This window comes from Nelumbo lutea, chromosome 1, assembly GCF_056320005.1.
Source record: "Nelumbo lutea isolate HS-2025 chromosome 1, American lotus-T2T, whole genome shotgun sequence".
Classification (NCBI taxonomy): Eukaryota; Viridiplantae; Streptophyta; class Magnoliopsida; order Proteales; family Nelumbonaceae; genus Nelumbo; species Nelumbo lutea.
Genome location: NC_142684.1, coordinates 119,292,789 through 119,364,422, shown reverse-complemented (window position 1 = coordinate 119,364,422; position 71,634 = coordinate 119,292,789). Strand labels below are relative to the sequence as shown.

General features: G+C 39.6%; 4 protein-coding genes across 5 annotated transcripts; 2 read left to right on the top strand and 2 right to left on the bottom strand.

Annotated features, from left to right (window-relative positions):
• The first annotated feature begins 16,507 nt into the window (after positions 1-16,507).
• Positions 16,508-17,839, top strand: LOC148877104 (uncharacterized). The gene is made up of 4 exons (XM_088968704.1): positions 16,508-16,730; positions 16,800-17,005; positions 17,450-17,563; positions 17,720-17,839. The coding sequence occupies exons 1-4, from the start codon at positions 16,508-16,510 to the stop codon at positions 17,837-17,839; spliced, it is 663 nt and encodes a 220-aa protein (XP_088824830.1).
• A 6,548-nt stretch (positions 17,840-24,387) lies between these two features.
• On the top strand, positions 24,388-47,001 carry LOC148877103 (glucose-1-phosphate adenylyltransferase large subunit 1-like). The gene is made up of 14 exons (XM_088981751.1): positions 24,388-25,050; positions 25,370-25,498; positions 25,754-25,927; positions 26,237-26,326; positions 26,449-26,532; positions 26,626-26,681; positions 43,388-43,481; positions 44,456-44,641; positions 45,279-45,359; positions 45,505-45,591; positions 45,677-45,781; positions 46,057-46,163; positions 46,293-46,353; positions 46,504-47,001. The coding sequence occupies exons 1-14, from the start codon at positions 24,820-24,822 to the stop codon at positions 46,603-46,605; spliced, it is 1,587 nt and encodes a 528-aa protein (XP_088837877.1). The 5' UTR covers positions 24,388-24,819; the 3' UTR covers positions 46,606-47,001.
• Positions 47,002-47,103: 102 nt separating this feature from the next.
• Positions 47,104-51,502, bottom strand: LOC148877102 (mannan endo-1,4-beta-mannosidase 7-like). Its single transcript, XM_088981750.1, has 6 exons — positions 51,142-51,502; positions 50,227-50,637; positions 49,933-50,127; positions 49,436-49,558; positions 48,538-48,740; positions 47,104-47,836 (listed from the first exon to the last, which is right to left on the bottom strand). Exons 1-6 carry the CDS (start codon positions 51,262-51,264, stop codon positions 47,380-47,382), a joined length of 1,512 nt encoding a protein of 503 aa, XP_088837876.1. The 5' UTR covers positions 51,265-51,502; the 3' UTR covers positions 47,104-47,379.
• Positions 51,503-53,433: 1,931 nt separating this feature from the next.
• LOC148877101 (GTP-binding protein Era-like protein) lies at positions 53,434-69,481 on the bottom strand. Of its 2 annotated transcripts, XM_088981752.1 has the most exons (9): positions 69,068-69,481; positions 68,468-68,613; positions 66,321-66,461; positions 66,131-66,244; positions 65,177-65,302; positions 63,969-64,067; positions 63,733-63,834; positions 56,287-56,367; positions 53,434-53,961 (listed from the first exon to the last, which is right to left on the bottom strand). In XM_088981752.1, exons 1-9 carry the CDS (start codon positions 69,441-69,443, stop codon positions 53,875-53,877), a joined length of 1,272 nt encoding a protein of 423 aa, XP_088837878.1. In that variant the 5' UTR covers positions 69,444-69,481; the 3' UTR covers positions 53,434-53,874. The 2 variants fall into 2 exon arrangements, with proteins under 2 accessions (XP_088837878.1, XP_088837879.1); XM_088981753.1 differs by lacking the exon at positions 56,287-56,367 and having other exon boundaries at positions 69,068-69,462.
• Between the last annotated feature and the right edge of the window lie 2,153 nt (positions 69,482-71,634).

Below are 71,634 nucleotides of genomic sequence, written 5' to 3'. Positions count from 1 at the left end.
AAAACATCACTCGATCTCCCCACCAAGGCAAGGAGACTTCCTAGGTTCCACTTCCTTTCGGGAGCCAAGTCTCACCTCGTGGGAGGAGAGACGGACAGATCACCCCTCCTGCTTCACAAGGCAACATCAGAAATAGGTCTGGGGACACTCAGCCCAATAGAGCTACTCTTCCTCGGCATTCACATCAAGAAGGTGAATCGCTCGTAGGTAACCGGTTCGGGGTTCTGGCCGCGAACTCAAGGCAAGGTTCTTCTATCCGTGACAGTCAGCCTCAAAACCAAAGGAACCAAGAGCTACCTCGTAGCAGAGTAGTACCAGACCATATAGAGGTTAGTAGCACCAATGTAGAGCCGATGAAGAAGCAGCAACGAAGGTGTTAAAAGGCATGCCAAACTTCAGCTTAGAACAGCCAGCTCGTGAGGCCAAACCAGCAGGAACAAATTAAAGGTAAAGAAGAGGCAAGCTCGGTAGCTACAAAGACCGCTCCTCTACTCTCTAGGTCATCCCCTCTGTCTCCCGAGCTCTTGGCAACCCCGATGCCTAAGGACTTCAAGATGCCTAACGACCACATGGACTCCTTCTAGTCCCAGATGCATCTAGCTGGGGTTGACGAGTCCTGCATGTGTGTGTCTTTCTCCACCACATTCAAAGGAGTAGCTCACACATGGTACTGAAACCTCGCGCCAGGATCAATCAAGAGTTGGGTGCAATTCGTGGAGTTATTCACCTCGCACTTGATCACCAACAAGAAGTGCTCGAGATCCCAAGAGAGCCTCCTTAATGTAGTTCAAAGAGAAGGGGAGTCCATCAGAAGCTACATCAAGCGCTTTAATGACACCTGCCTGCATATCCTAGACCTAGACCTAGCGATGAGGCTCACAACAGCAAAGAAGGGCATAACTCACAGGGAATTCAAATGGCATGTGGTGTCCAAAAAGCCAAAAGACATCACAGAATTCCTCAAGCTCGCCGACCAGTTCATCGGAATCAAGGAAGAGATTTATCCGAAGACCGACAATCCAGTTGAGAAAATAAAAAGAGATGGTGACAATACCAGTAATGACAGTCATAAGAGAAGAAAGAGCAAGTCTCCAAGCAAGGGAGGAAACAAGTCTAGGAGCCAATCTCCTTCGTGATCTCACAAGTCAGGTTAGTGCTCCAGAACCCCACCTGTTGAAAGGACGAGCTACACACCCCTCAATGCTAAGTGAGGTGAAATCCTGATGGCCATCAAAGACTCCTCCTTTGTCAAGTGGCCACCTAGGTTAAGGGGAGATCCTGCAAACCAGAAACCAGAACGTCTACTGTCACTTTCACAGAGAACATGGACACAGTACGGAGAACTGTAGAAACCTCCGCAATGAGATAGAGGAGCTCATCCGCCGCGGGTATTTGAAGAACTTCATACAGCAAGAAGGAAGAAGCCAGGCAAACTACCAACCAGATTGGCAGGGGGACCAGAGAAAGAATGCCCCCGAGTCTAGTAGTAGACAGAGCGAGTAGCCGCCACGATAGTTGCTTGAGGAAAGGCCGATCCGCGGAGTCATCAATATGATTATGGCAGGTCCATCATCATAGGGTGCACTTTGGCAGTAGGACGAACTTCAGTCCGTGAAATAAAAAGCGAAGAGCAGAACCCACTGAAGTGACCTAGAATTGAAGAGCCAATCTATTTCACAGAGGATGATGCGCGCAAGGTCTAGCATCCGCACGATGACGCCTTGGTGATAAAGCTAAGGCTCAACGACTTCGAAGTCAAGTGCGTCCTAGTGGACTCAGGTAGCTCGGCCGACATACTGTACAAGGACGTCTTCGACAAGCTCTAGCTCCAGGAAAGTGACCTAAAGCCGATGGATACCCCCTTGGTAGGCTTCAACGGCGAGAAAGTCAGACCCCTAGGGCGAGTTTCAATACTTGTGAAGGTCGGCATGTGGCCGAACATAGTGAGGTTTGAGCACACATTTCTAGTAGTCGCAACCCCATCTCCCTACAATGTCATAGTAGGTTGGATCATTATGCACGCCCTACGTGCGGTAGTATCCACCTACTATCTGGCAATGAAGTTCCCTACGGATTATGGAGTAGGGGTTGCATGAGGAGATCAGCTCGAATCTCGCAAATGCTACATAGCCGCCCTTAAGGGGAAAGCCAAACTAGCGGTTGACATCGAGCTCGAACGACCTATAAAGTATGCCAAGGAGCAAGTTACACTGATAGAGGAGACAATTCACATTCCGGTATCGATAGATGATCCAACTAAGACCCTCCAGATCAGCGCTTCAATCAAAGAAACACTTTGCTCTCAACTGGTAAGTTTTTTACTTCAAAATTTAGATGTATTTGCTTGGTCCGCGGCAGAAATGCCCGGAATATACTCTAAAATCTTAACTCATATGTTAAACACCGATACCTTAGTCAGGTCAGTTAGATAGAAAAAGCGTAACTTCACCCCGGAACGCTGGAGGATAGTCAATGAAGAGGTCAGGAAGCTCTTAGGGGCAGACTTCACTAGAAAAGTCCGTTACCCGAGCTGGGTAGCTAACCCAGTTCTGGTGAAAAAGGCCAACGATAAATGGCACATGTGCGTTGATTATACCGATTTGAATAGAGCCTGCCCAAAGGATTGCTTCCCGCTACCCAAGATCGACTGCCTGGTGGACGTGACCTCAGTGCACGAGTTGCTGAGCTTTATGGATGCATATTCTGGTTAGAACCAGATTAGGATGGACCCTGCCAATGAAGAAAAGACGACCTTTATAACCAAGCTCGAATTGTACTGCTATAAGGCTATGCCCTTCGGACTAAAAAATACCGGGGCAACCTTTCAAAGACTTGTAAATATGATTTTTGAGCCGTTAATCGGCAATAACGTTGAGTGTTATGTATATGATATGGTCGTTAAGACCCAATTTTCAAATTTTTTATTAAATGATTTGCAAAATGTTTTCGAAATTTTACGAAAATACAACATGAAATTAAATCCCAACAAGTGTGTCTTCGGGGTCACCTCGGGTAAATTCTTGGGCTACATAGTCAACCGACGTGGCATGAAGCCAACCTAGAAAAAATAAAGGCAATCTTAGATATGAGACCACCTTGCAAATTGAAAGAGGTTCAGAGGCTGAATGGCCAGATAGCCACTTTGAACCGTTTTATATTTAAGTTGGCAGATCGCTGCCTGCCTTTCTTTAAAGCTATAAAGAAGAGTAAAGACTTCGAGTAGAGTGCGGAGTGTCAGCTCGCCTTCGACAAGCTAAAAAGATACTTAGCTATTACCCTGGTTCTGACCCGACCCGAGGAAGGGGATATTTTAAAGTTGTACCTCTCCGCGAGTGACTAGGTGGTCAGCTCGATACTGATAAAAGAGGTAGATCAGGTCCAACGACCCATCTACTATGTTACCAAGGCTTTGTAGGATGCTGAAACAAGGTATCCGGAGATCGAGAAACCGGCGTATGCTCTAGTCATAGCAGCTCGAAAGCTTCATCTGTACTTCCAAGCCCACACCGTTGTCGTCCTCACCAACAAGCCTCTGAGGCCGATCCTGCTCAAGCCCGAGGTGTTTGGCAGGTTGACAAAATGGGCTATCGAACTCAACGAGTACGATATCCAGTATGAACTTCAGACGACAATTAAAGCCCAAGTCTTGACCGATTTCATGGCAGAATGTATGTTCAGCACCGCAACCCCCGAGCTGGTCGAGCTCGAGCACACGGAGGAAACTTCAACTAGTGCGACACCAATCCTGGTTAGAGTAGGTCCGACCTGGGATGAGGAGCCCTGGATCCTCCATGTTGACGGCTCGTCCAACAAACAAGGAAGCAGCATAGGAATAATTCTGTATGGTCCAAGTGGGGTAAAGCTGGAATACGCGCTTTGGTTCGGGTTCGCAACATCCAACAACAAAGCAGAGTACAAAGCATTAGTCACTAGACTCACTCTAGCAATGGAAGTGAAGGCCAAGCAACTTGTCATATGTGGCGATTCCTAGATCGTGTTCAACCAAGTCAGCGGTGAATATGAAGCCCGTGACCCCACCATGGTAGTCTATTTAGCCAAAGTCAGGGAGATACTACGCGGCTTCACCTCTTATTTCATCAGGCAAATCCCAAGATCCGAGAACATTGAAGTCGTCGCCTTGTCCCGGTTAGCTAGCACAAGCAGCAACACCATGCGGACCGTGTACATAGAGGACTTACCTCGGCCTAACATTCTCGGGGGGGGGGGTAGGAGAGGTCGCTCTTGTAGCACAAGCAGAGTCAAGCTAGATTGACCCGCTCGTGAGCTATCTACTTCATGGGACCCTCTTTGCAGAATGCAATGCGGCCCGAAGGGTAGAGCGCCAATCGACTAAGTACGTCATCATAGATGGACAACTGTACAGGATATCTTTCACGCTCCCCTACTTGCACTGCTTGCGACCCTTAGAGGCCGAGATCGTTCTCCGTGATACCCATGAAGGCTTGTGCGGCGGACACTTGGGGGGCAGGGCTCTCGCCCAGAGGGCACTACGACAAGATTATTACTGGTTCAGATGAAGGCAGACACACTCGAGCTCGTCAAGAAGTGCGACAAGTGTCGAAGGCACGCCAACATCCACCACCGACCTGCTGCTGACCTCAAATACCTCACTAGCCCATGGCCCTTTGCATAGTGGGGAATCGACATACTTGGCCCATTCTCGCTTGCGACAGGATAGGAGGTTTCTGGTCGTAGCAGTAGACTATTTTACGAAGTGGGTGGAAGCGGAACCCCTAACAACGATCACAGCCCGCAACATACAAAACTTCTTTTAGAGGAACATAGTATGTCAGTTCGGGCTACCTCGGGTACTCATCTCCGACAGCGGGAAGCAATTCGAGGACATCAAGTTTCAAAGTTAGTGTGTCGAGATGGGAATACAACAAAACTTCACCTCAGTGGCGCACCCTCAGGAAAATGGGCAAGCAGAAGTTACCAACAGAGCCATACTCCATGGACTGAAAGCTTGCTTAGCTCGAGCCAAAGGACTGTGGGTAGACGAACTGTCCAGTGTGCTATGGGCCTATCGGACCACTATCAAGACTGCCACAGTTGAGACTCCCTTCAATTTCACTTACGGTACAGAAGTTGTGATATACGGATGAGATCCGAAATTGAGGTGCCTACGCTATGGTTGGAGGCCTATGATGAGGAGACAAACAATGACGAGCTCCGTACCAACCTAGACTTGGTGGAAGAAGTACGAGACCTGGCATACATCCGGACTATAGCTTACCAGCAGAGAGTAGCTCAGTACTATAACTCCCGGGTCAAGAAGCGACACTTCCGTTTGCAAAAGGTTATGGTACCTGAGCCCGATGTTGGTAAGCTCAAACCGAACTGGGAAGGTCCATACCGAGTAAGACGGGTATTCGGGGAAGGTACGTACGAGCTTGAGACCTTGGAAGGGAAGCAAGTACCTCGAACATGGAACATCAGCAACCTAAGAAGATACTACTTGTGATCGCCGAACTGGAGAGAGGACTGCGAGTCACTCCCAGAAGTCCAAGGGCCATGATGCCGAGCTGACATATGACCTCGGCACTATGAATAAGTCCTAGTCGCCTCTTCGGCATGGGTGAACAAGTCTCAGTTGCCTCTTCGGCATGGGCAAACAAGTCCTAGTCGTCTCTTTAGCATAAACAGATAAGTCATAGTCACATCTCCGTCATAGGAAAATCAGCCCTCATGCCTAAGGCATAGACAGTTTGGGTATAGACCCTACGACATCTAGCCCACCTCAGCATATAATAACAAGTTGATTCCACTAGCTCTAAGGGACAACCAACATCTAAGCGAGTAGCCCGTGCGCAGACAGGTCGGTATATACCCTACAATGTCCGCTCACCTCGGTGTACATTATGCGAAGTTACCCCTACTCCTAGTCTAGCTCGTTAGCTCGGCAGTTCGAGGTAACCTACACTTGGAAAAATTTTATTTCGGTTATCTCTACTTGTAGTCCAGCTCGGTAGCTTGACAGTTTGGGGTAACCTACACATTTCTACTCCTACTTGGTTTAATTCGCCAGCTCGGGAATTATTTACACTTAGAACATTTTTGCACAAAGATAAGTCAAAATGTTTGCATTTCATTGATATAAAATTTTGAGTACAGGAGGAAAAAGAAGAAATTCACTATAAACCGAGCTCAGAGGCCCGGGGTATACAATATAGGAGATAAGGAGGCCTCTATTCATCTCGGGGCTCTTCGCCCTTGTTCGAGGCTTCAGCAGGAGGGTCCATACACTCATCAGCACCGGCCTCAACGTCATCGAGCAGGTCGCTGCCGCTTTCCGCCTTGGAGTCTGGATCCTCAATAGCTTCGACGGCCATCTCCTTCGTAATCCTAGAGGTGGTAATAGTATTGAGATCAAACCGAGGGAACTCACGCCGTGTCAACCACCTACTAAGCTTGAAGCGTTTGTGGTAGCTCTCCGCCCCCACCTTAATCATTTCTCTTTGGTACTCCTCCGAGGCCTTGTATTCCTCGATGGCCTTGACCTTGGCCTCCTCCACTACTTGAAGGAGTATCTCACTCCGCTCCTTTACGTGGGCCTCGAGGTTTTCCACCTCCCTCTTCAGTGTTGCCTTCTGCTTCGTGAGCTCCTCCTTCTTAGACATCAGCACCATGATCAACTCCTTTCTAGCATGTGCATCCTTCTTCAGCTAGTTTACTTCATTGCGGGCTAAGTTAAGATTGGTGTGAGCCTCACGGAAAGATTCCTCGGTTGCAAGGGCCCGCTTCAGATGCACCTCAGACCGGTAATTCAAGGTGTGGATAACAGAGTTCACCTGCCAAGAGAAGAGAACAAGCATTAGTACATGAAAAACCAAGTACAAGATCAAAAAAGACAAGTCAGAAACTTACCACCATGCAGTGGATAGCCGCTCGTGCTCCGAGCTGAACAACCGACAGTTTGGCCCAGCCAGCAACCTCCTCGGCGTACACTACACTTTTTCTCTTGAGTAGGCTGTTTCTTGGAGTCAGAATGCTCCGATCTGCATCATCGCTGCCTGAAGAAGCGGCAGTTGCAGGGGTGGGCTTCGAAGACATCGCCTCCTCGGGCGCGGGGTGGGGAGAGCTTCCCGGATTCCTCCTCAACCAAGTCAATCACAGGAGGTTGCTTGGCGGATGTTGGCTGCTTAGGCTCTGGATCGGTAGCCGGCAGAGATTCAATGCGAGCTCTTTTGGCAGCTCGTTTCTTCTTCCCCTTCTTCATGCTACTGAAGAGTTCAGTCGAAGGGATTTCCATGGTTGCTGCAGCAAAAGCAAACTGTCAGAAACAACACCGAAATAAAACAAAGACAACACAACAAGTGGCAACCTACCAGGACTCAGACCGACCTGCACGAGCTTGTCCTCGGTCACATAGTCCTTGAACTTCAAGCCGAGCTCTGCCTAAGATCGGAGCACTTCCTTTGTCTTCAGGTTCAACCTGGCACCGGGGTCTTGGATGGCCGCCCTTTAGTGGGTCAAGAAAGGCCACCTCTTAGTGTTATGGACCACAAAGTAACACCTTTTCCAAGCTGAGACCTTGTTTAGGAGCTCGTGCAAGATTTTGTAACCCAGATGTGGGGACAAGTAGTAAGTTCGCATGTGTTCGGGCAGAACACAAGACGAGTTCTTCTTTATAGAAAGAATGGAAGAGAAGATATCAAGGTCAAGAGGAAGGTTATAGTCGTGGAAAAGGGAGATCGTTCCTACTACATTACGGATGGAGTTCGGGTGCACCTGATCTATGATAATGTTAAAAAGCTTTATGACCTCGACTGTTAAGGGGTGAAGTGAAAGACGAAGACCAACTACAAGCTGTTCCTAGAAGATCACGATCTTGTCGTGATTGTGCTCCCAAGGAAAGTTTCCTAGGGGGATGCTATAGACCAAGTTCTTTGGAAGCTTGTACCGGGCTACTAGGTATAGAAGCTTGTTCGCCGCCATCGTTGATAGGCCAAAGTTGTCTGGCACCCGACCTCGATGTGAGGTGAAAGCCATGCCACCAGAGGCCTCTTGTTCCCCCGGGGTGAGTTCACCTCGGGACTCGGGAGGACCGCGGACCGCATCCTGACCCGAAGTAACCTCCTCGGCAGGACGAAGACTGGCCTGAGCCGAGGTACCCAACTCGGCTCCAGTGGATTCACCGCTCCTGTCTAAAAGGCTATTGAAATTGAAACTAGACATGGAAAGACACAGAATAAAAAAAGAGAGCTAGGGAAGACTCGCCAAATGAAAGACCAAGGAGAGGAAGACGATCTCGAAAGAACACCGAACTAAAGAGACACCGAGCTAAAGAACTTGAGCACGACCTCAGACCAAAGGCTAGTGAATTTATGGAAAAGCAAATGAGTCTTAGGCCTCCTATTTATAGCCGCTGTGTCCGAGAATCAACAGTCGAGATCGAAGTGATCCAACGACTCCTAGGAAAATCGGTTGCGCGACCCCCGAGGTTGAAATCAGTTTAACGTGTGTTTTGACGTCCGCGGAGTTTATAGATGGCGTGACGTCCGCACGTAGACTAGACGTGACCTGGGTTATTCCTGGTTGAGCCAGGTGACCGAACAGGTCCGACCAACGGTTCACCCGACAAACAGCCTGGACCTCGTGCCAAATCCACTTGAACTCGTCATGAACTCCCCACACTGGGTCGAAACCCTTGCTCGGGGAGTGGGGGGCAATTGATGAAGGGTGATTTGGCCCGACCTAGTAATAAGGGGGCACATGGACACGACCTGACTAAGAGATGACAGTTCAGCCTGACATGCTTAGTCCGCAACAGATTGAGCTCGGATATTCAACCACCTCGGTACAGATCACCTCGGGACAAGGTCACCTCGGTACAAGGTCGCAACAGGATCACCTTGGCCCCAAGGCACTTCGGCATTCAATCCAGTTCAAAACTAAAAAGTATCAGCTCGGGGATACTGACCCAGACCACTACGTGATGATCCCGGAAATCTCTCCAATAGACCCTGAACCTCGTCGGATCATGCCGCATAACGGCAAGCCTTATCTCCTCCCCGTCTGGCTCGGGAGGAATTGATAAGCTTTATCAATTGATAGCATTATCTCCCAATTAAAGCGGAAACAGATCCCACCGTGACGAAGATCCAAAAACCGATCCGCAAAACCCGCGAGGACTCAACTATATAAAGGCTCCAACCCCGATGGCACAAGGTACGCGTGATTTCTCTGCTCTCTAGCTCTCTACATTCTCAAAACTATTCAGCTCGCAACAGCTTACTAACTTAAGCATCGAAGTGACCTCATCGGGCTAGCCACCCCGGGTTATCTGATCTTGTTTTGTAGATTTACCTAGCTCGCCGTTCGACTGGAAGCCAGATCACCCTCTAGCAAGGAGCAGTCAGATCGTGCTACATCAACAACAATGGTTGAGAGAAAGATAAGAGAAGAGAGAGTACTCAGATAGTCCTCAAAATCAATTGAACGAGGAAGCGGAAGAAGAAGTTATTCATCGACCTTCACGAAACTAGAAGGAGGCAACAGAGAAGTGGCCATGCAAAACAAAAAGGAAGGAAGAATAAGAAACAAAAGTGAATAGGAAAAACTGGTATGCGACCAAACTCACCACCGGCCACCATTGCAAAATCGCCCGCCGTCGTTGCTTCTTGTTGCTCCTGCTGATTAGAAAAAGAAATCGGTTGTAAATGAAGCTCATTGTCATCGCTGGTCGTCGTGATTCACAGTCGATCGCCGTCGGTCGTGGTTGCTGCAGATCGTCTGAGAGGAAGGAACTCAAGAAAGGTTTAAAAGTTGGAACAAAAATGAACTTTCATTCTGAACTTCTAATCCTAACTCGTAAGACTTGGGAATTGGGGACATGAGTGTCCTTTTATTGTTTTTTATTTATTTTTTAATCTAACGAAAATTAATTTCGTAACCCATGAATTGCTGCCCGGGTCGAACGGTTTAGTGGTTCGACTGCCAGGGTCAGCAGTTTTTTTACCTTTTTAATGGTTATTTAGGCTTTAACGGTTTATGGTATAACCGGACGCGGGGGCTGAACGGTTACCGGTTTTTCCACTCCAACTGTGCAGTCCCATCCGATATTGAAAACCATGAGTATTAAGTCCCTATCATTTTTGGCTTTTATGAATTTCTTTTAAGTTTAATTCCTTTGGGTCACTTCTATTTGGTGGGTCATTTGATTCAACCTATAAAATTAAAGCAATAAAATTTCTCGTTTTTGTGTTTTTTGGGTGCCTCAATAGTTGTTTCTATTTCTATTTTTACTTCTTTCTTCCGATCTATGCAGTAATGGAGATCACATCTCACAGTACATCCCTGCCATGTATTGGGAACATTTCCCAATGATGATATTATTGGGACTGATATTATCATCAGAAGATATTTCCAATACAGGGTGGGGATGTGCTGTGGGCAGCCCCTAGATGTGAACTCGCAGCAATAAAAGGATTTTATCCATATTCTGTAATTGAATTGTACTTATTACACCCAGTTGCAACCCGGGTGTAATAAGGATCCCTTCCAAATTGAGTGCTTCTGGCAAGTTTCTACCCGGTTGCAACCCGGTCCTGATTTCAGAAAACCATCTTTTTATAAATGAAAATGCAAATTTTTGGTGGTTATAATTTTATGATTAGTTGTTCTATTAGGATGATTTTTTTTTGGTAACTTTTCAAGATCTACATATTTGTCAAATTAAATTTCACATTTAGTGTTTTTTTTTCCTGCGAATACCACATTTAGTGATATTATTTGTTAAAATTTTCTCTCTTCTTATCTTGTGATTCTAAACTTCTCAGATTCTGAAGATTCTGAACTCAGAAAGAAAGAAACATACCAAAAGGTATTTGATTCCTTTGAGCTGTATTTGGAAACGATGCAAATGGAGTGTAAATCCCGATTTAGGGTAAATTTTCACTCTGGTTCACTTTTGCCTATATTTGGCAACATTATATTTATGCATTGACAAATGACACACCAATGCATATTTACATTGATAATAAGATGTAAAAGTATATCAATAAGAAAAGAAGTAAATCTGCATTCAAGTGGGCTTTTGATAAAAAAAAAGCATATGCTTTATTGAAATTCATGTTTGCATCCATTACAGTAGGGGTGGCAATTTTTCACCCAACCTGTTGAACCCACCCAACCCGCCCATTTACTTGGTGTGTTGTGTGATCAACCCATCACCCAACATGCCCATTTAAATAGGTTGGGCTGGGTTGTGGATAACCATTGGGTTAACAATTACAGACATAGGTATTAATTCCTTAACCTTTTTTTTTATTTTTCTTCATTTGAATTAAATAATTTTAATTTTTTTTCATTTGAATTAAATAATTTATAATTAATGCATTAATTTGTATTAATTATTTACTAAATTTAGTTTTGTCTTGAATCAACACACTTCACCCAACATAAATCCAAATCAATTTGACTCGAGTCCAAACCAGTTCAACACAGTCCGACCCAAATTCGAAATAGATCCCAGGCGGGATGGTTCGGTATTGCTTGCTTTGTCTGGTTTGGGCTGTCTGGTGTAACTAGTATTCACACAACCCGACCTAACTTAGTACAAGTCGATCAGGGTCGACCCAAATCCAAAATAGCGGGTGGGATAATTCGGTGCCGCTTGCTTTGCCCGGTTTGGGGCGTCCAGTCCAACCAATATTCACACAGCCCGACCCGACCCGATACAGGTTGATCCGGTTCGAGTTGAATATGAAACGGTTCCGGGTAGGATGGTTCGGTGTTCGTGCGCTTTGCCCGGTTTGGACCGTCTGTTATGCCCAATATCCACATAACCTGACCCAAATATGGTCCGACCTGATTTACTTTCGTTGACCTGCTTTGGGCCAGTCGGTTTGGTCCCAAACCCCTGCACAAACCTGATATGGGCTAGTCCAAGTCAATCCACTATTGACTGAATCAGTCTGGTCTAGTCCGATCGGACTGATCCAGATCTAAAAGGTTCAACCACCCTTGATGTGATCAATCCAACTAGATGGTTTAAGTTGGTCTGATCGGTTTAAACCTAAGTGGTTCGGTCAAACCCGAAATCCGAACATAGTCAAATGTCTTCTCGCTTGTGTAAAAAAAACATGCATGTAATGTGAATTAAGCCTTCACCACTTGTATAAATAATAACTACTGTTACCACCAAGCTATGACCAACTTATTTGTTAAGAGAGAGTTAGTTTTTTTTTTTTTTTTTTTAAGTCCATAAATATAAGATTAATGGGTTTGGGCGGGTTGGATTGGGTTAAAGTGGGTTTGGGTTGAATCCAACCCATTTAGTTTTATATAACTAGGTCATTAATGGATTGGCGGGTTGGATAGGTTGGGTTGAAGTTCAACCCAAACCAAGCCCAACCCAAGCCACCCAATTGCCACCGGTACATTGCGATTAAAAGTCTGTTTGGTAAGAAGATACATTTGTCAATGAAAAACTAGCCCAACTTTACAATTTATATGAACCATTTTACACTCTACATATTTGCATTGTATCCAAACGTAACCTTATGATAATTTGATTGAACTAACACACCATTTTAATTCTTCCAAATGCCAATGCTTCAATTTAAGGTGGTATCTTGATGAAGCAGCTCAGTGATTAGTTTCCACCTTGCACCCACGCAGTAATTAGTAATATTAATTCCATCTAATCTATTCTGTAACTTAAGAATTAATCCATCATCTACTACTCCACCATAACCATTTTTCCAACATTGCAGAAAGGGATTGAAGATGGCCCCATTTTGATAGATATCCCAACTTGGGTCGACACCATATATATAATGGATTATATTGCAGTCTTATTATGCTCATTATTCAAAATCTATGTGAATTGTGATTGTGAAGTCTTTAGCCAACCTGATACGAATGGACACAATCGATCAAAGAGTATTCCCCTTTAACATCTTAGTCCATAAAGTCTATTCAATTGTAATCTCAAAAAGGGGCTTTCTAATTTGAGCCGCGGAGCCGTTGATTGGAACCCTTCATCTTCATAGCGATCCGCCATGTCATCCAATCTTGCTAGTGCGAATTTCATTTGATTGGTTTAAATACATCGGAGTGCAAAATAAATAAAACCCATTTTATATAAAATAGAATGGAGGTAATATTAGCTTTATTTGTTTGGGAATGAGGTGACAAGATGATGTGGTCTCTGCTTTATATGAGAGAAAATAAGAAATGTAGGTAGTAAAACCATAGCTATATTCACTATGGATTCAATTGGTTGAAATCAAAAACATCATTTATTAAAACATCCCTTATAGTTTTATAAATTTATTAAAACCTATCCTATAGTTTGTATTTTACTAAAATAACTCTTATTGTTTATAATTTATTTACTTAATCGACCTTAAAAAATGATAATTTTGATCATAATATCTATTTAGATAAACTTAATCAAAAGAAAACAAAAATAAAAGGGTTTGATTATGATACCAAGAAGACATTGTATCAGAAAAATCTTGTGATTAAGCAACTAGTATCATGTCTTTTTGGCATCATAAATTTGTCAAAATTAAAATACCATTTTTACCCCTAATAAAACACAAGCAACTATTCTATTTGGCTCTATTAATCGATTTAGCTAATTTTATTTTCTATATGAAAAAATATTAGGGATAATTTTAAAATAAAGAATTATCATCCATGCTATTAAACATTTTCCATTCAGTTTAGAATATTACTACTTTAACATGACATAATAAAACTTCTTATTGATAAATTGATTAAATTAATAGGTTGCAAATTATAGGGGTATTTTATTAAAATAAAAACTATAAAATAGATTTAATAAACCAAATCATATCATAGCTATCATCAACTCACTGACGTGTTTATATATATATATATATATGAAGGCACCTGGGTTTCACGTGGCTGCTACCCACCAGAACAAATATAAACCGTCCCAGAAACAATCTAAATTGGCTGGTGCATTTACACCATATATCAGAAATCAAAATTGAAAGCGACCAGCCGACCCCCAATGTGAGAAACTTTTATTTATCTATTCATTTTTTTTTTAAATGTAACAATTTAGTATATGAATTTTCAAAATATCATAATTCGGTATTTGTTGTTAATCAATTGTTAAATAGTATATGAAAAGATATAAATGTTTCTCAAATATTATTTAATTTTATTTATCAATCATATGCTAAAAATTAAAACCAATCATTAAATTTCTTTTGTACGTAAAGGAAGACTCCAAGATCGACTCAACCACAGAAAAGAGCCACCCACTGTGGTTGAGAGAAATGAGAATTATGGATAAATTAATTGTTTTGGCCTATTGGAGAAAAACACTGTGGGTGGCTGCCTAGTGCAAAGGAAGAAGAGTTTGCCTTGCTCTCTTTTTTTCTCTTTCTTTGCTTGTTGCAACTTTTCCTCGATCCTCAGCAAACAATGACTGGCAGGTTGTTATAAATCAAAGCGTTGTTGTTTTGTTTTTATTAGGCATTAAGTAAATTAATTAATGAAAGCAAAGAGTTTGAATATGAAATGAATGTTAGGAATTAAAACCTGAAAAAAATGAAAATTGGGAGAATGGGGACTGGCAGAGCCACCGTATCACGAGCCGGGTTGTTAATTGTTAGAATTTAAGGACCGGTGTGAGTAATCCAACCCCATGGACTGACCAGTTGGTGAGTCGAAGGTTTGGCTATTTGTTGTTTGTTTTTACTTGGGTGGCCTAGCCTGGCACGTCACCTCACCTCGGCCATGTCAAAGGCAGTCTAGAAAACTGAACCCATTTCCTGTGTCCTGCTCATGGTTCGATCTAGCCCTAGGTCTAAAAGATAATCGACTCAAAAAGACAGTTTATTCAATCCATTTAAATAGATACAAGAGGGCTGTTCTTGCACACATGGTCTATTCTTGATAGCAGTCTTGATAACTAATGCCAGGTGGTTATTAATTGTAATATGCCCTCTCAAGTTGGAGCATGTGGATTAACAATGCCCAACTTGGATAGGGGTGTAACAAATTGATCATGGCCAAGAGCTTTGGTGAAGATGTCAGCTGGTTGCAGCTTTGTAGGGAGATGAGTAGCAACAATGTGGCCTGATTGAAGGTGTTGATGAATGAAACGATAATCTATTTCGATATGTTTGATGCGCTCATGAAACACTAGGTTTGTTCCGACGTGAAGAGCTGTTTTGTTATAGTAAAGTTCCATAGATTGTAGATGATGGAGGCCCAAATCATGAAAGATGCATTGAAGTCAGAGGAGTTCACAAGTAGCTGCAACCATAGAGTGATATTCTATTTCTGTTGGGGATCGAAACATTGTAGATTGCTTCTTTGTTTTCCAAGAGAAAGGTGAGTGTCCAAGGGTGGTGAAATATCTAGTGGTGGAATGATGAGTGAATGGGCAACCTACCCAATCAAAGTCATAGTAGGCCCATAGTACCAAATCACTGTTAGTAGAGAATTTAGTGCCATGATCTGGGCGGGATCTCAGATATCGAAGTACTCGATAGGCAACTTTCTTATGTGCTTGACGGGGCTTATTCGTGAATTGGATGAGTATATGTACTGAGTATGTGATCTCTGGATGAGTGATGGTTAAGTAGATGAGATGCCTAACTAGTTGCCTATAGCATTCCAGATCTCAGTTGGTATCATCTGGCCCAAGATAATGTTGTTGCTCCATGGGAGAAGAGGCAAGCTTACATCCTAACATGCCAACATCTCTGAGAATATCAAGAGTATATTTCTTTTGACACAAAAACAGACATTCATTCGTGCGAGACACTTCAATACCTAGAAAATATTTTAATGGGCCAAGATCCTTGATGGGAAAACACCATTGGAGGTACTGTTTAAGTACTGAAATTTGGGTGGGATCATTGCCCACAATGAAAAGATCATCAACATATGTTAGAACAACAAGAGTAGATCCATGAATGGTTGATGTAAAGAGAGTGTTATTAGCTTCCAATTGAGTAAAACCACATTGCTTAAGTGCCCAAGTCGATGTGAAAAACCAATTTCTAGAGGCTTGTTTAAGCCCATATATTGATTTGTTGAGACGACAAACCAGGGGATCATTAGGAGAGAGAAGTCCTAGGGGAGGAAGAATATATATTTTTTCATGAACCTCTTCATGCAAAAATTCATTGTTGACATCCATTTGGTGCACTTCCCAATTTTAGACTGCAACCAATGATAGGATACATCGAACAATTACCAACTTGGCAACTGGGGCATAAGTTTCTGTATAATTTACTCCTTTAGCTTGTGTGTATCTTTTTGCTACTAAATGGGCTTTTAAACTTGTCAAAAGAGCCATCGGGTTTCAGTTTGGTTTTGTAGACCCATTTACACCCAATAGCCTGTTTGCCTAGAGGTAGTGTGGTGAGAGTCCACGTATTAGTGTCATTAAGAGCAGCAAGTTCATTTTGCATGGTGATTTGCCAACAAGGATGTTCTTGTGTCCTACCCATTGATTGGAGATAATTTTCCAACCTGGAGAAGAGCTATGCTAAATGTACTCAATGCAAAGCACAAGATTGGGTTTATGGATGGATCAATTCCAAAGCCTGATCATTCCAAACCAATGGAACTTCTTGCTTGGTCCAAGTATAATTTAATGGTAATCTTATGGATCTTCCACGCCCTTACCAGAGATCTCCATGAGAGTGTCACCTGTGTGGACACAACTCGTGAAATTTGGAAGGACTTAGAAGATCGCTATTTGCAAGGCAATGCCCCTTGTCTGTTTGAATTAAAGCGTAATCTTTCATTACTCTGATAGAACTTGCCTATTGCAGTGTATTACACGAAAATGAAGAGCCTCTGGGATGCAATTTCGGTATACATAGCAACTCTAACATGTTCCTGTGGTGGTGCTGCAAAGGAATTTTTTATTGAAAGAGAAAGGGAGTGGGTCTATCAGTTTCTTTTAGGCCTCAATGAACGATTGAATGCCATAAGATCAAGTATTTTAACCATGGAGCCATTGCCAAATGTCAACAAGGTATATACTCTTATTTCCCAAGAGGAGAAACATCTCTCTTTAAGCAATAGTTGATCTCCTGTCATTGAGAGTGCAACATTCCACGTAAATGGACCGAATCTAAAGACTAGAACCTCTTACCAATAGAAAGACAAATCATGTCCTAAGTGTGAACATTGCAAGAAACTGGGACATACTAAGGCTCGTTGTTATGAATTTATCAGATACCTTTTGATTGGGAAGTCAAAGGCAAATATGGAAATAAAAACATCTCTAAAAAAACCATCTCTCACCGCTTCATCAAATCAAGTTGTTGCATTTGGAACAAAGAAATCTTCTCCCATTCTTGGGTTGACGATTGAACAATATCGTCAATTGGTCAACTTTCTTCAAAACAAGTGTTAGCCAACTGTTGCAAATTTTGCATGTAAGATCATTGATTCCTCTAAAGATATTGAATCACAGTCATGGCTCCTTGATAGTGGAGCATCAGACCATATGACTTACTGTAATGGAAAGTCCAATGGCCCTAATATTGTTATCAATCCAGTCCAACTATCCAATGGTATGCTCTTGCCTGTTAGTTCCAAAATTGAGTTGCCCTTGTCTCCCAATTTGACCTTGACTAATGTTTTACATATACCAGACTTCAAATACAACTTAATTTCAGTCAGCAAACTCACTACACAATTACAATGTGCTGTTGTGTTTTTCTCCACCTTTTGCATTTTGCAGGATCTAATCACCAAGAAATTGATTGGGGTGGGTACCACGCGTGATGGACTTTATCACTTCGTTTCACCATCTTCTCTAGCAACTGTGGCCCTTCACTCTACCACTTCAATTAATTCATAGACTTGGCATTCAAGACTAGGACATGCCTCGTACACTTGGTTGTCCAAGATACCTAGTTTGGATATTGTTCCACCTTTTGACAATTGTTGTGGTACATGTTTTAGAGCCAAATAGACAAGGCTTCCTTTTCCCATCAGTAATGTATGTACTAATTCTTTGTTTGAAATAGTTTATATGGGGTGGGTACCACACACCATCACATAGTGGAGCTCGCTATTTCCTTACAAATAGTGGATGATTTCTCTCGAGCAACTTGGATATTTTTGCTCAAGCATAAATCAGAAGCATTGTCATATTTTGTAATGTTCTTAGCTCTTGTCCAGAATCAAATTTGCACAACAATTAAGTGTGTGCGATAATAATGGATCAACAATTTTGTTTGGTCTGATGTTGTCATACTTACATCAACATGGAATAGAACATCAGAGATCTTGTGTTGAGACCCCCCCAATAGAATGGAGTAGTCGAGAGGAAACACAGACATCTTCTTGAAGTATAAGAGCTCTCCGTTTTCAATCTAACTTACCAATCATTTTTTGGGTGAAAGCATTTTAGCAGCAACTCAATATTAATTATTTGCCCACACATGTCCTTGAGGGAAAAACACTATATGGAGTAGTACTATTTCAGAGGTTGCCCAATTATGAACATTTTCTTGTCTTCGGGTGCCTTTGTTATGCACACACCACTCTTCAAGGAAGAGACAAATTCTCTCCAAGATTTGTCAAATGTATGTTCATTGGTTACCTACATGGGCAAAAAGGATATTTGCTATATAATTTGGAAACTAAACAGTATTTTGCTTCTAGAGATGTGGTTTTCTTTGATGACAAGTTTCTCTTCCAATTAGCTATTGGAAATAATTTGAACCAATGACCAATTATATACCATTACCAACCTCAAACATACTCGAGCCAACACTTGCCCAGGACCATAACTCAGAACATAACTCTCTACTAGTCAACAAGTGCAGATGAGCCTAATAATAGACCTGTAACAACACTTGAATCATCTCTTGAGAGTTATGAACCCAAAGATCAGCTACCAACAACATTCATGATTGGTGAATCAACTCTTAACCCCCAGCCTATCACCCGGCCCACTAGAGCACGTCGGGTCCCAGTCCACCTATCTAACTTCATTTGTCCCACCATTTGCTACCCCATCTCTAACTACACTTCCCTAAACACCAACATTCTCACTGAGCCCACAACTTATGCCCATGCACAAAAACATCATTGTTGGCAAATCACCATGCAAACAACTCTAGGATTGTCTGAAGGATAATAGGTCGATGTCAGATCTGTGGAGGAGTTTGACATTTTGCTGGAGACAAGATTGGATGCCATTGAAGCAAATACAAAAGCTTTCAAGAAAACTTGAGAAGAAATGGAAAAAGAAGATCAGATGCAAAGCACCTGCACTCTGATACCATCTAAAAGAAGATAACCAACTCAAAAAGAATGTTTATTCAATCCATTTAAATAGATACAAGAGGAGTGTTCTTGGATACATGGTCTATTCTTGATAACAGTCTTGATAACTAATGCCAGGTGGTTATTAGTTGTAATACTATGAAACAAAGTTGGCTCCAAAAGGGTTTCAACTTTCAAGCAGATTGTACAAAGTCCAATCGTGCCTTGCACTTCACAACTTTTTATGAAAATTGATCTTTTCTTTCTTGGTGACAGAGAGTTTGGGCTCTGTTTCATTTCTTGAGGAAAAAGATGATACAATGTGTTTTATTTTCAAGGGTAATTTTGATATTTTCAAAAGTCTTAAATCGCACATGAGGTCAAATGGTATACATAACTGATGGTCCATTAACGGCAGGTACTAGATTGTTGCATTTCGAAAGTTTGAGTACTAGATTGTCGCATTTTAAAATTTGAGGACCAAAATCGTCACTCAAACCAAAATACAAAGTATTGATTGGGAATTTTCCCTTAATAGTATGAGGATGCATAATATACTGCAGTTTTTTTTTTTTTTTTTGTATTTTGAGAAGCATTATATTTAGTAAAGTTATTTTCAAAAATAAAAAAAAATAAAGGACTTTTTTTTCATAAAAGCGACAACTTAATACAATTTTTTTTCAAAATAAAGAATCAAAAGTATTAATTAATATATTGAATAAACCACGAGTTTATAATAGTCATTCAAAAAAACCAAGAGGCAAGAATTGCTAGCGGTGCCATACGAAGTTGAAGGACAAATATTATAATCTTCCACGTGGCAAATTAGTTTGAGGCTCAAATGATCGTATACCTTTGTTATTATTGAACCCAAAATCATAATTATTTATTAGTTTAATATTAAAATATTAAATTTTCTAATGATCACCATTCATTATATTTATTAAAAATGCTAAGAATTTGGATTGGTCAGTAGTGTAGGGTACACCCTTGGTCGGTAATACCTGATTTCCTGGCTCATATATTATTGTACCAGACCTTGTTCTTCTTCGGTATTTCTAAAAAAAAAAAAAACAATGGCAAAATATATGGTTGGCAGTTGTTGTGATGCTAACAAAGCAAAGAACGAAAGAAAACTAGAGAAAAAAAATATAAAATAAAGATTTAGAGTTACATTATTCATAGCTGTTCACCAAAAACCTTAACTCTCAAGTTCACACTTTTTTTTTTTTTCACACACTCTCTTCTTCTCTTTCTTGGTCCTTAAGGCGTTAATATACAATATAATTTTCTTGCAAGGTACAAGGCTACGAGAAAATCCTAAACCAAGTCAGCCCCACAAGAAACAAATTTGTGAGTCTAGAGTTCACCGAAACTAGGACCTATAAGTAGTCCTACATGCGACTGTAATTCAAGGCACCAACACAAGGGTAGTGTGGCAAAGCTCCCTCCAAGCATAATTTAGGAACCTTTGAGCAACAAGCTTCATTACTTAAGAAAATAGTTATACATCTGTCCATCATGTTCAAGTGAAAATAAATTTATGACCCTAGCATATAACACCAAGGTACCATGTATATAATCAATCGAGGGGGTTCTAACTTTCAACTAATGTTTTTTATAATTGCATATTGGGATGATGATAGTTTAGTGATTCAATCATTTGGGTTAAATAGGTCAATTCATCATTTTCATAAATTATATAATAAAAATATAAAATACATAAAATTATAGAAAAAAATAGATACATTTCTAGTATTATATGTTCATCATATATTAAGCAAAAATAAGTGGTGTAATAGATTTTTTATTATTAATGAAAATGGCTAAAATGCAAAAAGAAAGAAAAAAAAAAAGAAACAATGATAGTTTGTAAAACTCACCACACATTTGGTAATATTCTGATAGTGTAATGTGTTCCAAAGCATTGATCGATATTTGAAATATAAATATTTTTGTCAAAATATATTAAATCAATATTTATGACTGTCTTGTAAAACATGAGATTTTGGTGTATTTCAAAATCTACAATATTTTGTATTCTAAAACTAAAATCAAGAAATCCAAAATATGTCATGGCTTAAAAGAATACATATTTATTGCGATGCATTCCAAAACCAAACAAAATGAGAAGTGGGCATAGTATCAAACACTACCTAAATTGTTGATTGAGCCAATATTTTTATGTAATCACTTTAGATGATAAATTGACCAGTTCAATCCCAAGCAGATCATCCATTCAAAAATTCCAGCTAAGAGGCAGGATTTCTTAAGCCTTAAACCAATCATTTTGCCACATCAAACATTGCCAAGTCATATGGAGAAGCTCACTAAAAGACAATGACCCATCTAACCAACTTTTTTCTACCATATTATGCTATATACATATTACTATTGGGGGCACATGCAATGCACAGGATGGGGCATCCCTTCTTGTTCCTCGCCCCATAAGTCAAGACACACTACTCTACCCCTACCCCGACCCTAGTGCTAGGGTGGGTTCGGGGCAAGGCACCCATTCCCCATCGAGTTGGGGAATCCCCAAATTTTCCCCACGTTGAGGCAACCACCTAAAAAAATATAATTTATGTATATTTACAAATAGGATTATGGGCATTTGGAGGTATTTTAGGAATTGGATTATGACAATTTGGGGGTATTTTATAAATGAAATTATGGGATCTTAAGATTATAAGAATATAAGGAAAACTTAGAGATGTTTTAAAAATCAATATTAAATCTACAGATATTTTAATAATTTACCATCGGGTTCGGGGAATTATATGCAAACCCCATCCCTAATTTGGGGCAAAAATATTTTCCTTGTCCCCACCCCATCTCTACCCCATCCCCGTTTAAGATTTGAGAAAACTTGCCATGTCCGGGGTGGGGTAGGGTAGGGACCCGATTTTATAGGAAAAATTTCCATCCATACAATTCTAATAATTTTCTATAACTAATTAATTAACAGTAAATTAAATAACAAAAAAATTGCAATATTTTATGATAATTTCCAAAAAATTATTGAAGTTGCTATTGATTAGTAGTAATGTATAGTAAATTGATTATTTACAATAACAATAAGTTAATGTAAATTATTTACTTTTTAAGCCTAAATTATTTACTATTAATGTAAATAGAATTATAATAAATTAATGTAATTATGGTAAATTACACTATTTTTAATTAAAAGTAAACCATTTGTTGTTAATTAATGTAAAACCAGGTATGATTGAAGTCAACCAAGTGGTCTAGATCGGTGTGGGTAGACTTAATAATTTTCCTAAATTATTTAATAATTATTTATTGAAATAATAATAGATTGATATTTAAATAATTATGAAACAATTTCTAATAGATTAATTTACTAATTTAACTTTCCTAAAATTTTTAATAATTATTTAGTTGAATAATAATAATGGATTATTATTTAAATAGTTTTGGAGTATTTTTTTCATAGATTAATTTCTTAATTTTTTAATTACTTAATTAAAAAATAATTTTGGATTATTAGTTAAAGAAATTCCCTAAATTATTTGGTAATTGTTTAACTATAATTATTGACTGATTTTATAGAAATTAGTAAATTGTGCTAATTAGTAATATCTTTTATCAATAAATTATTAGTGTAAAAGTTAATGAAAATTTATTAAATTACAATGATCAGTGTAAATTACACTAAACATCAAAATTTTGAACATTTATTAATAACAAAAATTTATTAAATACTGAATAATTTATTAATTTTTGGTAGATTATTAAATTATTTTATATTTGTTAAATAATGGATTAATTTTTAAATAATTATTTCATAATTTTTGGTAGTATACTTTTTAGAAATTTTTAATAATTTTCACAACTAATGGGTTGTTTAACACTAATGAAATATGCCATAAATATATAGGAAACATCGAATTCCCCTCTCTTTGCTTTAAATCACTATTATAGATATAAATATTGTTTGATTTGGAAAACCAAATCTTAATAACTTATGGACCTATTTTTATGGGAAAGTGGAGAGAAAGAATCCAATGGGAAGGGAGAGGAATGGAGAGAGAGAGAGAGAGAGCTAAGATAGCAGATTGGGAGTGGTGAGAAGGGGGAGAGGATAGGGAGTCAAGGAGAATGCAAGGTTAGGGTAATGGAGAAAGGAGAAGTAAGGTGACATGGACCCGTCATTGTATATATTGATTTTATATCTATGGTTATTTCCAAAAAAAAAAAGACTTTATAGTTTATATGCACTTATTTTGGGAGTTATAAGTTTTAGGCTAAGTTTGGGAGTGCTTATTCAAATAAGCACTTATTTTGAGCCGGGGCCATACTAATAAGTACTTATTTGCATTTAAAAAATAAGTCCAAAATAAGTGATTATTCTGAGAATAAATGCTTATTTGAGAAACCCAAATTTTGGATTTACTTTTAAATGCTTATTCAATAAGTGCTTATTACCTTTCTTGTCTATCTTGGCACACATCATTTTTAAAATTATCTATATTACCCCTATTTAAAAAAATGTTTTTTCATCAATTGTTCATAATTACTTATTTTTTAAATAAGCACAAAAATACCAATACTAGCCCTCTTTAAAACAAATGCTTTTAGCAATTGTTTTTAATAACTTATTTATTAAACACTTACTTTCTGCGTCACCAGCAGTTAATATGCGACATGTTTCGTGGCGGGAAATACGCATATCTCAACCGTCAATTTGAGAGCAGAAAGGCTTTGAATATACAACGGTCGGATCTCTCCTTTCTCTCGTACATGAGATATATACTCTTGGGATGGCAGTCCCTACGACTTTTTCCAAAATCTAAAAACTATATTTGACGAAAAGAAATTAGTTCAATTCTCTGTATGTTTTTTTTTTCCCCTTTTTTATGTCTTTTTTCTTTAAAAAATTTTGGTCGAAATAGACAGGTGTTGGGCTTTAAATGAGATCCCCAGATGCCATATAGGTATTGTGGAACCCAGAGAGAGGGAGCAACATTCTTCAGTTACCAACAGCGGTGGAGTCACACAGAGACAGAGAGAAGATCAATCGTGCAATTACATTTTTTAATATATATATATATATATATATATATATATATATATATATTATATATATAAACTATTGCAGGAATTCTTGTGACGACTCAGCCCAATAAAACCAACCTCTCCTACCATCATTCTCGCATCTTGTCCTTCTTTATCTGCCTTTTCTGCATACTAAAAGCAAACTGATCATGTTTCCTAAATACCCATTTCTCTTCTCCTAAAGTTTGGTGGTTAGACTTGTACAATTTTGTCTTCGAATATCTACGTATCTCAGTCTTTCAGTTATTTATTATTTTTTATCTGGGTTTTTCAAGTTTTGTATTATTTAAGACTCCGGTTCTCTTAAGATCTTCTGGTGTTTCACTTGCTACTCGATACCTTCTGTTGTTTGTGTCGGGATTCCATTTTCCTGGGATCTGGACTCAGGGCTCTTTCTTTGAGCTTTATCAAATTGATTCCTTCATCTGGAGTAACTGTTTTGTAGCCTTGTAGAGTTGAAGTAGCAGTGAAGCTACTACTATAATGGATTGTTGTTGTGCGACCTTGAATCCCAATGCCCATCCCGTACAAGTTAGAAAAGGGCTTATTACGGATGGAAATAATGCTTTTTGGGGCGAGAGACTCAGGGGGAGTCTGAAGAACGGGGTAATGCGTACCAAGTTGGCGAAGAGTTTGAGAGCTGATAACGGAGGCGGAAAAATCAAAACTGGTGTTGCTTTCTCTGTTCTTACAGATGTCAATAACGACACTGTGGTAAGTAATGCAGTACATAGCTCATTTCCTTCTTCAATAAACTAATTAAATACGTGTTTATTTTGTTCATATTAATCACTATTACACAGAAAAATAGGCCACTTTCAAATTCTAGAATAGCTAAATCCTTCATTTTATATGCCCAAGTTGAAGAAAGAATTGGTATTAATTTTCATGAATCCTTTTTCTGGGTTGCAATTGTTTGTGATACTATATGATCAAATTGCCAAAAATAAAGTGATCAAATTAAAGGTTCCTTTCCACTCAGATTATCTTCTCTAAATATGCTCTCACCCTTTCATTTATGTTTTGACTTCAGACTGAGACCACCCAAGCACCACTACTTGGGAGGCAGATAGCAGACCCAAAGAATGTCGCTTCAATCATATTGGGTGGAGGTGCTGGAACTCGCCTCTTTCCTTTGACCAGCAGAAGAGCAAAGCCCGCTGTAAGAAATTACTGCAAGATATTTCTGTCTCTGATAATATTTAGATCTCGTGGGCTTGGTTGCTTGAAAATGAGATGAGCGATCTGTGGTTCTGATTTTTGTTTAATTAATAGTAGTTTACAAGGGAATGCTTCTCTTGAATTACAGATTCTTCCAACATATGTAATTTCATATTCTAGATTATATTGATTTTTATGCAATTTTGAATTATTGAAACTTGGGATTTCCTTTTAAGATATTTGATGTTTCCTGTAGGTTCCTATTGGAGGTTGTTACAGGCTTATTGATGTTCCCATGAGCAATTGCATTAATAGTGGCTTAGACAAGATATTCATAATGACCCAGTTTAACTCTGCTTCTCTCAACCGGCACCTTGCTCGCACATATAATTTTGGAAATGGTGTGAATTTTGGAGATGGTTTTGTAGAGGTATGATTCATTGGAGTTCTCTATTCTTCAAACCAGAAAATCTAGTACCCGATGGCCATCTCACGTTAAATTTAAGATGTATTCAAGTCAAGCTTACAATGGTAATGCTTAGAGTCTTGGGCATTGTCAAAAGGAATCTATCTTTAAGGCTTGTACCTGGATGTGCTTATTACACTCAAAGTTGTCTTTGAGAAACTGGGGTACATACTAATAGTTTATAAAGAATTTAAATTGTTTTAATCTATTTACTTTGTTCTTTAAAGTTCTAGTGCAAGATTTTAACTTAAAATTAAATTTTCACAAGCACAGGTTCTGGCGGCCACTCAAACACCAGAAACAGGAATGAGGTGGTTTCAAGGAACAGCTGATGCTGTGAGGCAATTTATATGGGTCTTTGAGGTGTGTTTTTGGAATTTTAAATTACTCCCGTGATATTTTCCCTGATAAATATTAGATAGGATTCAAGTTATTTTATTTAGTTATTAGATGCATGCTTGATGACTCTTGATTGATTCCTGTAGGATGCTAAGAACAAGCATATTGAAAATATATTGATCCTATCTGGTGATCATCTTTATCGGATGGACTACATGGACTTTGTTCAGGTCTGTATTGACTCCCAATAACCATAGAATTCTTTAATCAACTTTCTTGGCAAGTTTGCAAATTTGGTTTACAAATTTGCTATGTATTTGCAGAAGCATGTTGATACAAATGCTGATATTACAGTCTCATGTGTACCAATGGATGATAGGTATGTTAAGTGGACTTTCTTTCCTTATTATAGGTGCTTTGAGCCATTTCTCTCTTATAGTTGTTGGCATTTCACTCTTGTAGTCCATGTACGCAAGGATCTGTACAATGGGAATTAACAAAGAGTGTTTGGTTTGTCATCGTGTTATAAACAGAGTATCCTGTTCAAAATGTTGTCTTTAAGGAACTCCCTAAGTGCCTTGTGTATTGACAACCAAGAACACATGGTGCCTTTGGCTTCTCTGTACATCCTCCATGCTAGATTTGTTCTCAAATATACAGGAATTTCTTCCAGCCCAAATGCACCAGAAGAAAGCAAAGGGCATTGTTTCCCCCACTACTTTTCCTTTCTTGTTTAAACCTTGTATATGGCAGTAATGGAAGAAATTTTCAATTGCCGCTGGGGGGCGTCCTCTCCATCCAAATGAGCTTAAAGTTATTGCCCTAGTAAAGTGACAACGTAAAAATAGATGACACTTGAGACTGATTAGTGGTTTTAAAGTGGGGTTGGATGGCCCGTTGATATCTCATCTTTAATATGAAGATGACACTCATTTTCCTTGACGCATCAGTTAGACAGGTTCTTAATCCATGGACTATTTTGAAGAGTTTTGAGCTATTAATTGGATTAAAGGTCAACCTATTGAAAAGTGTTATGATAGGTTGGGTGAGTTGGAGGATGATTTTCTGGAAGATTGTGCTGCCTTTTTTGATTTTGGAATTGGATAATTCCCTTTTACCTATTTGGGGCTGCCAATTAGGGCTAAGACATCAGCAACAACTACATGGCAACCCATTTTGGAAAGAATTGATAAAAAGTTGGCAGGCTAGAAGGGGAGATACTTGTCTTTTGGGAGAAGAATTATCATTGGTTAAAAGTGTGTTGTCTAATCTGTCCATATATTATTTATCCATCTTAAAAATTCCAGCTTCTATAGTAGATGGAACATAGAAACTTCAAAAGGACTTCCCTTGGGGTGGAGATGGGTGGGGAAAGAAAATTCATTTAGTTAAGGGGAAAGGTTTTAAACCCGAAGAACTTTTTAACAAAGCTTTGTTGGAAAAATGGTTATGGAGGTTTGGTTTAGAGAAGGAGACGTAATCTCTTTGGAGGAAGGTTATTGTTGGTAAATATGGAGTGGTTATTGGTAAATATGGAGGATTGTTATTGTTAGTTCAGAAGGTTCAAGCGTCTTGCTATCCCAATAGTCTTCAATGCCTTCCTTGCTCATTGGTAACAAGGAAGTAGGTGGCCTGCAAAGTTCAAGAGGGGAAGCAGTGGCAGCGAAGGAAATTCCCATGGGCAAGGCAGACTTAGCTTTGGTAAGAAGCCTAGGTTTGGCAGATTGGATTGAAGAAAGGGAAGTTAGACCAGAAGAAAAAGATACTAGAAGGAACGACAATAAGGGGATCTCGTCCAAGATGGATGCGAGAAAGAAACTAGGGATGAATAGGGAATTGAAAAGACTCCAATGGGGATTGACAAACCAGAGGCTGGATACTCATTATGGTGTGGGAAGTAGAGCCAGTAAGGGAAAGAATGTAGTAGAGGAGTGATGAAGATTCTGAGCTGGAAAGTTAGGGGTTTGGGAGGAGAACTGAAAATAAGCCTAGTAAAGGAAACTCTTAAGAGGGAAAACCGGACATTGTCGTGCTCCAAGAAATGAAAAGAGAGATGGTGGACAGAAAATTATTAAAAGCTATTTGGGGTGGAAGGGGAAAGATGTGGACAACCTTACCAGCAACAGGGACTGCAGGAGGATTGACAATTGCTTGGAAAGAAGAGTTAGTTTCAGGAATAGAAGTGGACGTAGGGGAATTTTCCATTTCTGTTTTATTCACCAATACCTCAGATGGTTTCTGCTGGATTTTAACAGGGGTTTATGAGCCTAACTCTCCCTCCGAAAGAGCAAGATTATGGGAAGAACTAGACTCTATCCGCAAGTTTGAGGAATTTCCTTGGTGCATTGGGGGAGACTTCAACATCACCGGATATAGTCATGAGAAGTCGAATGGTAAACAGATAACCAGAAACATGAGAGATTTTTCTAGTTTCATAGCAAGGCATCATCTGCGAGATATCCCTCTTTGCAATGGGAGATTTACTTGGTCAAACATGTAGGAGAATGCAGTGAGCTGTAGACTAGATAGATTTCTGATGACTGCAGACTGGGAGGAATACTTCCCAAACCTTCTACAGGGGATCAGACCCAGATGCACTTCAGATCATTGGCCGGTTGTGTTATAATCTGAAATTTTTAGAAGATGGAAGTCCCCATTCAGGCTAGAGAAAGTTTGGACATTACATAAGGACTTTAAGTCTAATGTGGCTTCTTGGTGGGAGGAATGTAAAGTTGAAGGGTGGGCTGGGTTCCGTTTCTTACAGAAGTTGAAGTTTCTTAAGAGGAAGTTACAAAGTTGGGGAAAAGAGGAATTCAAAGCTTTCTTTGTGGAAAAAAGCAAACTGATCAAGGTTTTGGAAGATCTAGATGGGGAGGAGCAAAACAGGACTTTGGACGATGATGGTAGAAGAAAAGAGTGAAGGTGCGAAAAGACTGGGTGAAGGTAGTTAGGAGGGAAGAAGTGTATTGGAGGCAAAGATCTAGAATAAGATGGCTGAAGGAGGGATACAACAACACCATATTTTTTCATAGCCATGCAGCAGGAAGGAGAAGAAAAAACCATATTTCCAAGCTGGAAGTGGATCAGAGAGTGGTGGAGGATGAAGAGGAGATCGAGGAAAAGATTCTATCCTTCTTCAAGGATCTACAAATAGACCTTTTTGATTGGCTAGCTGGGAAGGTGGACTTTTATCGGAGGATAAGCAGGTTTGGTTGGAAAGGGAGTTCGAGGAGGAGGAAATCAAGGAGGTGGTTTTTAGTATGGATGGAGATAGGGCTCCAGGGCCAGACGGTTTTCCGTTGTGCTTCTACCAGCTCTGTTGGGATACCATAAAAGCAGATTTGTTGGAAGTCTTCAAAGACTTCTTTAAAGAAGTTCAGCACTTCAGCCATAATAAATAAAGGAAACAACTCAACTTTCAAAGCCCTAACCCTGAAAAAAAAAAGGTACTCTGGAAGTAAAAGATTTCAGGCCAATCAGTCTAGTGGGTAGCATCTACAAGATTGTAGCCAAAGTATAGGTAGACAAGTTAAGGGAAGTGTTGGGAGAGTTGATTTCCAGCAACCAGTTTGCCTTTATAAAAGGAACGCAGATCATAGATAGCATATTAGTGGCCAATGAATGTGTAGAAGAAAGATTGAAGACAAAATAGTAATTCTGGGGTGGTCGTAAAACTGGATTTGGAAAAAGCCTATGATAAAGTTGACTGGGACGGGATCCTAAACATCTTGGAGTTAAGAGGCTTTGGAAGAAGATGGGTGCAGTGGATGAAAGGGTGCTTTAGTACCGCTTGGTTCTTGGTACTAGTAAATGGAGAGCCCAAAGGTTACTTTCAGGCAAGCAGGGGCCTAATGCAAGGCTGTCCCTTATCCCCCCTCCTTTTCACTTTGGTTGTAGACATTATCAGCTACTTTACTGAGAAAGCAAAAGGTCTTAGGCTATTGAGAGGTTTTACAATTGGGAGGGAAGTCATTCACTTGGCTCATTTGCTATTTGCTAATGATATTATCCTATTCTTGGAGACGGATTTGGAAAACATCATCAATCTGAAAAAGGTAATTACTTGTTTTGAGATGGTGTCAGGCCTCCATGTAAATTATTCCAAGAGTAGCATTTTGGGAATAAATACAAGTAAAACTTGCTGCATAACTTTAAGGAGATTCTAGGGTGTAAAGTCAAGAGCTTCCCCATTTCTTATTTGGGGATGCCCCTTGGAGGGAATCCAAGAAGTCAAAGCTTCTGGGATCCAGTGGTGGAAAAGTGTGAAAAGAGATTAGCCACTTGGAAGGAAAGGGTACCTCTCAAAAGGGGGTAGACTTACTTTAATTAAAGCCTCTTTGGCTAATCTCCCAATGTACTTTCTCTCAATGTTTCAAATTCCTTCCAAGGTCAAAAACAGAATTGAAAAGCGCAACGGGATTTCTTTGGGAGTGGAGAAAAGAAGAACCACCTAGTCAGTTAGGACAAAGTGTGTAAATCAAGGGAAGCAGGGGGGACTTGGAATAGGTCAAATCAAGGAAAGAAATGTAGCTCTCTTGGGAAAATGGCTATGGTGCTTCCCTCTAGAAGCAGGTACTCTATGGGCCTCAGTTGTTAGCAGCAAATATGGAAAGCATGCCAACGGGTGGGATAGCAAGGTCCACTTGAATCGAGTGAAAGCCAACAATCCTTGGAAAGGTATCAGTTCTACCTATTCTTCTTTTATCCCTTTTATCAGATATAGAGTAGGGAATGGATCTAAAATTAATTTCTGGACTGATCTGTGGTGGGGAGAAAATACATTAGCTTCTTCTTTCCCTTGTTTGTTTAGCCTTTCCTAAAACCAAGCGGGTACCATAGCTTCTTGCCTTTCAGAATTTTCTCCTTCTTTAAGTTGGAATTTAAGTTTAAGAAGACCCTTAAGGGATGTAGAGATTGTTGAGTTAGCAGATCTGACACATTCCTTAAGGGAGGTCTACATTTCCCCCTCAAAACAAGACACAAGAATCTGTAAACTCCTTCCTTCTGGGAAATTTTCAACCAATTCCTTTTTTAGGGCCTTGGTGTCAGAAGATTCAAATTCTGGGTTTCCGTTTCAGAAATTTTGGATTGGTCACGTCCCTCCTAAAGTTTCCTTCTTTGTTTGGGAAGTCTGTTTGGAGAGGATAAATACTTGTGATCTTTTTCAAAAGAAAGCACTCTGGTAGATTGTGCATTTCCCCCCATGTCTATGTTCTTTGTCTTAACAATGGAGAGTCAACCGAGCACCTCTTTCTTCACTGTTCAGAAACTAGGAAAGTTTGGAACCGGGTCCTAAATCTGATCGGTTACAACTGGGTTTTTTCCTGAAAGTATCAAAGACTTTTTGTGGCAATGGCAAGGAAAGGGCTAGTTCAAAGGGGTAAACTCTACTGGAACACAGTAGCACAAGCAGTCATGTGGGGTGTTTGGGAAGTATGAAACAACCACACTTTTAACAAAAAAGCTTTAACTTTGGAAGACCTAAACTCTCATACCTCTCACCTTTTCAATTTGTGGGTGTTGAATTCAGAGATGTGCAAATACTTCTCTCTAAACACGCTTCAGCAAAACCTGGTGGAGCTGTTGTTCTCTTCAGCTATTGGCCTCTTGCTAAAATAGCCACGGACCTTCCTCAATCAAGGGAAGATCCAAAGAGGAGGAGGTGACCTTGTACTTTAATGGAAGTGCTCTAGGGAACCCAGGTCCAGCTGGTTGTGGGGGTGTGTTTCTGAGGAGGGATGGTAGTCCTCTGTGGTTCTCTAGTGGACCATTAGGGACTGTAGACTCTACAATGGTTGAAGTCGTAGCAGTGCTAAATGGCCTCCATATCATAAGAAGACTATGCCTGACCAATCTGGTGATCAAAGGTGATTCTAGCAACACAATAAAGTGGCTGGGGGAGATGGAAGGAGGACCTTGGAGACTGGCTCACTACCTTGACTACATCACTTGAATGCATCTTTAATCTGGATTCCCAGGAATTTAAACTCTGTATCAGATAATTTAGTCAAGTCAGTTGCTCAGAGGGAAAAATTTTATAGTAGTAGTCGATCAAGACTACAGTCAGTCTTGAATTCCAACAGATTTCGGATTGAGAAAAGTAGAGAAAAGTAGAAGAAAGAGGGAGAAGAAAGGAGAAGAAGCAGAAGTACACAAGTGTTTTGAAAGGAGGGACAGATCGAATGAATCTGCAGCCGCCACTCTCTCAATATTATAGTTTATGTTCACTAAATGTAGGAAAGGACAGAATTGCCCTTAATGCTTACATGGCAAGCAAAACAAATAAATAACTGAGATAACAAGCTGTCTAAGATAACTACCAACTAACACTGACAAACTAATCAAAGATTACATGTGCTGTCATATGAACACAGTGGGGACCACAGCCGTGGGGCCCACATCAGTGTTCTCTACACTCCCCCTCAAGTTGGGAATAGATATTTGTCATTCCCAACTTGAATAGGTCTGCCTCTAACTTCTTCCTTGGAACGGCCTTGGTGAGAAGATCTCCGAGCTGCATGTTGGAGGTAATATACGGGAGACACACTTGTGATGAAACCCTTTCTCGACAAAGTGTCGATCAACTTCGATATGTTTAGTTCTGTCATGTTGCACCGGATTGTGAGCTATATTAATAGCCGCCTGATTATCACAATACAACATCAAGGGCTTAATACCCAACACTTCAAGTAGTGACTTCAGCCATAGGATTTCAGCCACTCTGTTAGCCATTGACCTGTATTCAGCTCCGGCACTAGAGCGGGAAACAACACTTTGTTTCTTACTCCTCCAAGAGACAAGGTTACCTCCTACAAGGGCACAATATCCAGAGGTAGACCTCCAGTCATCAGCACTCCCAGCCCAATCAGCATCTGTATAGACCTCCACCTTCATGTGATTATTGTTCTTGAATAGTATACCTCTACCTGGGCATCTCTTCAAGTATGCTAATATTCTCTCAGCTGCAAGAAGATGTGTAGTCTAGGGGAATGCATGTACTGGCTGACAACACTGACTACATAACTGATGTCTGGCCGTGTGAGGCAGAGGTATAGGAGCTTTCCAACCAACCGTTGGAACATAACTTTGTCTTCGAGAGTCTCTCCACCCTTTGCACTGATTTTGTGATTCTGTTCAATGGGTGTATCAGCAGGCTTGACACCTAACTTTCCAGTTTCCTCCAACAGATCTAGAACATACTTCCTTTGAGAAATAAAGATCCCCTGTTTAGATCTAACAACCTCAATACCCAAAAAATATCGCAGTGCACCAAGATCTTTCACCTCAAACTCTTGATGAAGGAGCTGTTTGAGGGACTCAATCTCACTATTATTATTCCCTGTCACTACAATATCATCCACATATACAACAAGCAAGGTCAAAGAAGAGTTCACTCTTTTAACGAACAGTGTATGATCTGACTGGGCCTGTACATAGCCGAATTTTCCAAGGGCTAGTCTGAATCTATCAAACCAAGCTCTAAGGGATTGCTTTAATCCATACAATGCCTTATTCAGTCGGCAAACCTTCTTACCTGTCTTTGTATCATAGAATCCAGTGGGCAACTACATGTAGACCTCTTCCTGTAAGTCTCCATTCAGAAAGGCTTTTTTAACGTCCATCTAGAACAAGGGCCACGAGTAACTTGCTGCAAGGGTTAATAGAACTTGAATAGTAGTCATCTTTACTACTGGAGCAAAATTCTCCAAGTAGTCTATACCATAAGTCTGAGTAAACCCTTTTGCAACCAACTGGGCTTTGTACCTTTCAATGGAGCCATCAACATTATGTTTTACAGTAAATACCCATTTACATCCAACTGGTTTCTTTTCTCTAGATAGGTCAACTAGCTCCCAAGTATTATTTTTCAAAAGGGCATTCATCTCAACTTTCATTGCATCTTTCCACTTTGGAACTGATAAGGCTTCTTGCACTGTTCTAGGGATAGGGATATTGGCAATGGAAGTGAGATAGGACCTGTAAGAGGGAGACAGACGATCATAGGATAGAAACTGGGAAATGCAGTGAGTTGTGGATGTGGTGCAACGCCGTTTCCCTTTACGGACCGCAATAGGGAGGTCAAGGTCATCTGAAGAAGGGGGGGAAGTAGCAACAATGGAAGATATCTCAGTGGGCCTTGGGACTATAGTACCTGGATCTGGATCTGTAGAAGGAATTGGAGCTGGCCTGGACTGCCGATGACCGAGATCAACCTGCCTGCATCGCCTGTGATAGACTTTCAACTCATGATCCCTCTGACAACCCTCACCATTACAGCCTTCATCACTCAATGGAATGGATAAAGGAAGAACAACCTCAGATGAGTTAACCCCACTCTCACTGTGCTCCCCCTGAGGAAAAAGACCCAAATTCTCACTACTCTCCCCCTGAGGAGAAACCCTAGGATAATAGGGTGCCTCCTCAAAGAAGGTGACATCCATCGAGACAAATCTCCTCCCTGAAACAGGATCATAGCAGCAATAACCTTTTTGAGTTTAAGCATAATCGAGAAAAATGCATTTGGAGAGGCCTTAGGGTCAAATTTGGAATGATGAGGTCCAAGAAGCTGAACAAAACAGGTACAACCAAAGGTTTTAAGAGGGACAGTAAACAACTCCTCGTCTGGGTATAGAAGGGTAAACGGAGGCTTCATATCAAGAATTTGGGAAGGAACCCGATTAATGAGATGCACTGCCGTGAGGATAGCATCACCCCAAAAACGGATGGGCACATTGGAGGTAAACATGATGCTTCTAGCCACCTCCAAAATGTGCCTATTCTTCCTCTCGGCAACCCCATTCTGTTGTGGTGTATGAGGACAAGTGCTCTGGTGAATAACCCTATGATCAAGTAGATAAGAGGTCAGTGGCTTAGCAAAGTATTCTTTTGTATTGTCAGATTTGAGGACTTTGATTTAGACCCTAAACTGGGTTAAAATCATCTGATGAAAGTTCTGGGTCAGAGCGGGAACCTCATCTCGAAAACGCATAAGGTAGACCTAAGAAAAACGGGTATGATCATCAATAAACAACAGAAAATATCTGTACCCACCCATAGAAGGGATGTGATATGGCCCCCAAACATCGGTATGCACAATACCAAAAGAATTATTACTTCTTTTATTACTCAAGGAATAAGATGTTCTACAATGTTTGGCAAGCTCACAACTCTCACATCTCAAATTTGACATCTCAACAGACTCAAATAAAGTAGGAAACAAACTTTTCAAAGACCGAAAAGATAAATGACTTAATCGATTATGCCAAAGCATAACCAGACTCACAAACTGAGAAACAAAAGACCTCTTATCCATTGGCTCTTTCCAATGAGAACTCTACCCAAGCAGATAGATCCCATTTGTCTCACGGCCAGTCCCAATCACCTTCCTCATCTCCAAGTCCTGAAAAACACATCGGTCAGGGAAAAAGGTTACTGAACAATTCTAATGTTTGGTAATACTACTGACTGAAAGAAAATTAGTATTAAGTTTAGGAACATGCAAGACTGAGGATAAAGAGATAGTATCAGATAACTTGATGTTACCCTTGCGAGAAATGGGAACAAGAGAGCCATCAGCAATGGATACTTTATCTCTACCAGAAGATAAGTGATAAGTAGTGAACAATGATGGCAAACTAGTCATATGGTCAGATGCACCTAAGTCTATTACCCAACAGTGTTCAGTGTTACCTGGAGCTAAACCATGGTAGGCTGAGGCCTGAGTACCTGAATGAGCAAATGCAGATGTGGCAGGGGTTGATGGTGACTGAGATGATTGAGTTGAATTCCCAACCTCGTTTTCCAACTGTATTAGGGCAGCCCAAGCAGCAGCTAAGGTATCTAGGGGCGTGCCTTTTGTGCCTGAGGAAGATGTAGAATTAGTATTCACAGCCATATGAGCATTACCCCTTTTATTCCTCAGTTTTACTAGGATTAAATGAGGGTAGAGCTTTCAACATGTATCTTTCGTATGCTTGGGTTTCTTGCAATGTTCACATACCAGATCCCGTTTATCTTCCTTCTTCATGTCCCTTTTTGTATCACCCCCAGACTTAGGTTTTACTGCTGCCAGGGCTGGGGGAAAGGGATGATGTTGCATCATAACCTTCCTCCTGGTCTCTTCACTATGCACCAGGGATTATGATTGAGAGAGGGTCACACTGTCTCTTGTCAGTATCTGCTGTCTCACAATGTCATAATCTGAATTCAAGCCAACCAGAAATTCAAACACCCTATTGGTCTCGACTTGCTTTTTATGGGTCTGTGCATCTTTTGGACTTTTCCACTCAAGAGTCTCCAGATGGTCAATTTCATGCCACAGGGATTTCAAGGTAGAGAAATAAACAAAGACCGGTTTCTCTCTTTGTTTAACATTATTCACCTCACACTTGGTTCATAGGCTCTAGCAACATTAAGGGGTTGGGAGTAGGTCTCTTTCATGGCATCCCATATCTCCTTGGCTGTCTTTGCCCACAAGTAATTTCGGCTGATACGTGGCTGCATAGAGTTGCACAGCCATGTCATAACCAAGTAGTTCTCCAGAACCCACGTGGTATACATTGGGTCCTCCTTGGAAGGTTCTTTCACATCTCCCAATAGGTAGCTAAGTTTTCCCCTTCCCCCAATAGCCATCATGGCTGATTGGGCCCATTCCAAGTAATTGGATCTGTCAAATCTCACAGTTGTAATCTGAAACGTAGTCTCAGACATACTACCAGAACTGCTGTTCCTAAAAACACCTTCTCCCCGATTTTTGAACTCCATTCTTGGTCAAGAATCAGTAGTTAAGAACTATCAGGGTTACTACAATAGAAAACAGCACTTAAACAATCGATCACAATCAGAAATCTGTATGAAATCAGTTCAGATCTTATCTGAAACCAATCGGCAATGAGAATATATGCAGTCCGATAACAGTTCTCACCCCCAAAACAGGCTCGGAAACCAGAAACAGGTCTGAGACCCTCTTAGAAAGCAATCTGTAATGCTGAAGCAGAATTAGGGTTTTATTCGTAGGGTTAGGAAGACCTTTGTGAGAACATAAACAGTGCTCAGCCACACTTTCTAAAAGAATTCACAATCAAGTCTAGCCGTAGGGTTAATGACAAACCCTAAAAAAAACTGATCACCTCTGAGAGAAAATAGGTGAGTTCGGCCGCTCCTCCTAGATAGGTCCAACCTATCTTGACTGACAGCAATCTCAAGGGAAAAATAAAGACTTACCCAGAGAACTCTGATCGCTACCTTCAATCGTGGCCTGAACCCTAACCTTCTCTGATTCTTCCAGATTACCAAAACACTCTGCAAGCTTCGATAAGTCTTTGAACAGCTGCTATAAACTTTTCTGGTAACCTCCAAGAATCAGCCAACGAACAGTCCTTTGTAAGCTTCCAGCCCTAGACAGTTCTCATGTGGTCAGCTGGACTAGACTCACATGAGAAACCCTAGATAGGCTCTGATACCAAGTAGTCGATCAAGACTACAATCAGTCTTGAATTCCAACAGATTTCGGGTTGAGAAAAGTAGAAGAAAGGAGAAGAAGCAGAAGTACACAAGGGTTTTGAAAGGAGGGACAGATCGAATGAATCTTCCGCCGCCACTCTCTCAATATTTATAGTTTATGTTCACTAAATGTAGGAAAGGACAGAATTGCCCTTAATGCTTTCATGGCAAATAAAGCAAATAAATAACTGAGATAACAAGCCGTCTAAGATAACTACCAACTAACACTGACAAACTAATCAAAAATTACATGTGCTGTCATACGAATACAGTGGGGACCACAGCCGTGGGGCCCACATCAGTGTTCTCTACAATAGTAATAGCATAATGCTGTTGTAACCTATGTGCGACTAGCCTTTTGTTCATCATTTCATATACTCTCTTTTTTCTCTTCTTATTTATATAAAGTTACTCTTTTTCTCAAAAAATAAAAAAAATGGAGCAGTTAGATTTGACTGGGACCCTAGGGAGGTCCATTCTTCATATGGGGTATGTGTATAAGTGTTGTATGACTTGGATTGGACCAGATGGTTCAACCAGTCAACCCAAAACCAGAAGGCATTCTATTTTTTTAAAGTCCCGGTTTTCAATTTTTTGAAAGACCAGTAGAATTGGTCAAAATCTGGAAGACTGTTGAAAACCATCCAGGTTTCAACAACCCAGGTGATTTTCAAATTTATGTATGTTGCCTTGTTACCATTAATCCATCTTATCATTATTATACACACAAACATACATATATAGATCATGAAACCTGTCCAGTCCACACCATTCATCTTCTCAAAATTTGATTCTAGAACCATCCCCCACTTTTTTTTTGAGAAAAGGTAAAGTAACTTTATTAACATAGAAAGAGTACAACAGACCCCCTAAGGTAAACACCTTGGACAGGGATCAACCACCACTAAACAACATACAACTGCCATAAACTCATAGACCTCAACAGAGTCACTAAGCCCGAAGTCTAAGCCCCTTTGCAGCTGAAACTCATGAAACCAGCTTTCCAAATGAAAGAGAAATAAGGTCATCCAGTTCTTTGGAAGCATTCTGGAACAACCTTCTATTCCTTTCTGTACAAATGGTGCTTATCACTGTAGCCGGGATAGAAATCCACACCAATGTTTTTAGACTTGGACCGGACACAATACTGGAATGCTTTCCAGGTCACTGGTCAAATGGTTTGACCATGATCTGCATATTTAATACATTTAAAACTTTTTTGTAAAATATAACACATCTTATGCATGGGCGTGATGGCCAATTATCTAGGGTTCAAGTCTTGCAGTTTACATTCTATGTGAATATACATATATTTAATAAAATATATATTAGGAACACACATTCAAACACAACTAACAGGATGGGTTAGTAGAAAAGCTTGGACAACCTGTTTTGGTATAAAAACTTAAAAAGAAAGAAGAAAAGAAAGAGAAGAAGAGGTTTCAACTGAGAAAGAGAGAGAAGAGAGACAAAAGAGAATGGGAGAAGCACAAAATTAGGTCTAGCCACCCCTTTCATTAGATTATATACTCATAAATAAAAGAGAGTACAAAGACAAGTATGCCCTTAGTAAGTCGGTTATGTGTGAGAACTTAAAACATAAAGTAATGGGCCTAAGGCCCAATAACTCCCTAACTATGCTATGTAAATAAAAAACAAGTTATATCAGCCCAAAACTCAACACTCCCCACAAGTTGGGAATAAATGTCACACATTCCCAATTTGTGTAGATCATGCTCTAGCTTGTTTCTTGCAACTCCTTTTGTAAGAACATCAGCAAGCTGCAAGCCAAATGCAACATAAGGCAAGCAAACTTCTCTAGATGTCACCCTTTCCCTTATAAAGTGTCTATCCACTTGTATATGCTTTGTCCTATCATGCTGGACTGGGTTGTGGGCAATGTTAATTGCTGCTTGATTGTCACAATATAGCATCATAGGTTGTTTGGCCTCAACCCCAATCTCCCCTAACAAGGAGCAGACCCAGAGGAGCTCTGAAACACCATGTGCCATGGCTCTGTATTCAGCTTCTGCACTTGACCCTGCCACAACTGTCTATTTCTTACTCTTCCATGAAACTAAATTACCTCCAACAAGAATACAAATTCCTGATGTAGATCTCCTATCATCTAGACACCTGCCCAATCAGCATCTGTATAAGCTTCTAACTTCAACTGTCCATGGTCAGCAAACAATATGCTTCTACCTAGGTGTTCCTTCAAATAGGAAAGTATCCTATCAATAGCCTCCCAATGCTGAACTCGTGAGGCATGCATGTATTGACTCGCCACACTCACTACATAATAGATGTTTAGTCGTGTCATACAGCAACCGCCCTACTAACATCAAATATCTTTCGACATCCTTCACTAGTTCACCCTCTGAAGCATTTATCTTGTGGTTCTAATAAATAGGTGTATTAACTGCCTTTGCCCCAAGTTTTCCTGTCTTCTGTAGTAGATATAGAGCATACTCCCTCTATGAGATGAAGATCCCATACTTGGACCTTGCCACTTCATTGCCCATAAAGTACTTTAGCTCCCCAAGATCCTTAATCTCAAATTCTTTGTGCAGATTCTTCTTCAGGGTATCAATCTCACTCAGATCATTTCCTGTGACTACAATGTCATCTGCATACACTATCAAAACCGACACCAATGACCCCTTCCTCTTCACAAAAAGAGTATGATTAGATTGAGTTTGAGTATAGCTAAATTCAACCAATGCACTTCTAAACCTGTCAAACCAAGCTCTGGGTGATTGCTTTAAACCATATAGATACTTATTCAACCTGCATACCTTTCCTTTTTCCACATTATTGTAGAAGCTAGCTGGAAGATCCATATACACCTCCTTTTGCAAGTCCCCATTGAGAAAGACATTCTTTACTTCAAGTTGGAAGAGTGACCAAGAGTATGTAGCTACTAGTGATAGAAGAATCCGGACTAAACCCATCTTTGCTACTGATGCAAAAGTTTCCAAGTAACCTATGCCATAAGTCTGAGTATACCCTTTTGCAACCAACCTCGCCTTGTATCTTTCTATACTTCCATCAACCTTGTACTTCACTATATAAACCTATCTGCATCCAACTGTCTCCTTGCCATCAAACAAATCCACAATCTCCCATTTTTTATTTTTAATCACTGTTTTAGTTTATTAAGTGGCATTTGTAAAGACACAAATGCCCTTCAAGTGTCATCTAATTTTCTTTATTAACCATCCAAACGTTGACAAAAAATGAACAGTCCCAAATCCTTCTCTTCTACTCAAGAAAGTTGGGTTCACCAGAATGCCCACTGTTCATTTTTTGTCAACGTATGGATGGTTAATAAAGAAAATTAGATGGCACTCGAAGGGTATTTGTGTCTTTTCAAATGCCACTTAATGGCTGGTTAATTGATAGTTAACGGCTGGTATTGGATTGGCACATTTTGAAAGTTTGGGTACTGAATTGTCGTGTTTTAAAGTTTGGGGACCAAAGTGGCACTAGGCCCAAAGTACAGGGTACTAATCGGGAATTTTTACACAGACACAGACACACACCCACACACCAATAAACCTATTCTGTTGAAAATGTGAGTTGTAACACTTGAACCCTAGTCATTTGCATAAAAGTTAAGGAACCAACCATCTAACCACCACATTCAAATTTGACATGCGGTCAAACTGTTTGGCCCACAACCTGGCAAGGATTCCAGTTTTGTGTCCAGTCTGAGTATTACAACATTGATGTGTATGGAAAAGCCTTATGCGTTTCACCAAAGTTTCAAGCATTTACAACATTTATTGAAGTGGGGAAGTTTTGTGTTCTATGTCCAATTTTATATAGGCTGAGTTTGGATACATTGAGATCAATCAATGTTATGAGTTGAGAGGAGAACAGTTGGTGTGGTGCCTGAAGTTTAGGATACCCTTAATAGAGAAATGAAAGAATGTTTCATGTTCTTTAGGAGGTGAGGGTCTCTACTGCATAGAGAGATGAATTGTGGAAGACAGAGTGTAAGAATGGCAGGTTCCCAGTCAAGCCTTGTTACATGCAATTACAGGAACCAGATGGAGACTTTATCTATTAAAGGAGTTGGGGCATTTGCATTGCTAGTGACAGTGGATGCTATACTGACAGAAGATCATTTAATGAGTAGCATCGCTGGTAGATGTCATGTGTCTTAAAGAAGAGAATGGGAGACATTCATTTCTTGTAAGGTGGCTGCCTGGCTGGCTTCATATGGTATTTATATTTGTGTTTTTATTTTTTCAATGTGGTGTTTCCAGCCCAATGATCCAGAAGAGATTTTTTTCCCCAAGTTGCTAAGAATTCAAGGAAGCAAAAACAAACCAAAATCTTCTGGAGTTGTATCCTTTTTGCATTATGTTGGGAATATGGAAGGAAAGAAATAGGAGATTGCTGGAAAATAAATCTAGATGGATTGAAGGAACTGTGGCTGATATAGGCAAAATGGTTATGTATTGGGTGCTGGTTCTACCAGATTTTGCTCAAACAAGCAGATCACGTTTTGCAGATAGGTTTTGGGAAACTATTGAAAATGCAAATTTTGTATCTTTTGAGTATTTATAACTAAGATGTAACAAAGTTTTACCTTGGTACCTTAGTTCAGTTCTACTTCTTTTTTTTTATTTATGTTAATAAAACTTTGTTTTACTATAATATGTAAAAATCGACATTTTGCAGTCTCAGCCTCGGCATAGCACAGGGCACAGTCATTACTTTCCATTACAGCCCCTTCTTGTAACTTTGTCAGCTGTTAATCATTTCTCTGACGTTGCTATCCATACCAGAAAGACCACTTTTGATGGTACAATAGAAAGCCCTATTTTGGAGCTTGGGAAATTGTAACAGGGTTGAGAACTTGACATCTTGTAAAAGGATCTAACTGAGAAGAACCTGAGCAATCCTATTTCCAAACCCTTACATATTGTTGGTCTAGACATTGTGTTACTTTTTGAAATTTCTGCAATATATTTTCCATGGGTTCTACTTCCTAATCATTAGAATTTCTTCTAGTAAAAATACATAGACGTATGCTGCTGTCTTATGTTACTAAAGAAGGTTGAAGTCAGAATTCATTCAAATGGGTGGGCCGACCTCTAGGGCTGTCACACCCTTTTCATTCATTCGTGTCACACCATTCTTCTTCCTTCTACTGATAACAGCACCTTAGAATATCATTTCAATATGTTTTTATTCATCTAAGACATCTTCTGAAGCAAGGATTCCATACGACTGTGCTGCTTTGAAACTCACAACTGTCATTAACATGTAATGTTAAGAACCAATATAGTCAGCTTGTCCAGTTTAAATGAGTCCATGTAAGCTGATGTTATCCTAAATTAGGAAGATAGCTCAACAGGATAGATAGAAGCTGTGCCCTATTTTATAGTTTCTGGAGTCTGGAATTGTAATTACCTGGAAAATATAGAATGGAAGGCATGCTTAGAACTCATTAGTCTATTTATCTTACACAAAACCATTTGCACATGTTTTGTTATGTCAATTGTGTAGAATTACTCCTTTATCTTATGGCTGTTGAACTTCATCTTAATTTGATCTATTATTTGGCAGCTGTGCATCGGATTATGGATTGATGAAGATCGACAAGACAGGCCGCATCATCCATTTTTCTGAGAAACCAAAGGGTATTGACCTTAAAGCAATGGTAGGCCTATCTTATCCCCTCTGCGTTTCATCATCTTTTCCTGATAGTTAACATATTTTGTTGATGAAAAGAAAGTGAGGAGATTACTGTTTTATTGTAGAGTCCCATAAGCAAATTAATATACAAGTATCCTTTCAAGCCGAGGAATTTCAATACCATTTGCTTCTATCAAAAATAAGGAAAGAAGAAACCTATGTCCATTTAAAGATGTCAAGAGTGTTACCCTTTTTTCTTACAGGTTGCCAATCTTTTATGTTGAATACAAAAACCTCTTGCAACAGACTAAGATCATCTTTGTTATTGCATTTGATACCAAGTGAATTGAGAAATTCTTCTTGAAACACAAATGGCTGTAAAATTTTTGAAAGATAAAAGAATGGGGACATATGAGAAATCCCAATGGAAATGGGTAAGGTTGCAAAAGGATGGCTTGGATTTGATTTCATCAAGTTACACCAGTATGTTCAAATACTAATTGGCTGGATACTATCTTAGTTCTTTTGTATTAAACAAAAAAAAAAAAAAAGAAAAATCATCTCACAGTAGGTTTGGAATTTCTCAAATCCCAAAAATTTTCTACATATAAACTGAGAATTAACTAGCAAGCCATAAACCTGAAAAAACTATGAGGATTGGTGGTTTAGGTCCAGACTTTCCTCTCCTCTTTCTGCCAAGCTTCAATAGAAGAAAGATAAACTGAATTAGTAACAAAGTTTTTTCCAACTATTTCTATATGTCTCCTTCTGTATTTCCTAATTTCCTTGTATGTTTCCTGGTTGTTCTATTTAATGGGAAATCTACTCCATCATATACTATTTTTACTACTAAATTTAAGACCATTAAACTTTTGGGTTCATTACTCTCTGTGCTTCATTCATTTTTGTGCTAAAGTCGTATTTTCAGACACATAGCATTACCATGATTCATACACAAAAGATTTTACCTAATCTAAGAACTGTTCTTGGTCACTACAGCAAGTCAATATCGCTTTTCTTGGGTTGTCTCAACAAGAAGCCATCAAATATCCTTACGTTGCATCAATGGGAGTTTACGTATTCAGAACAGAGGTTTTGCTAAAGCTTCTAAGGTGGAGGTATCCCACATGCAATGACTTTGGATCTGAAATCATTCCAGCTGCTGTGAAGGAGCACAATGTCCAGGTAAGAAATAAACCCTAAACTTGAGTTCCTCATTCTAATGCATAAGCGAGTTACTGTATTGGACATGGGCATTGAAGTAGAACTCTAACATGTTTCTAAGAGTCTGACTTGGCAAGAGGAGAAAGCATGGACTTGTAGACACAATCTACAGAAAAGTACATACAATCAAAATATTTCATGTTTTTCTTTATGAATTCTAACCATATTAATACAAATAATGGTCTAAAATATTTGTCTTTTTACTATGTAGCATTTAATATGAAAAATAGCATTCATCTTGTACATTATCTGCTCATTTATGTTAAATAAGGCAATAGGAGATAAAAGGGAAATGCGATCATATGATGGCAAATGGTATTTTAGTCATTTTACATGTTTGTGGTGTCCAACCTTAGATTTCAATCAATTCCTTCCTACACTCACCCTTGGGTCATAGCCATCTTACATCTATTTGATATTAAAGCATCCAATCCTACATTAATTTTGTATTAGCGTAGGCAGTCCTACATCACATCCACATCCTCTCTTCAAATAGGAGACCAAGCTTAGGCTAGGCATGAAACTGCATTGTTGTCTTTAATGCTTATTCTGCATTATTGTGTTTTAAATGTCTATTTCTTTTTTCATATTTTGATAGGCGTATCTGTTTAATGACTACTGGGAGGACATTGGAACAATCAAGTCTTTCTTTGGTGCTAATTTAGCCTTGACCGAACAGGTGAAGTATTATTAGATAATGCACTATTGATTATTGTCTATTTGCAAATTAAAGCCATTGAAGTGTTCAGAACATTTGCAAGTTATACTGGTGGTACACATTTACTGTATTCTGCAAACTAACTACTAATTTATCTGTAATTCAGCCACCCAAGTTTGAGTTCTATGACCCCAAAACACCATTCTTTACGTCTCCTAGATTCTTACCACCTACCAAAGTTGACAAATGCCGGGTATGCTCGATAAACTAGATAAAGTCTGTTGCTTCATCTTTTGCTTCTTGCATCTCCGGAATCATAATTCAACCAATTCGTGCAGATTGTTAATGCAATAATTTCACATGGGTGCTTCTTGCGGGAATGTAGTGTTCAACACTCCGTAGTGGGTGTGCGATCACGTTTGGAGTATGGTGTCGAGCTTATGGTGAGTAACCACAGTTAATGTGCAAATTTCTTCTAGCAAAAGAAAAAGGTGCCTAAACAAGACTAAGCTACTTCTTTCTCTTTGATGAAAGTTTGAATCCAACAAGAAAAGAAGGCTTCCTTAGACGTGCACAGGGATAATGGCTGTTAGTTGAATCTAAGCATAACAAGACTTTAAAATAACCAATTCCACATTGATTGGTTTTGTGTGCTTAGCAGGTTTTATTCTTGATGACAACCATAGGTTGTATTCAGAATTTTTTGTTGTCTTTTCAGGATACTATGATGATGGGTGCAGACTATTATCAAACTGAATCTGAAATCGCATCCCTGCTGGCTGAGGGGAAAGTTCCAATTGGTGTCGGACAAAATACCAAAATCAGGTGTGATTCAGCCTTTACTGAACACTCAGAGAAATGCACATGTAGATACGCATGTTTCATTGATTTTGTGTGTGAGAGAATAATTGCCAATTTTCTACAACTTCCTAACGATATTTCCTATTATTTAAGGAACTGCATAATTGACAAGAATGCGAAGATAGGAAGAGATGTGGTAATAGAAAATAAAGATGTAAGTATATAGCTGCTTTCCATGCTCAAGTATTTTATTTCCTGTTTAAAAACTTTGTAGAATGAATTGTCAATCCAAATCATTTAAGTTATGCTTGTTTTATCTGTGGTTGGCGCACCATCTAAATACTCTGAATCTCTGAATTCTTAGAATGTTCAAGAAGCAGACCGACCAGATGAAGGATTTTACATTAGGTCTGGAATCGTAGTTATACTGAAGAATGCAACAATTAAAGACGGAACCATCATATAGTATTAAATACATCCGTGGGACAAAGAGTTTTGGATGGATTGCAAGAAATACTGATTCTGTGGTTACTGGAGAAGCTGAGATCATGGGGGCTGGCGGGGCTGTGGGCGTTTCCTTGTTCATAATAACATGTACTGCCTTTGCTCGTGTATGTAAATTAGCTCCTTTTTCTTCTGCTAGAGCCTAATAGAGTTTACTAGTTGAGAAATGCTCCTAAATAAGTGAACAGGCTATAAGGTTGTCTGGTTTGTATGGGAGTCCATTCAGTGGGTACAGAGCTGAATCACTGAGTTTTGGATTAGTTACAAGTAATAATGCGGCCCTTGGCAATGTATGACATCTGTAATAATTCACAGCAAATGAATAATTAGTTAGACAAGATTCAGCCATCGACTTACAATCTAATTTCCAATGAGGAGACCTGTAATGATCTCACAATATGGCTAGCTTTCATTTTTCAAGATATGGAAACACATTCTATCAAAAGCTAAGCACCATGAATGAAAAAAAGTAAGCTGGAGCTTTCCTTTTTTGTATTCTTTCTGCTGATTAGGATCAAGCAATATGAGAGTCTTGGTTTACAATTTACTTCGATATATATAAACTCACAAAGTTATAATTGCTTAATCTCCTGGATGAGCTAACACCCATCTCTAGGAGAAATGCACTTACTAAAACCTTGGCAAAAACCCCAACGACATGAAATTACATTCAAGTATTTAACTATGCACATCTGAACCTGATGTCTCCAACTTTTCATGTTAGATCTGGCATTTCTTAGTTTCCTATATTCCGCCCCCTGTTTCTAGCCAACCACTGAGCCCTCCTAATGGCCCTTGCCCTCTTCCACTTCTCGATATTTCTGAGTCTGGCATACATCTTCCGAATTTGATAAAGTTTGCGAGATTGTTGAGCAATCACATTTGCTGTCGAGGGGCTCTCACTTAATACTATTTCATACCCATCTCGGAAAGAGTCCATTCCTTCTGTTAAAAGTTGCCAGAAGAGTCCAGCAGCCGCTGCCCCTCCACTTCTAGCTGATGAATAAATCTTCGAGTAGACGGTATTGAACAGCATGTCCCTCTCATAGGTGTTGAAACCAGGGTCTTTTGATGATTTTCCAAACTCAGCGAGGAGTAATGGCTTCCGAAGGATGTTCTGCGCATCTTGGATGTGAATGTCGAGCCAGTTGCTCAAGAAAGAAAGCTGTGCCTGATCATTTGAGCTTGAGAACCTGTTTATAGAACACAGTTAAAATAAAGTCAATAAAGAGAAAAAGGAACCGCACAACACTAGATACCACAGCTAGTTTAATCTTTCCAGATAGATAGATGACTCGCGTGCAGTTAACATGCAACCAAGAACACCTTGTGAGCCATGAAAACCCACGCAATGCATGCCAATACAAGACGAGCAAATCTATCTGATTAAATCAGAAGATTGACTACCATGAAATTCAACCTCATGAAAAAATGGCAGTGTTGGTCCTTGTCCATCCAGGGTCTTGGGTGGGGTTTGATTGGATTAGGGGCTTAATTACAGCATTTTGCACGAACTAGCTGCTCTGCTCTCAGACTTGAACTGCATTGTCATGCTTGTCAGCCCGAGATACTACCATTGCACCAAGCAATGGCCCCTCCACCAAAATGGTTATTAAACAGGTCCCTGTCATCAACAAAGCCTGCATTGTATATAGAAGGCTGAGATATTAACATTGCACCAAGTAATGACCCCTAGAATCAACCTCAAGGAAATGGTTATTAAACAGGCTCCTGCCATCAATAAACCCTGTATGGGCAGTGTCACACCACAGTAGTGATCTTAGGTAATGCTTTGATTGCTTTATTTTAGGCAGAAGGAAACAGAAGTTGAATTGTTTATGACTTTATGTGAGACCTGTTGTGTTTATCTTCCTATGTATTTGTTTATCATTACCATTGATCTGGATACGAGTGAACTGTAGCAAAGTCAATGCCAGGGATCTGATTATTCGCAATAAAGTCCGTTCCAACTTGAAAACCTGGGTTGAATTGCTTCTTCTGAGCTGATGATTCCCCATAAAATCCTTCCAAACCAGCTTCTAGCAAGTGATTTCTGTCTATGGATTTAACATAAGATGCCATCTCTGTAATCCAAGCCTGTCAGAGAAGCATAAACCACAATAATCAGATTAAAGCACGCTAAACTAGAGCCTTTTAGACAGGATTACAGGAGTGTGTTGTCCTGTGCCAGTACGTGTATATAGTATTTACATGCTTCAACCACTTGATGCATTCCTCTTGATGAGGATCTATGTGTTGTACAAGTAACGCAAGATAATCTCAATTCGGGAGTACACGTGGCACATGAGTAACCTTGAGTGCAGAGATCATTGAGGGACTGGGGTACATGATATAGAGATTGAGGTCCTACTTTTAAGTTAAACACAATCATTTAAGGTCGTCTATCATGCTTATATATTCCTTCCTTTTTCTTATATGACATTTGTAAGACATTGTATCATCATCCTTCTGCAGAATATTACCGAAAAAGTAAAAAGACAAAATAACTTCTTTAAACTTCTAAAATGAGTATTATTGAGTGATGACTCTGTGGAGGTAATAAAATGGTATGTCTTCAAATGCTACCAACGACCAGAATGAAATGGTTTCCTTCCATTGGACTTTCAAACGCCAGAAAAGTGACTAAATAAACTTCCAACAGTGAAGCTTGTATGATGATGATGATCAGGATCATGTCATCATCATCACCATCATCATCATCATAATAATAATAATAATAATAATAATAATAATAATAATAATAATAATAATAATAAAGAAGGTATTTTAACCTGAATGGTCCTTCCTGATAGATCCGACGTGCATCTTGGTTCATTCATGAGCTCCCATGCCATGATTGTAGGATCATCTTTGTAGGCAACTCCAGTAATGCTGTTATGTCTTGTAAGAACAGTCTACAACAATAAGGTATAAATGTAAGGGACGAGCGAGATTCAATAGGTACAAATTTAAAAACAAAATGGCTTAGCAATTCTTGAAAAAAAAAAAAAAGAGAAAAGAAAACCACAACAATCCCCATTTTATGAGCCACAAAAAATCATATCCAAACTGGATAAAGGAGAAAAAAAATAAAAGAAGACAAGTTCAATGGATACTAAATTTAAAGGAAATCCATTTCAAGATTCAAGAAATAAATCCAGATCAATAGATCTGTTATTAAAACTGAGGTCATGATTCTTCTTTATCTTTCCCCTGTTCTTGTATTCATATGTAAGGCGCAGGTGAAACTAGTTGCAAGAATATAAACCAAACATTATTTTTGAATTACCTTAAGATGATTCTTGTAGTATCCCTTCACAACCGGGTTTCTGAAGAAATCATCGTCACTTGTCAGGTACTGCCCTTGATTTCTAGCCCATTCCACATACTGCTTCTTCCCTCCGAAGTTTTCATAGTTATTCGCCAAGCTCAATATAAGCTTAATACCATACCTTCTCGCCTCAGCAATTACAAAATCCAATCCCTTTTAAACAAATCGGAAATCAAAGCCACAATATGCATAAGATACATGTTAAAAGAAGCCACAATATAAGCAACGGATGGATGATATCGTCATACATACTCTGAACATCTGCTCATTGTAAGAGCCAGGAGAGTATTGCAGAGGTTTGTAGCCACCATCACTGAAAGCCCAAGTTCTTGCGACTGTAAGGCCATGGGTTGAAGCCTCCTGGAAGGCGGAAGAGACTTTGCTTCTCTGAGATGGGTCTGATGCCATGTACATCAACCAGTAGGCATTGAAACCATTTGCATAGTAAGGGCTGCCATTCAGCACAAAATGCGGTCCGCTGGTTCTTACGAAACCACTCTGTGCTTCAACTTGGATAAGGAAACTCTGCTGTAGAATGCACAGCACAACAAACAAAACCAGACACCAGTTCTTCATCTCTCTTCCTCCTGCTAGTTCGGTAATAAGAATTGCAGGAGCGGAGGAGGGCATAAATGGATGATCGCTTCGTATGGGACTCTGAGGCTGAATTTATGCAAAACAAGGGAGTCTTTAAAACATAAAACAGCTATAGGTTGTTTTCCGTTTTAGTCAAAGTTCTTTTTGGGTATCATAAATCTTAATAGATTTCGTTTCATTTACCCGCCGGTTTAATGTAAAACTTAAAACTAATCGTGTACGAGGAAAATATTGGGTGCCTCTCGTATAGACAGACTATAGACTCAAGACCCAAGGACACAAAAGAGGGTGGGTCCACGTCCACCAACTGCTCGCAACTCATTTAACCACCGACAGCAACGTGGGAGGTGGTTATCGACGATTGAGTGATTGACGATTCCGGGACCCATCGAGCAGTTCTCCGAAGCCCGTCGTCATCATATATGGATCCTGTTTTTTTTAATTTAAGTTTCCTTACGGTGGAGAGAGGGCACTGTTTTTTTGCTAAAGAAAGAAGAAGAAATAATAATTAAAGAGTGGTTAACATCATCATTGTCATGGAATCAAATCAAATCAAGATTTTGGAGGAACCTTCCACGTGAGGAATGAGAACAAGTTTAAGGAGTCAGTCATGGGGAGAGCAGATGAAGATCGACAGTTGAATTGTTGAAGACACCTCCGCCCGTTTTCCTTTCCCCATCTGGCCATCTCCATTCTCTGCTGCTTTCCCACGCTTCTCTCTGTCTTAAATAATGAGACGGCTCAGGCCCCAGCAATATTATTATTTATCAACACCGAATTGATGGATAAGGACAAAAGCTTCCTTAGTCCCAACTCCCAAGTAATTGCCCCTCTTTTAAAACTTGCAGAAGACATAAAAATCGGTGAAGGATGGAAGAAGCTACAGTGAGATCTGAGATCTGAGATCTGAGATGCTTTGCTTCCATTTCTCAAATCCCATGTCGTACAGGAAATCTGGAATATATTCCGCTTCCCCACACCACACCACCGACTAGTTTTTATTTTCGCTTGCTTATTTAATATTTAAATTATAAATAAAAAGAAGGAAGAGAGTGATGAGGATGATGGGGAATGGCCATTGGCCAATGATCATGAATAAGGGAAAGAAAGAAACAAGCATTGCAGTTATCGCATTCATATAGCTTCTTAAGTATATTTGTGGACCATCCAAAAATATTATTATTATAGGAGTTAGGATTGTGGCCCCACCTCCCCTTTCCTTTACAGGGGAGGGAGTACTTGTTGTACTTCGCCACCCTAAACCAATAACGTGATGACTCTCGTTTGATTATTAAGTCGGTGTTACCCTAGTCTCCAGGGCATAGGCTAGGTACGAATAGAAGATACCAAATCAAGGATATAATCCTTGACATGCGTAGAGGCTAGAGCTTTGTCTCATTGGGGAATTGGAATGGGGACCTAATTATAAGATTACTACCTTTACCACATATACCATATCACCCAACTGACAAATGAGCAAATCAACTAAACGTAATAAAACTAGAAGAGGCCCTCCCTACATATTACAATTTAGTTACAAAACGTAGCCGAGACCGATCAGACAACTACAAGGATATTAATATCATGGAGAAGTATCAATCGGCTCAGCTCAGAATTCTCTAACCCTAAAGTACAAGGAATGCATCTGATCATGAATTAATATAAATTTACGGGCAGGATGTGATTTATAGGAGGCAGAGGGTTAAAATTAGTGGGGCTGGAATTCAGAATTCTGCATCGTCTGTTTTTGTACTTTTCCCTGATTCGTGGGGGAGACGAGACACGAGAGCCGAGACTGGAGGGCGGTGCCCTCTTTCTTCAGTCCCTCCCTCACCGCACAAGTAAATTAACATGACCAATAATAAATAAATCCAATTCATCCCACGTGGCACGGAACTGACGTTTTGATACAGCCCGATTATGTATTCATGTGATCCGTAACTGTCGCCGTGAATCTTTGGGAGATTACGCATGTTGTAGGAAGCCTCGCGCCTCTTCTCTCGTTTTTTTGTGTTTAATTGTGGGCCACGTATTAATGGCCCTGTACTGTTGAAAGGGTGCGTGCCTGCATGGTGCATGTGTTAGATATCCAACCCCCCATGCGCACTGTCCCCACTCACGTGCACCTGTTGTTTTCCATCCCTTCACTTATGGGAGGTCGAGGAAAGATAGCATTTTCTTTTCTACTTTTTCTTTTTTTTTTTTTTTGTTTACGGGAAAGAAACTTAGAGAAGATAAGGTATGATAGGCTTATAATTATATTATTATTATCGGCCCACTGGTGTTGGTCCGCACCGCAACGCTAATCGGCTAATGTTACATCGCGCCAACAGGCAGATAGCTACACGCAGATTTCACATCATCTATCGCTGATCTCTAATGCTACGGGACCCATCGAAAATTCCCGGACAATGATGCGTACACAACTACATCCCACGGGATGGGGCTCGTTCACATCACATCCATATCCATTCATCAGCTAGCTATTCGCCACTCATATGAAGGGGGTCCTAATTATGAATGGCGTGATCTACACACCCAGTCCGGTCACCGCTCACCGGTGCCGGCAGCCGACTGCCGAAGGAGGATACAACATAAGATTCCCCAGAACCAGAAGCAAAGAGGAATACAAGTTCAACAAGACCCGCAAAAAAAAAAAAAAAAAGTAAGTGGACCCAATGAAAAAACTAAAAAATATAAGAAAGAAAAAGAGTTGAGGCCCACTGGCCACTCATGTCACATGTGCCCAGTTTGCCGACGATAGCCTGTGACAGTGAGAACTCTCCTAACTCCTGAGGTTAGGAGTAATTGCAATCTAGGATTACTAATATCATCTCTAACCTGTCATTTTAAATCCTACAATGTTGATAAAAAATTATTCATTTCTGGAAATGCTTCCGGATACATACAGAGAAAGATTCAAGTTACATGTACATGTACTAGGCAGGTCCCAATCAAATAGTCACTGCTATGATCTCTTTATGTTCAACGAATCAATTCAGCTATTACTTTCCTTTAATTTAACCTCGAGAAAGCAACTTGAATATTAGGAGCAGCAGCATCACAACATCGTCTCTTCAGAGACATCCAATGCAAAGGTAACATCAGAAGATCATCCATCCATCTCTAGTTACTGAGTGATCGGTGCAAGACTTCCTAATTCCCAAAACTTACCAGTGGGAAAACATTTTATACTATGAGCAGACAGCACCTGATCATTACTGAGGCAACGATTTTCTAGTGAAGTTCCATCCATGCATAGACTTGGGGTCAACATATAGTATATGGTTCATGTTTTTTGCATTATAAAGCTCGAATTTGGCCACCATATCCATAATGCTTCAGAAGATCTTCGTCTTGCCGCCAATTCTCTTTCACCTTAACTTCAATCTGCTTGATCAGCCAACAGATTACCATGGAGTTACAATGCAAAAACTAATTTACACAGGCTTTTTGCTACTCAAAAACCATAGCATCCCTAAATCACTTTCAACGTCTTACAGAGCAACTAAGAAAGAGGATGGTTTCAATGTTCTGTAGCAGAACATCCTCATCTGCACGTTCTAATAGGGACATGGAGGGACATAATATGCTCCACAGACCTTATCCCCATAAAAATTGAGTAAATAAATAAATATAAATGATTTTAACCTCCATCTATATCTGCACTATTTCTATATTAAAATGAAAGACAAGAAGTCGGAGATCATGGACTAGGCCAAAAGAAAAGGAAGAAGAAAACTATGGTTTAGTTGTAAAATAAACTCCAAGGTAACGTTAACATTAGCTGCAACAATAAATCTATACAAGTATAGTTTGACAAAAGAATAAAATATGAAAAAGAAATTGAAAAGGAAAAAACTAACTAGAGCAACATCCTTCTGAACACTAAACTGATGTTGCCAGACTTGGAGTAGAATAGATGGTTGCACTCTTTAGACTGAGGCTCAGTAATAATTCCAGGTTTTATAAAGCCTGGATTTTCAATATTCTAAATAACCATTTGAATCACTAGGGAATTGGACGGTTCTCTGAAAACTGGACGATTTTATTGTCCAGTTTTCAAAGAACTCCCCAGGTCAACATCGGGAATTAGTTCAAAAATGTTATCATAAAGACCTGAGTGTTCTCTTTGTTAGTCAAGGCACAGAACACTATGCCACAAGCCTGTTTGTGTGTAAAAATGCTTCCACAAATTATGTTAAACATCTATAAAATATATTTTGATGCATCCAGAAAAGAGAGTGGGTTCTGTGCATCTGATTGCATAGCAAGAAATTGTATGGGTGAAGTTTTAGACATACTATCTCTTCAGGTTGGTTCTTGCTTGATTTTGAAATAATAGAAGGCCATGATGGCTACAAAGTTCAAACACCACAGGATTGACGTCGAGGGAGATTCGAAGGTCGTGATGCAATGCCTCAAGGAGAAGATAGAAGTGCCTTGGAAAGTTTGTTGATTGATCGAGGACTGCAAATGTTGTTAGAAATGAATGTTTAAGGGTTAATTGTGCCCATGCTTTCAGGGAAGTGAACTGAGCGGCTAATTGGTTAGCTAACGTTGGTAGATTGCATAAAATTATTAGTCAAAATTATGAAGTGGTCAATAAGTTATACAACTTTATGTGATTTCTAGGGATGTGCTACCCCCCCCCCCCCGGATGCTGTGTAGCCTTTCTCCATTCTACCAAAAAATCATCTATGCTTGTTTTTTGAAAGAAAAGATAAAATTTTCAAAATAGTACCACAGCTCCCTAGCCACACTGAGATTAGCTAGGACAGCAGATCAGGTTACAGACTCCAAAGAGATTGGGATCTTAACAACTCAGGCAAATTCAGGTTTTTGAACTCAGATTTTACAGAGATCCAGGAAATCAGTTTACTAACTGCACATTGTACTAGGTCATCTATGCTTTTTTTTGTTGTAAAAGTATAGAAAAAGTGATCTGTTACAAGTTGAAGGGGCTAGAAGAGCTAGGGGCAAACTGAAAAAGACTTGGGTGGAAGTAATAAGAAATTATTTAAGCGCCCATAATTTAATGATGGATATGGCACTGAACAGAACAGAATGGCAAAACAAGATTCATGTAGCTGACCCCATATAGTTGGGACAAGGCTTAGATGATGATGATAACTTTTTTTGTTATTAAAATGCAATAAGGTGACTTGAACACAGCCCACACACATGACAACAAAGACCTTAACCATTGGACTACAAGTTAAGCACATGTCAAAATCACAAAATTTTATTTATATTCAAGCGTGTCATCTGTCAACCCAGCGGTCAGACCATTTGATCCAACCAAAACAGTTCTATGTCCAGTCAGAATCTGACAACATTGTTCTAAATATAATTGTAGCATAAAATAAATTTCAAAAAAGCAAAACTGAATAACAAAAACAAAAAATCCAGATAAAAAAATGCACACTTAGGAGGTATTTACCATATGATATTGTTTCTCAAAATAAAAACAATATGACTTAGCTGATGTTGCAGCTATACAGTACTTGTTTTGGAAAACAATATCATACATATTAGTAATTCCCCCCTCCCTAAGATCTCTGAAACGTAACTCAAAAACCAAGACAATAAGGGGAAAAAAAATAGGGGCCAAAGATAGAAACACATTCAAGTAAAATTGACCAAGGTAGTTTTTTGTACAGGTACTTGACTACTTATTATGTAGATATCATGGCTATAGACAAAAAGTTTCACCTCAAGGTAGACTTTTTTTTGCAAGAAGTCCTCAATATCTAGTCTTGCAGAAGTTGCCAATAACTTTAATGCTTTCCCTTCCTGCACTTAGCAAGAGAAGCAATGTAAGATGGAATAAGACGTAAATGAGTTCCAATGCCACAATGCACTATTGTTTATAAAACACAAAATCTTTGGACTGGTGATCATAGGTCAACATATCGTGGTTTACACAAAGTATAAGGATAACAAGACAACCAATACTCTAAACAATCTAATGAGTATATAGGAGAAACAATGAAAATTAACAGTTTCTATCCCTATCAGGCTAGTATAACTGTCATGGAAATTCTAGTGGCCTTCCTAAAATCATGTCAGCTATTCCTCTAACTATTCTTTTTAAGTTTATAAATAGGTACTACTTCATTACTTGGTGCGGGGAGAAAGATCCAATTAACCCAACCAGCGTCTAGTGTCTTTCATTAATTTCCCAGATAAATGATGGCTTCATCCACGAACGCTAAATTGACATTTCAAACTCATTATAGGAATTATCACCTAATTTTTTGGATTGAAAAATTAGGATTTGTCATAGACAGGACAAGGCTTTGTTGAGACAACTCCAGAATTGAAAGATCCTCCTCTGTTCAAATTCTCCATGAGATCAACTAAGATTTACCACTTCAAAATAAAGGAATAAGATGAGCAACCAGTCGTCGTCCTTTCCATACATCATCTCAGATATAAGAGCATACTCCCCATGGTTCTTCCTGTCCCTTTGGTACAGATCAGATGAAAAACAATCTCCTTCTCTAAAGCACATCAGTAGAGTTGAGCTTTGTGCAAATAAAAGAATTATCCACTTTCAAAGGCTACAGATTCATGTTACTTTTTTTTCTTTCTTTCTTTCCTTTTTTTTTTTTTTGAGAAAAACTATGTATTATATTCATAACTACATGTGGATAGGAGCAGGAACCCATTCTTTCTTGATATATGTGGTTAAAAGAAGACAACTCAAGACTCTGGAGCTACAACAATGAAAAGAGGAAATATAAATGGTTGACTAAGGACAGAAGTTTGATGCACATGGATAAAGAGAAGTGCTAATTCTTTTGCAGATGGATTAGCTAGAGAAGGGGTGAATAGGAATTCTATTTTTTGGGCTCAATTGTAATTGCTGTTGTATTTTGGGTGACAGTTGTGGGGAGTCAAGATATTTTAGCTCCCCTTCTATGTATTCCTTTTCTTAATCATCTAACAAAATCTCTGTTATTGATAATGTTGGTTCGGCTGTCTTAATTTGTATGTTTATCTTTGTTGAGTCTTAAGTCATTAGTTATTGGGCCTTAGTTACTGGGCCTAATCTTATTTAGTGTTTATTTTGACTAGGTGTCCCATCACTAATCAGGGGCATTCTTGTCTATTTATGTAACATTATGTAATGTCCTTATATATAATAGATTAGGGCTGGCTGAGCAATATACTGCCGCCCATTTCATTTCTTTTCTTCTTCTTCTTCCTCTTCTTCTCTCATTCGACAGCCCTATTTCGGCAAACATGGTATCAAAGCACTGATCTTTCGACTGGTTACAGCAGCCGCATCTTCTTCTACTCGTAGGTAACTCTCCCATCTTTCTTGTTGGTTGCTGCAAAGAAACCCTAGGGTTGGTCATAGAACACAGCTAGACCTACATCTAGGGTTTCCCTTGGTTGTAGGGCCCAAGGGGAGTTAGACCTAGAGGCTGATGCCCTAATAGACGCAGTACAGAAGACTGTAGCCATTCGGCTGAGATAGATCTGTGTAGAACAGATCTAGGCAGAAGGACTGATCTCAGCAGTCCTAGAACTGTTTGTGGGTGAGGTTATAACCTGCGATAGCAGTGCCTAGCACACAGTAGAAGCCAACACAGCAAGTTGTAGGCTGCGGCAGCAGTATTTAGAACACAGCAGAAGGGAGCACAACAGAGTATAATCTGTGACAGCAGTAATTAGGGCACAGTGTGCAGTGTAGTACTTGGCTCGGTGTTTCAGCTCTGTGTCTGGTTCTCAGGACTGAGTTTACAGTGCAGCAAGTTCCGTAAGTGTGAAACAGTACTCTATATATTGCGTTTACAGTCTTGACATTTACAAGTGAAGATGTCTTCCATATCCGGGGAAGTGTCTTCTAGAGATGTTAGGGCTTGTGGGAGGTCTCCTAATCTGGAGAATCCAAATCTGCACAGCCTACAGATCACCAGTGTGTTGTTGGATGAGTACAACTTCAGAGAATGGTCTGTCTCAGCCATGCTTTTCATCACATCCCGTGAACTCACTGGTTACTTGGACGGGCAGAAGAAGGAACCAGAAGTGGGGAGTGCTGAATATGCAGCTTGGCGCAAAGAGAATGCTACAGTTATGTCCTGGCTACTTGCCTCAATGACTCCAAGAGTAGTTAGGACTGTTCAACATTTCTCCACAGCTGCCAAGATATGGGAAAAGGTTTCTAAAACCTATGGGCAGAAAAAGAATAATGCTAGAGTTTACAGACTGAATCAAGACATTGCTGCCTTGAAGCAAGGAGATATGAGTGTTGCAACATATTTTGCTACACTAGAAGGACTATGGGAAGAGTTAGATCACCACCTTATTATTGATTGGGAGAGTGCCAGAGACAAAGAAAAGCATGACAAACAAATTGAAGAGGGTAGAGCATTTAAGTTTCTGGCTGGCCTAGATCCTATATATGAGAGCATAAGATCCCAAATTCTGGGAAGGGATGAAATGCCAAACTTACATCATGTTTACTACCTTGTGAGGAATGAAGAGGTGAGAAGGAAAGAGATGCAAGTTGATACTCAAACAAAACTAGCTGAACAGTTTGTGGAGCATTCGGCCCTAATCTCTACAAATCAAAGGGGAAATAGGTACTCTAACAAGAGACATCTAAGTGCACCCACTGTGGAGGGGAAAAGCATGTGAAAGAGACCTGTTGGGTTCTCCATCCGCATCTGAAGCCAGCTACATTGAGGAAAGATAAGAAGCATCTGAAGGGTCTATTTGCAAGTGTGAATTTGGCTACGGATCAAAGTGATGATGGTTCAAAACACTCATCTACAGTTACTTCCTCTTCCATGGGACAGACTTCTAATTCCCCTCGAACCGGGTCCTTGGGTTTTACTGCCGATGAGGTAAAGGTACTTAGCCAGGCCCTAGCCCGTCTAAGGACCAATTCTCTTCCATCCTCCTCCCTTGCCAGATCAGGTATTGTCTCTGCCTTTAGTGCAACTAGTTCTATTGATCCTGCCTCTTGGATTATTGATTCTGGTGCAACTGACCACATGACACACATGTCTTCTCTATTTTCTTCCTATCATTTAATGTCTGGCCAAGATAAAATGAGGGCTGCTAATGGTTCTCTCTCTACCATCTCTGGGAAGGGAGCGGTTGACCTAAGCAAGGACCTCTCACTAAAATCTGTCTTGCATGTTCCCAATCTTTCTTCAAATCTCTTATCTGTTTCAAAGCTCACCAAAAATTTGAATTGTAGCATAACCTTTTTACCTACTCATTGTGTCTTTCAAGACAGATTGACGAAGAGAATGATTGGGAGCGGTCATGAGTGTGGAGGTCTCTACTACCTTGATGCAGACATTAGTTCGGCCTTGCAAACATCTGCTACTTGTAGTCAGTCCAATGTGGAGTCAATAGCTAGGTTACATCTATGGCATGCTAGGCTAGGTTATTTACCTTTTTCATCATTGGAAGTGTTGTTTCCAGAATTATTCAAAGGTGTTTCAAGTCAAGAGTTAGTTTGTGAAGTCTGTCAACTATCAAAGCAATGTGGAACTGTTTATTCAACTTCAAGTAATGAAATTCGAGCTTCTTTTGACTTAGTCCACTCTGATGTTTGGGGCCCCTCTCCCATTATTTCTGTTGATGGCTTTTGATACTTTATCAGTTTTATTGATCACTATTCTCGATGCACATGGATCTACTTATTAAAAGTACGAGAAGAAGTGTTGCGGGTAACCATGACATTTTGCAAAATGATTGAAACACAATTTGGTACGAAGGTTAAACAATTCAGGTCAGATAATGCTACAGAATACTTTGAAAAGTCCTTGAATCTGTTTATGGAGGATGCTGGAATGATTCATCAGTCATCTTGTGCTAGTACCCCCCAACAGAATGGGGTTGTTGAGCGCAAGAATAGGCACCTATTGGAGACTGCTCGAGCCTTACTATTTCAGCACAAAGTTCCAAAAAGCTATTGGTCTCAAGCAATCCTTACTGCATCATATCTGATAAATCGAATGCCATCCAAGGTATTGGGGATGAAAACTCCTTTCTCTATTCCTTGCCCTCATCTTCCTGACTTTTCTCTTCCACCGAGAGTCTTTGGTTGTGTATGCTTTATACATGTCAAGGATCCGAAGAAGACCAAATTGGATCCTAGGGCTACAAAGGGAATCTTTTTGGGGTACTCCCCTACTCAGAAGGGAAACAAATGTTATGATCCAGTCACCAAGAAAAAATATGTCACAAAGGATGTGGTATTCTTTGAGTCTCAATCCTATTTTCACTCTTCCCAGAATCCTCTTCAGGGGGAGACTAGTGGGATGGAAGAGGATTCTTCTGTTTCCCCATTCTTTGTACCTCTCTCGACCTCAGACCTTCCATCTTCTCCTCCTGATCCACCTAATTGTGGTATCCCGGGTGAATCTAGTGAGCTCCCATTGTACCAACTACTACTAGTGATGTTGCAAATATTACTGAAGACTCCAGCAGGCTGCAAAGAGATATCAGAATCACCTACAATAGAAGGAAGAAGGGTCCTTTAACTCATGACAACGACCAATTGGACTCGGATCAACCTGTCTCAGAAACTCAAGGTAATCCTATCAGTTCCTCTGACTTAGATCTTCCTATTGCCCTTCGTAAGTCTACTCGTTCTTGTACTATCAGATACCCCATTGCTGATTTTGTGTCTCACTTACAGTTGTCTCCTCGTTATTGTTCTTTTGTGTTTGCTCTATCTTCTGTGCATGTTCATACCAGGTATACTGAGGCAGTATCTGACCCAAAATGGAAAGAGGCTATGGATGAAGAAATGAAAGCCTTAATGAAAGCAATGACTTGGGAATTAGTGGATTTACCAGAAGGGAAAGGCATTATTGGATGCAAGTGGGTGTTCACTGTAAAGCATAGGGAGGACGGGTCCATTGAGAGGTACAAGGTTAGACTAGTAGCAAAAGGGTTTACTCAAAAAGAAGGGATTGACTACAAAGAAACCTTTGCTCCGGTGGCAAAACTCAACACAATCCGAGTTCTATTATCATTAGCTGCAAATTTCTCATGGAAGCTACATCAGTTGGACGTGAAGAATGCTTTCTTGAATGGCGACCTACATGAAGAGGTGTTCATGGATCCTCCACCAGGTTATGTTTTTGGCAAGAAGGTATGTAGACTGAGAAAGGCCCTATACGGCCTTAAGCAGTCCCCTCGAGCTTGGTTTGAGAAGCTATGTGGAGTCATGAAGAAAGGGGGTTACACTCAAAGTGGAGCAAATCATACCCTATTCATAAGGAAGAGAAATGGCAAACTTACGGCACTTATCGTCTATGTGGATGATATGGTAATTACAGGGGATGATCAGGAAGAGATTAAAAGACTAAAGGAATTTTTGGTTGCTGAATTTGAGATCAAAGATCTGGGCCAACTGAAATACTTTCTTGGGATTGAAGTTGCAAGATCCAAAGAGGGCATCTATATATGTCAGAGGAAATACATCCTTGATCTTCTTCAAGAGACAGGCATGATGGGGTGTAGGCCAGCCGATACTCCAATAGAACAGAATCATAGTCTACAGGTGTCAGTAGGAGAGGACTACCTTGATAAGGAAAGATACCAAAAGCTGGTGGGAAAGTTGATTTACCTGTCCCTTACTCGCCCTGACATTGCTTATGCTGTACATGTTGTCAGTCAGTTCATGCACACTCCTAAAATCCCTCACATGAAAGCTGTGGAAAGGATCCTCAGATATTTGAAGTCCTACCGGGGAAAGGGATTCTGTTCAGGAAAAACAGTAAAATTGAAGTTGAAGGATATACTGATGCAGATTGGGCTGGCTCTATTGGGGACAGGAAGTCTACTTCTGGATACTATACCTTTGTTGGAGGAAATTTAGTTACATGGAGGAGTAAAAGCAGAATGTGGTTGCTAGATCTAGTGCAGAGGCCGAGTACCGAGCTATGGCTCATGGTGTTGCTGAACTCTTATGGCTGAAGATCCTGCTTAGTGAACTTGGAATAAAGATTGAGTGCCCTCTCAGGTTGTACTGTGACAACAAGGCAGCCATCAACATTGCAAATAACTCAGTGCAACATGATAGAACAAAACATATTGAGATAGACCGTCACTTTGTTAGAGAAAGAATTGTCTCAGGAGAACTCTACATTCCTTATTACTCCCTCCGAGATGCAGATTGTAGATGTTTTGACTAAAGGGCTAGCTACAGTGAAATTTGTGGACTTACTTGGCAAGCTAAACATGATTGGCATCCATGCTTAGCTTGAGGGGGAGTGTTGGTTCGGCTATCTTAATTTGTATGTTTATCTTTGTTGGGTCTTAAGTCATTAGTTATTGGGCCTTATTTACTGGGCCTAATCTTATTTAGTATTTATTTTGACTAGGTGTCCCATCACTAATCAGGGGCATTCTTGTCTATTTATGTAACATTATGTAATGTCCTTATATATAATAGATTAGGGCTGGCTGAGCAATATACTGCCGCCCATTTCATTTCTTTTCTTCTTCTTCTTCCTCTTCTTCTCTCATTCGACAGCCCTATTTCAGCGAACAGATAAAAAACAATAAAATAATGAAATTTTTATTTGAACAAAGGAGTGAAGAATAAAGCTGATAGAAATCATAAAATTATGCAATAAATAGTGAGAAATATCCCCAGTGCACCATCTGGTTTTATTATCAACTTTAAACTCTAGAATCTCTTTTCATTCCCGCTTCTAGAATGTGGAGCCCAAAACATACTTAGGTGAAAGAACTTATCAAAAAATAAATAAAAAATCATACTTGGGTGAAAGAATCTCCTCAAGATGACATGACTGGGTGAAGTGCGCTAAAAGACTTTGAGACAACAATTAATTCCTTTAGGCCATTTTCTTTTATTAGTGCATCTCATACATATCAGAACAGAAATGCTGGAAAAGAAACTATCCAATATCTTAGTGAACAATATATCATTATAATGTAATTTGTTGGTTAGCTGGTAGTCTGAGTTGTTTGGTGATACCAATCAAGTAGAAATAGTTAAAGCTAATAAAAGATCCTAGTTTGCCAAAGTTGAGATTTCTAAAAGTATATGCATAAGAAAACCTGACTTACCACAGAAAATTCGGAAAAGTAGCAGAATAGCCATTTGCCAAAAGAAAGAGCTATAAAAAAAAACTATACTAGGATCTAATATACCTTCCCAATGAGGATGATCTTTTGTGAATTCTTCTCGACAACAATTTCAACTTGAATAAAGTCCTTTGAGGTTGGCCTAGCTTTATAATTAACCACATTAACCTGAATAAATGAAGAGAAAGAGATTCACCTTCAGTATTACTTCTAATTTTCATATCATCTTGTTCTAAGGGGCACTCCATGAAGAGACCTGTGCTTCACAGGTATTTTGAGTTTATGGGAAAATATGGATATACCTGACATGCATAAGGAACCTCATTTCGATATTGCATAAATATTTTCTCTCTAACAATTTCAGCTACAAAGAATCTTTCCGGGTGCTCACTGGCAATGTCCTGAAAATACATGGTAACAAAGGAATAATGATTCCCGAGGCAATCCCCAAAATAAAGTATAAATTCTACATGCAAGGGAGAAAAATCCCAAATTACAATTCATAATGTTATAATATGATAAAAAGTGTGGAAGTCTGATAAAATCGACTTGGCCTAATAATCAAACTCTAAGACATGTGTTGGGCATTTTTTACTCCCAACAAGAATGTGGTGTTAGAATTCAGAAAGCCTTACCTTGGAAAATTTTGAGAAATGAGAAAAGATGCATGGCTAATCATTTGGCATGATTCTACCAATGCCCAGGACAACATGACACAGCCGTAGTTAGAAGATCTGTTTTGGATTCTCAAAGCCTATAACAATTATTTTTTTGTTTGATAAGCCAAGGACTGTTTCCTTTAATTATAAGGAAGCCTAGCTCTTTTTTACTTGTATATTTTTTTTTTCATTTGTTTGCACATAAGATAGGGATATTTCTCCTTTCTCATGTTGAACATTAGTCAAAGATATAAATAAATAAATATATATATATATAAAAACTACAAATTTGTAGCATTATCGAAAAAAAACTTATAACCATGAAATTAATAATTATATCTGAGAACTTTAAGTTGACACCATGAAAACTGACCCCCCCCCTCCCCTAAACAAGACTCAAAAAGCCTTTGCTGTGGTCTGAATTTCAAGTGATCAATTAAAAAAATGAAGAGCTGAACTTCAAATGTCTATAAAATTTTCTTGTTAACACTATTTAAATTTCAAAAAGATTCTGATATTTCAGATCTATAAATAATAAAATGTATACCACCTGTTTAAATAGAGAATGAATAAGAAAGATAAAGAAAAGCTACATAATAGTTAGGAGCAGAAAAAAAAAAGAAAGACTTCACTGCTAGGAGTCCTTTGAGGTCTTGTGGATTTAAAAGTAGAAAATTACTGCTTAAAGCCAACTGAGTTTTATTTGAATTTTGAGATTATAGACAATGTCCTTCGTGTTTGGATATGTCATCAGAAGAAAAAAAAGTCATTTCATTTAAGAAATGAGTCAAATAACTAAGCTGGAAGAATGTAAAGTTAGATGCTCTAGAGAAGAATGGGTGTTTACATACCTTCGGATAGTAAGCAGGTCCAAGGGGAAGTTTTGATAGTATCCATTCCTTGACATCATCAACTCCATGACCATATTTGGCACTCACAGGAATGACTTCATCAACATCAGTAAATTTCTCATACCACTGTAATGAAGATGCAATTAGCTATTAATAACCACCAAAAGTACTTGAAGAAAAATAGAGGAAAAGGAAGTTTACACATTGACCAAGGAGACTAAAGGCATTATGCCAGCAGTGTATGGGAATGGGATCATACTTTTATCTGATTGTCTGAACAAGCATCAAGCTTACATAGTTAGACCAACAATCATTAATATGCTCCAGGAGTTCATCTCAACAAAGGTTCATGACAGAATGGATGCTTTCAAAGATGAAACTTCACTGTTCATGTCAGTTTTTTGGTCATCCACTTACCAGAGTTTTCAGGTTCGACTTTGGTCATTTCAGAAGTCAGTAGTCAGAAGTTGAAAATAGTAAACCAGTCCACAACAGGATAGGGATTATAAAGGAAAAAAAAAATATTAACTAAGAAGAAAGAAAAGAATACAACCAGTGATAAGGTATCACCCAAATGGAACAAAACAACTGAGACCCAAAAAACAACTAACAGAGTGAAGCAAGGTCATTTGAATAATGAAACTTAACCATTCACATGAGGAATGGATTGTTTTTGGGCCATCCACCTTGCTGGAGTTTAGAAGTTTCAACTTTGACCATTGTAGTGGTCATTCAGAGTCAGTCATCTTCAAATTTGTGGTGTGTATAACAAATAACATGTGTATTTTTTGTATATGCATCTTAAATTCTGATCATTGCAGACCTTGCATACAGGGCTCATCTATTTCTCTTTCAATCACTAATACAATCACCTTCCTTGTCAAAAAAAAAAAAAAAACAAAACAAAACAAAAAGAACAAAAGATAAAAAACAGAGAAACAACCAGATAGTAACCTCAAGTCTTTTTGCAATTTCTCCAGGCTTAATAAGGTCTTTCTTATTCAGCACAAGCAAAGTAGGTAACTTATCTTTAAGACTCCCCACTCCTTCTTCCAACACTTCATCAATCTAGAAGCAGAAAAAGAAAATCAATTTAGAAAAGGAAAATCAGAACTCTGAAAAGAACTTCTCAAAAGAAGCATACCTTTTGAGGCACCTTACATGCATCAACAACAACCAGGACACAGTCTGCGTTAATAGCTGCATTGCGGACATTTCTCATCATCATAGAATCCAATTTGTGCATTTTCTTCTCAATAACACCAGGTGTATCATAGAGTACCATCTGCAAACTAAGACATAACTCAATGAATAATTTTACATGATGGGCTTGGTGCCATCATGTGGTGCTAGTAAAACAAATAACCCTGTGACACCCACCACCATAGAATTTAAATCCTAGCTCAGCCACATGCATATAAATATGCATATATGAACACAAACCCTAGTGAGTGATACTCATGCTTACAGGCATGAGGAACAGGACTATAACTCTTTTTTTCCTTTTTTGGTAATGCTAAAACGATGCTCAAATTCTTAGCTGCATTAAGCCAAGTATTTATTCTCAATACCTTATATATATATATATGGTTTGCTAAAATCACCATCTTTTATAAGTAAACATGCAGCAAAGAATGCATTGCTAGTGTCAATGCAGTATTTAGTATCAGTACTGATATCATATTATGTCAACACAGGCATGCCAAGCATGTAGTGGTATGCCAAATTGCAAAAAAAAAAGAGATTAGTTGGACATCCTTAAATAAACCATGTACACCCAACCAAGAACATAGTAAACCTATAAGATTGTTTTTAATTTCCTCTACGCTTGAAACTTTATGGTCAAAGATTCAACGATTTCTTTCCTTCCAAATTAGCCAAAAGATAGCAGCTGGGAGGGTATTCCACAAAAGTTTACCTCTCCTGTTCAGACCCCTAGCTGCCCAGCCTTCCAAAAGCTGAATAACAGATTCTCGGAAGCAAGAAAGAATACCGAAGCAGGATAGTGGCATTGTCCACAGCTGCTGAGTCTGAGAGAAGTTGCAATGGATGAAAAGGTGGTTTATGGATTCTGGAGCAGCATTGCATAGAGGCAAAAGAGATCTCAGCGGAGGCAAACCTCTTCTTAATAACCTGTCTATTGTTAGGGATCTTCCATGGGCCGCTGTCCAAACCAAAAAAGCCACCTTTGAGGGAATATGGGAGCACCAAATTTTGTCCCATGGGAAACCAAGAATCTGACTATCTTGCTATAAGGAGAGAGAGCCGTAGAAAGATCCGATTGAGAACTCACTAGAATATTCAAAGGACCAGACTCTTTCATCCTCCAAATGAGGGTTAGGATTGAAGCTTTTAAGATGGTTCAACAATTCATCCATAGGGTCCACTTCCCAGTCATTTAGATTCCCGCTAAAAGTTGGGCCCCAAATAAATTCCTCATTAACCTGATTGAAATAATCTTCCACCACAGCATCTATATCATAGGCAATATCAAAAAAGGGAAGGGAATCTTTCTCTCAGAGTGAGGTATTTTGAGCATCTTTTGTTTTCTTAATTTTTTGACAAGTTAAAACATCATAAATAGAACAAATATAAATCCAATGGTTAAACAGCTATACAGAAAAAAGTTAAATTTCCCCACAAATTTGAACTCAGCACGTCAGATATCCTAGAATGGATCCCAAAGGCTTTTCAGTTCCTTTAATTCCAGATGCTCACTATGATAATGGAACCACTCCCAAAAGGATCCAACCTATTATTAGACAGGCCCTGGCACCAACCAATAAGGAGCTCCATGGCTTAGGCATGATCAAAGAACCCCACATGAGAAGAAAAAGTAGCTCCAAACCCCCAAGCACAGGCACAATGCACTGGAAAACGGTTAATCATTTTCAGCTTGCAAGGCACAACAAGCACTCGGAGAAAATGCATTCTTCTGTTAATGAAATCGTTGACTCTGAGGATCATACGAAGTGCTCTCTCCTTGGATGGAGCATTTGAACCCCATAGCAGCCTCTTCTTGAGGTAGAGTAGCCATTAACAATACTAAAAAGGAACAACATAAGAGACCTATTTGTCCTATAAATGCGCTAGTTTGACTTGGAACTTGTGAAAAAGTTACACTCAATTTGAAGATATTAATATATGCCAATTACAAGCCAAATCCTAGATTCCTTTTCCCAATCCATCATCATCATCATCCAAGCTTTATCCCAATTGTTATGTTTTAAAGTAGTTAAACACTCTAGCAAGGTAAGCAAACAAGAAAGGTTCTGGAAGTATGCATTGTACCTGATACTCAGGGCCAGAACAAATACCAAGGATCCGATGCCTTGTAGTTTGAGGTTTGTGGGTAACAATTGAGAGCTTTTGACCTATCATTTGGTTTGAGAGTGTACTCTTCCCAACATTTGGCTTGCCTAGTACAGCAACATATCCTGCATTTATCTCATCCAAATTAAGATAACCATCGAGGAGGTTTCACCACAATATTGTAAAAGCATTAAATTCCATAATGTGTGATGTGTCAGAGAGATGCAACAAATGCTCTATAACAAACTACGTTCATTTGGTTTAAAGATCATCCCTCCATCCTCTATTCCTTTTAATTCTTCCTTCTATGTTGAATTTTTTACTTAACAAAGCTTACATCCAAAGAAATTAATACACAAGACACTAGGTATAACCGTAAAAGAAAAACAGTGAATTGATGCAAGTAAAAGACTCTAAGGAGAAAGGGAAAAGCCAAAGAAAGCATGGCCCTTTTAATTTTCTTAAGATTCATTAAACATCAAACTGATATAAGCAAAAATGCATATTTCTTATTCTTTTGAAAGGACAAAATTAAAGGAGAAACTACATAGAAGAACATTAAAAGAAAGAAAGGCTAACCACTTCGATGGTTTGGATTGGCCTCAAAGTCGAGCTCTTCCATCTCGTACTCGTCAAGCAAGGCCGAGTTCCTGTCTGGCTTTTCACTTAAAGAAAGGAAAGAAAGATCGTCAAAAGAACTCATTCTTGCTCGGCTCTCCTCTTCTTCTCTTTCATTTCCGCCACTTAGGAGCTGTTTCTCCAACACAAACTCTCGACTCCGAACCTGAAACAGGGATTCTCGAAATGGAATTCTCGTATATCGCGGGAAAGGTGCCTTGTTGGGGGTAAAATGAGAAGAGAAGAGAGGAATTCTCTCTCCATGAAGAGATGCGGAGAAGTTGAGAGCGAGTTCCATTGGAGAGAGCGAAAGATAGCTCATATCGTTTCTTATCATTTATCTGGTCGAATTTTAATAAACTTTCTCTCAATTTTATTAGAAAAAAAAAGGGAAATTTCACTTTATTACCTTCAATTTTAATAAAGTTTGGGTAGCATGCAAACGTGTCACTGCAATACTTAAAATTTTAAATTGTGTCAAATTGGTCTATGTAATTAACGGATTTCATATCATATCAAATGAGACGGACCAATCAACACCTATTTAAATCACATTTCAAAAAAAATGTTACCCACCCCTTCTCTCTTTATCTCCAAATTCCAACCCCACGCCCCGCGTTTATGCCAACCTTATTACCAATAAGCAATCGAGTCCCGCTAGAGAGAGACAATTTTTATTGCCGATGGAAAATTACTTGAACAGTGATACGTGGACATGACTCAGCACAAATAACGGTTCAGCACAATAGTCTCACCGCAACTAAGTAACGAGCCCACAGGACGGCTTGCCATAGGGTGAGCTCACTATGGTGCGAGTTCGAAGACCCCCGATGTACTAAAAGGGAATACTCCAAGACAAGTCTACCCCATCTCATGAGTTAGGATAACCAGCTCGCCCCGTTACTTACGCAGAAAAAATGCCTCAAGGGCCACTTCAAGAGGAATCACCTCGCAATACCCTCAGGAGCTTGATACAAGGTAGCTCGCGATAGGATCGCTTGCTACATGGCAGCTTGCTACTAAGCGACACGATATTTTCAGGAAGGTTCTATCTGACAAGACCATACCCTTCAGACTATGCCACGTCTCCTGACCGACGGTGCAGTCCCTGACTGCCCGACAAGTCTGCGCCCATGTCTCTTGACAAGTGGTGGCGTGTCTGTCCTTCCAGGATGTGTCACTCATCCGATTGGGTAGTACACTGCAACGGTTACCTGCGCAGCCCTGGCAGATAATGACTGCTACAGAGGTCCAGTGGCGGTTACGCCCGATTTGACAAGAACGCTCATATATAAGAGCCCCCTAGTTGAAGGGAAGGGCACTCTCAAATATTTGATATCTCATCTTGAACTTACTCGAACTTCCTCTCGAGCTAACTCAGTGATCTAGCGCGACCTACACTCTTAGCCTACTTTGCACTCTTTACTGTTTTCTCCAGCGTTCTAACTTAAGCATCAGAGTATTCCCACCGGGCAAGTTCCCCGGGAATCCTTCACCGTCTTCTTCTCATGTACCATCCGTCGCTAGCGAGGAGTCAGTTAGCTACTAGTAGACCTGTTCATGGGGGGGCAAAGGAGGTCGCTCCTATCGTGCAAACAGAGCCGAGCTGGATCGATCCGCTTGCGAGCTTCCTTCTACACGGGACCCTCCCTGCAGACCGCAATGCCGCCAGAAGTGTAGAGCGTCAGGCAGCCAAATACGTCATGATAGACGAACGACTGTATCAAAGATCCTACACACTCTCCTACCTGCGCTACTTGCGACCTTCCGAAGCCGAGCTCGTGCTCCGTGACACTCATGAGGGCTTCTGCGATTAACACTTAGGGGGCAGGGCCTCGCCCAAAAAGCGCTACGACAGGGGTACTACTGGCCAACAATGAAAGCAGATGCTATTGAGCTCATTAGAAAGTGTGACAAGTGCTAGAAGCATGCCAGTATCCATCATCAACTCGTTGCTAACCTCAAGTATCTCACCAGTCCGTGGCCTTTCGCACAATGGGGCATCGATATACTCGGACCGTTTCCACCAGCGATAGGCCAGAGGAAGTTCCTAGTGGTAGTAGTGGATTATTTCACCAAGTGGGTAGAAGTTGAACCTCTCGTGACGATCACAGCTCGAAACGTCTAGAACTCCTTTTGGAAGAACATAGTGTGCCACTTCGGGTTACCTTGAGTGCTGATTTCTGATAACGGTAAGCAATTTAAGGACATTAAATTCCAAAACTGGTGCCAAGACATGGGGATCCAATAGAACTTCACTTCAATTGCACACCCTCAAGCAAACGGTCAAGCAGAAGTCATGAGCAAAGCTATCCTCCGTGGACTGAAGGCACAGTTAGACCGAGCTAAAGGACTATGGGCAGACAAGCTACCCAATGTCCTATGGACTTACCGAACCACAGAGAAGACCGCCACAAGAGAGACCCCCTTCATCCTCACCTCAGCATCGAAGCAGTCATCCCAACTGAGATTGAGGTTCCCTCGCTATGACTAGAAGCGTATGATGAGAAGGTAAATGAAGACGAGCT

What these genes read in the sequence shown, in the direction of transcription:
- LOC148877104 (XM_088968704.1), top strand. Translation starts at nt 16,508, where the DNA reads ATGCTAAATGTACTCAATGCAAAGCACAAGATTGGGTTTATGGATGGA. An exon ending in AGAAGATCGCTATTTGCAAG is followed by an intron (nt 16,731 to 16,799) that starts GCAATGCCCCTT and finishes TGCCTATTGCAG; the next exon opens with TGTATTACACGAAAATGAAG. An exon ending in CATTGCCAAATGTCAACAAG is followed by an intron (nt 17,006 to 17,449) that starts GTATATACTCTT and finishes ATTGAATCACAG; the next exon opens with TCATGGCTCCTTGATAGTGG.
- LOC148877103 (XM_088981751.1), top strand. Translation starts at nt 24,820, where the DNA reads ATGGATTGTTGTTGTGCGACCTTGAATCCCAATGCCCATCCCGTACAA. An exon ending in AATTTATATGGGTCTTTGAG is followed by an intron (nt 26,327 to 26,448) that starts GTGTGTTTTTGG and finishes TGATTCCTGTAG; the next exon opens with GATGCTAAGAACAAGCATAT. An exon ending in TGAAGGAGCACAATGTCCAG is followed by an intron (nt 44,642 to 45,278) that starts GTAAGAAATAAA and finishes ATATTTTGATAG; the next exon opens with GCGTATCTGTTTAATGACTA.
- LOC148877102 (XM_088981750.1), bottom strand. Translation starts at nt 51,264, where the DNA reads ATGGAGATGGCCAGATGGGGAAAGGAAAACGGGCGGAGGTGTCTTCAA. An exon ending in TCTCATTCCTCACGTGGAAG is followed by an intron (nt 50,638 to 51,141) that starts GTTCCTCCAAAA and finishes GCATAAATTCAG; the next exon opens with CCTCAGAGTCCCATACGAAG. An exon ending in ACAATGAGCAGATGTTCAGA is followed by an intron (nt 50,128 to 50,226) that starts GTATGTATGACG and finishes TTTGTTTAAAAG; the next exon opens with GGATTGGATTTTGTAATTGC.
- LOC148877101 (XM_088981752.1), bottom strand. Translation starts at nt 69,443, where the DNA reads ATGATAAGAAACGATATGAGCTATCTTTCGCTCTCTCCAATGGAACTC. An exon ending in CAATCCAAACCATCGAAGTG is followed by an intron (nt 68,614 to 69,067) that starts GTTAGCCTTTCT and finishes AGATAAATGCAG; the next exon opens with GATATGTTGCTGTACTAGGC. An exon ending in GTTCTGGCCCTGAGTATCAG is followed by an intron (nt 66,462 to 68,467) that starts GTACAATGCATA and finishes CTTAGTTTGCAG; the next exon opens with ATGGTACTCTATGATACACC.